General features: G+C 37.7%; 1 long non-coding RNA gene across 1 annotated transcript; it reads right to left on the bottom strand.

Moving 5' to 3' along the window:
* Window positions 1-46693: 46693 nt before the first annotated feature.
* LOC120301897 lies at window positions 46694-59136 on the bottom strand. The gene is made up of 3 exons (XR_005555061.1): window positions 59011-59136; window positions 55632-55687; window positions 46694-53781 (listed from the first exon to the last, which is right to left on the bottom strand). It is a non-coding gene; the product is annotated as an uncharacterized LOC120301897 (long non-coding RNA).
* Window positions 59137-72089: the final 12953 nt, after the last annotated feature.

Here is a 72089-nt window from a genome sequence, read left to right as displayed (position 1 = left end):
ATGGAGACACACATTCGAACAGAGGGATCAGAAGGCAGGAGAATCTGCAAAAGACTTTATTGCGGCCTTGAGAAGAGCAGCCAGACCGTGTGAGTTTAAAGACTTAGAAGAAAGGCTGCACGACCGTTTTGTATGCGGACTGAGGAATAGAGACTTGCAGCAAAAGATTTTTGCTAAGGAAGATGTCTCATTCCAAGATGCTCTGTGAGAAGTTACAGCAGAGGAAGCAGCAGGAGGGGCAGTAAAGAACATGTGGCCCACAAGAAACTCTCCGGAGACCATCGCTGTCCACCAGGAGAATGTGCGAGAAGATTTGGAAGTAGTTCCTGAAGATGAGGTGGACAAACTTTACCAGGCAGCCAGAAGAAGACAGAAGAAGCAAGCAGAAAAAGCTTCAATAGCTCTTCAATGCTTCAGTTGCGGAGGACACCACAAGTGAGCTGATTGCCGGTTCCGTTCCGCCATTTGCAGAGCGTGCGGTAGGCAAGGTCACATCGCATCTGTCTGTTTAGGTCATCAGAAGGTACAACCTAGGGAAGAATTGCATCTGAAAGGTACCAGGGTCCCCAGCCAAAACAGGGTGGGTTCCTGCACAACACACAGAAGTGTTCTAAGGACAGGCACACATAAACCCCTAAAGAAGAAACTGTCCCTTAAAGTAAGGTTGCAGGGGGTTCCTTTATCCATGGAATTGGACACTGGGCCTGCTTTTTCCATAATTTCCCTCAACACATTCAGGAAGATTTGCAGCAGTTGTGGCCTTTGAGTTAAACTCAGGCCATCCAACGTGATTCTCACAGACTTTCAGAATTCTAAGGTGTGTGTTAAGGGGGAGGCCACCCTTAAGGTACAGTACAGGAATTTTGAGGGTCCTTTAGATGTGTTGGCTGTTGGGGGTGAATGCACGAGTCTCATTGGACTCGATTGGTTTGAACTCTGGGAATCCAAGTCATGGGGCTGCACCATTTGCAAATGCTAAGCCTTGCAGAAGTCTGCAAGGAATTTGCAGATGTGTTTAGTTCTGAGCTTGGATCCTATAAGGGACCTCCAGTTTCATTACACTTAGATCCTTCCATAACACCCATTAGGGTCAAGCCCAGGAGGGTACCTTTTGCCCTCAAAGGCAAGATTGATGCTGAACTGGACAAATTGCTCCAGCAGGGTATTTTGGAACCTGTAGATTCCAGCCCTTGGGAAACTCCCATAGTAACGCCTCTTGAGGCAAATGGGGACATACGTATATGTGCAGATTACAAGTGCACACTAAACAAGGCACTACAGCAACACGCCTATCCAGTACCTGTAGTAAGTCACATTCTGGCTTCCCTAAAAGGGGGGCACATTTTTGCGAAACTTGACCTGGCACAGGCTTATCAACAGTTGCCTGTTGATGAGGCAGCTGCTGAAGCTCAAATGATTGTGACCCATAGAGGAACTTTTAAAGTAAAGAGATTGCAATTTGGGATGAACGTAGCCCCTGGTATATTCCAAAGTGTCATGGAAAACACATTGAGGGGTATTCCCAGAGTCTGTCCATATTTTGATGATGTTCTCATTGCAGGGGACTCATCTCAAACATTGGCAGAAAGATTAAGGACTGTCTTGCTTCGTTTTAGGAGAGCAGGCCTTAAGTTAAAAAAGGACAAGTGTAAGATAGGAGTCAATTCTACTGATTTTTTGGGATTCAGGATAGATGCTCAAGGCATTCACCCTTCTGATGCTAAATTAAAGGCCATTCAGCAGGCCCCAAGCCCTAAGTCTAAGGGTGAACTTCAAGCCTTTTTGGGCCTTTTGAACTTCTACCATGCATTTCTGCCAAATAAAGCTGCAATAGCTGAACCCCTGCATAGGCTCTTAGACAAACAAGCCTGTTGGCAGTGGACCAAGGTCCATGAAAAAAGTTTCAATGAGGTTAAGGCCTTGCTTACTTCTAATGCTGTGTTAACTCACTTCAATGAGCAACTACCTGTTTGCATTGCCCGTGATGCTTCTCCATATGGAGTAGTGGCAGTTCTTAGCCATCTGATGGCTGATGGGACACAGGTGTCTGTGGCTTATTATTCTAGAACTCTGTCTTCTGCTTAGCGTAATTACACTCAGATTGATAGGGAAGCGCTGGCCATTGTGGCTGGCATTAAGAAGTTCCATGATTTCCTTTATGGCCGTCACTTCATGGTCTACACTGACCATAAGCCACTGTTTACTACTACCAAACAGACTCCACACATCCTGTCTCCTCGTATGCTGCGTTGGTCCATTTTTCTGTCAGCATATGACTACTTTTTGATTCCCAAACCTGGAAAGGAAATGGGCCATGCTGATGGCCTAAGTAGATTACCCCTGCCAGTTTTGGAGCCTGACACTGCTCCAGCAGTTAATATTCTGTCCATTCAAGAATTGCCTGAGTCTCCCCTCAATGTTAGGGATGTGGCTGCTGAAACTGCCACTGATCGCACACTTACACGTGTGTTGTCATGGGTGTTGTCAGGTTGGCCTGATAAGTGCCCTGATACTGAGTTCCAAAGTTGCTGGCATAAGAGGCATGAGTTGTCCACTTTCAAGGGTTGCCTGTTATGGGGAAGTAGGATAGTAATCCCTGCCTCATTGAGGTCTAGAATCTTAATCTCTTTGCATGAGGGACACCCTGGGATATTCAGGATGAAAGCGCTTGCGCACAGCCATTTGTGGTGGCCTGGCCTTGATAAAGCCATCGAGGCTTAGGTACATGGTTGCCATGTGTGCCAACAGTCCTGACCTGAAATGCTTCAGGCCCCAGTTCATAGGTGGGAGAAAACCCTAACACCATGGTGTAGGGTACATATTGATTACACTGGGCCCTTTCAGGGGCAATTCTTCCTAGTTGTTGTTGATAGCCATTCCAAGTGGCTAGAGGTTGTTCCTGTGACCTCCATTACTACTACCAAGACTATCCAGGTGCTGAGAGGTATTTTTGCAGCTCATGGCCTTCCAGATATTCTGGTTTCAGATAACGGTCCTCAATTCACTTCTTCTGAGTTCCAGGCTTTTCTTCAAGTCAACCTGATCCGCCATGCAACTTCGGCATCCACCAACGGGATGGCTGAGCGTATGGTGCGCACCACCAAGGATGCCCTCAAGAGACTGACTTACGGTGACTGGCATCACAGGTTAGCAGACTTTCTTCTTGCACATCGCACCACACCTTGCACATCTACCGGGAAGAGCCCTGCTGAACTCCGCTGGGGTCGCCGGCTCATTACTAAACTGGACAGGCTGCATCCTAACCGGGTGACATCTCAGGTGCCACATCCATGGGCTCCAAGGTGCCTTCACATGGGCGATCCGGTTTGGACTCGGAACTATGGGCCTGGTCATACCTGGGTGCCAGCTGTGGTCTGCAAGGTCTTTGGACTTCTTTCCTATGAAGTGTCTTTGGAAGATGGCCGCGTTCTTAGGCAGCACATAGATCAGCTGCGTGTGCGGCTGGATTTACATCCTTCCACTCCTGGCTCTGCACTGGGGGGGGGAAGGTAATAGAGTGCATTTTGGGGATCAATTTTCATCAGCCATTACTGGCTCCTGAGGGGGTCATCGATTCCACATCTCAAGTTTCCGAACAGGAAATCATGGGGCAGAGAATTACTCCATACACCCATACATACTCCAGCCAGGGAGTCACTCCAGGAGGATCCACATATTCCACACAGAACCATTAACACTCCAGACAGGGAGACTGACTGGAGGTATCCATATAACTCATATAATGCGCAAGAACGGGCAACACAGCAAGGGAGGAGGTTCAATTCTGAAATTGTTCCCAGAAGGAGGTTCTCTGTAAGGGGGGCAAGCAGAGAGGCTGCTCCTGATTCTGGAACCTCAGGCACCACATTGGGGTCCACGGAATACAGGGGGCCTGTAGCCACTCTGGATTACCTCCCCCAAGAACCATGGAGGCGAGGGACAGTACTCCCATTGTGGATCTGGGGACTACCACCTCTCCAAGAGGTGTGGGTTGAGTGTAGAGGACTCAGCCAATCAACAGAGGGGGCCAGCAAAGCCTTGACCTATTGAGCCTGGCAGGCGAGCAGGTAGGTCAGGCAACAACACCAGGGTCTCCTGAAGTAAATGGCTATCCATGTCGTGGCTCACCAAACATAGTGGGTCATGGACTAGGCCCAGGGAACTCTCCTGGTCCAAGGAGGTCGCAAAGGACCAAGGGCGCCCCTAAATATATTTCAGACTTTGTAAAACTGCTGTCCAGTTATAAGGGGTACTACCCTTAAGAATACTGTAATAATGTAATTATTTTGATTATGATTAAGTGTTTGGTAATAAGGAATCCCTTCCATGCTTGGTTGTCAGGGTGTTCCAAACTAGGGGGAGGGGTGTTGCAAGGGTCCCAGGCTTGCAAAAGCTGCCTGGGACCAGACTGAGTGGTGCCGGCTTTGTGCGCGTGCGCAAGGCGCGAAAAGGGCCTTATTATGTAACCATGTTGTCCAGGGATCTGGGCATATAAAAGGAGGCCTGCGTGCCTCTGTTCATTGTTGGAGTTTTGGCTGAAGTACAATAAAGAGTGTTGTTCTACAGAGATGTGTCCTATTCCTTCACCTTCGTTTCAAGGACTTAACAGGAGGGATCCAGTCAGATTTCCAGTGGAAGGTTATTCCATGGTATCAGCATTGCTTTAAGAAGCAATGTCTTCAAGCCTCAGCTTTCTTTATCTTCTGGAAATAGAAACTATTATGTTTCTCAATAGATGTCCTTGTTGGTCAGGCCAATTGCAGTTCATGATCCAGGATATAATTAGGTACCAAACCATAAAGGACTTTGCAGATCAAAATTGCACCAAATTGTACCAAAAAAGAGGAATGTCCAAACCTCAGGTCTAATATGCTTCCCATTTATGAGTGCCTGTTGACATACCACCCATTGCCCTGTAGACCAGTTTTAGCTTCTGAGTGGTCTTTAAGACAGCCCCAAGTACAGTGTGTTGCAGTAGTCCAATTAAGTAATAATGAGAGTAAGAGTTCCTGTTTTGGACCCTTCTTGGACCAAGCAAAGTTGTAATTGAAAAACCATCTGAAGCTGGGCAAAAGTTCTTTGGCCATGGCCTCAATCTGATATTCAAGAAGGATTCTCAAATCACATTGGCCAGGCTGATTTCTGGAATGCAACTTCTTATGTTCCTAAAACAAGTGCAAAGGAGCAGCTATGCAGCATTTGAGAATCCTCTAAAAGATGCTTCAATCTGCTATTGCAATTTAGCTGTGCTCCCATCTTATTCATGCTAGCCTGATATCCATATATTCAGTAAACATACAATATGAAGATGCAGCAAACTGTATACATCAAGGGAAGTAATTCAGTGGCTTGCACTACCTTCAAACTGTATCTGAAGACCCAGAGGTCAGAAAGGCATAGGCATGCTAAAAAGAATTTAAAAAGCTACTTTTCCTTTTCACAACCTTCCATAACCAGTGAACAGCTTTCTAAATGTTCAGATAAATATGCTGGCATCATTTTGACAGATTTCTGTGCCAGCATTATGTTGATCTAAGTAAGAAACCCTAGTGGTTCTCAAAGGACAATCTTTGCAAACAGAATGATCCTTGCTATTATCAGTTAAAAGGGTCTCTGCAAGAAAGGTTCAGAAAAAGAGTTCTGTTTCAAACTTTCAAGAATTACAGCTATCAGAGCACACAAGGTTAGTTAAACAGTGATAAAATAGCATCATATGTTCTATTGTCAGTAGGAAGTTGCTAACACCAATACACTAAAAATTCTTCATCACAGCTCTGCAATCATGGTAAGCAACAATATAAATTACTTGTCGGGTGGGAAGAGGGGAAAACACCAGCAACAATGAATGATTCCTAGAGGCATATAGTCTCAGCCTAGGAGCAACTGCTATATTTTAACACGTTATCAACAATGTTGTTAATTTTTCTCTAGATAAGCAAGAAACTCTAAAATGCAAGATAATGGTTTAATATTCCCTTTGTTATAACAAAGATGACCGAGCAAAACACTAAGGGCTAATTTCTCCTTATGCCTTAACATCATTAGCTGAAGTTACTTAATAGGCAGACCTAATTAAATGCTTTATGTACGTTGCCCAAAAAACAAGCTGAGCCAGGCAAGTCAGGCTTTTTAATTTGGAGTATTTTACTGTGTGTTTATATATAGGGTATGTGTATGTGTGTATATGGCTCTCAAGTCTGTCCTGATCTGTTATGAAAATGTGCTTGAAAAGTCTCCAATTGCTATAGATTTCATCAGATTATTTTAGTCCTAGACCAAGAACAATTTCCCCAATACACTGGCTTGAGTCTGTTCATTGAAATTCATTTCCATCATTTGCCCATCACATATAAGCTTATGTGCCAAAAAAATTATTACTTCATGGTCTTAAAATATAAAGTTTAGCAACCTGTAGAGTACACAGAACAATGTGTAAGATATTAGAGTTCCACAATCTTTTTGGAGAATATTATCATTTTAGAACTCCTATTTAGGATGATTAATTTATTTTGCCTGTCACTTTATTATAATTAATCTCATCTAATGTTTCTTATTATCAGCTGGTATCATTTTTTCCAGAGAGCTTAAAAGTGCCCACTATAAACTATGGTAATAGCAGCCAAATCCCAAAGAAGCTATATTTAGCTAACTAACTGCATGCATATTCCACTTACAAAAGGTAGAGTATGCCAATTTTGTGTTCAGTGATTAATAAAGAGGTTCTGTATTCCAATAATGCTTTACTGGATTACTAAACAGTACCGTCAATTTTTTTCTCACAGAACTAATGTGTTCTGTAACATTTGTTTGTTGTTTGTTTTAATTAACATTTGTTTTGACCCTTCAGGTTAGTATTTATCTTGCTCAATAAAACTATACTTTTTCTCAAGAGGGAATTCAATTTGCCTGTTAAGAGTATCTGTAGATTCAAATATATATGCTACAGAAAATAACAGTAACTGCAAATGTGGATATTTATTCAAATAACAAAGATTTTATTTTATCACCAGCATGGGTAAAAAAAAATACCATTGTTTCTTTCTCAATTCCAACAATTCAGGTTTTATTATATAATTCAAGTCACTGGAAAAATTAAAGCAAACCCCCTCCAGATGTTTGCTGAACTTGAGAAGGTTTGAAATTAATCATAGAATTAATGGGTACTGTATGGTTTTCATGCCCTAATATATCACCTCTCTCTATTTCCCTTCATGTATTTCTTTTTTTTTCAGTACTTGCCTCTTTGAAAAGCAGGATTTGAAATGAGTTTCTGCTTTCATTCCGTTGAATACAAAGTAATCTTTGTGACTGGACATCTTGCATTATCTGGGTCTCTGATAATTTTGAGTTCTCTGTAGAGGTTCAGCCAACAAAGCTTAAAAATGAAGGCAAAGGGCTGGAGGAGAGTTCACTGCTGATAAGCTGGGCAAACTTAATTTAATTTAAATTTTAATTTAAAATTTAAATGGCCTATTTTAACTAAGTTTTCAATTGCAGCTTTTAAAAAATTGGTTGCTTGTATATTATTTTATTGCTACCTCTAGAGTTATTATTTATTTGGTATTTGGCAATTCAATAGATAAACACATCATAAAATTATTTGTATTAATATATCTGTTTTGTATATAAGGATGAACAGTTTATTTCTGCCACCCGCAGTTTATGAGTTCGCTGTTGAAAAATCCACTGATCTGATTCCAAATTTGATTCCTGGAACCAGGGCACACAGTGTGCTTTATGGGAAAAGATCCAGGTCAGTCAAAACCAAACTTCCTTTATCTGAAAATTTATACTTCATTAGCAAGCAGAATGAATGTCTACATACAGTGAATGAAAAGTTCATTGTGATTTGAACAATGATGCTAAAATTTAAGTGAAAAATTATTAACAAAAATATATCATATATTATAGAGTATCTTTAAGTGACAGATTCAAAGTAATTTGCGAGGAGGAATGACAAAACTAATTTCCAAGTAAGATTTTATATAACATAACTTTAGGAAATGTGCAAATTGAACTATGACAACTTTGCAAAATGCCTGTAGCAAATAACTAAAAGAGAAAAAATCATGGTGGTATGGTAACAAATTACTTATAGTGCATTCTTGTAATCAGAGTAAAACTTTCCTTCTATATGATTTGTTTGAAAATTTGCCATTTCCCTACATGTATATTAACATACTGTATATCATAAAAAAAATCAAACATTGTATGTCTACAATTTTGATCAACTGGATTTCACTGAAATTTATTTTAACCATTGCCCCACCTGGTCTTCTATGTGATCTCTAAATTACTTTCCAGCTATCATATAGGACAATTTATACTAAAATTCTATTTTTAAGTAGACAGATCACTGGAGCTACCCCACCACCTTTTAACAATCACCCTACTCAACTTAATTGACAGTCAGTTATTCCTTAGTAAACTCCCCATCATTGTTTCTTCAGTTAGAACTCCCTTTTAAAGGGAATTCTATGGTTGCCCTAGCAACCTGTCCAGTTGAATTCTACTTCTCAGTGTGGGTATTGTAGAGTTAATTGCTCAAGATTAAGCATCAATTGCCTTTGAGCAGCTTTGTTCACACTTCAGTGAAAGCTGCTGCGGAGCAAAGACAGCTTTTCTAGAGGTCAGGCATGATAATTTTTCTTTAACAGACAGAAGAAGCCTGAAAGGCATGCAAGGCTTAGAGTAGCCTTATCCTGTTTCTTACTAACAGATGGACCAATAGAAGCAGAAAATGCTTCAGTAGGAAGAGATACTTAAAACTCCCACCCAGTTGTAAGCTCTTGCTGCAGTACAGCTTTCTATGCAAGATGCAGTTGTAAGGATGAGGCAGATGGCCCCCTGGATTTGCATAGGCACTGCAAAAGGTTTAGAAATGTTTGCTTGCATTATAAATATATAGGAATTTAAAAGAAGAAAACGGTCCTGCTTCCACTTTGGCACTAAGATGTGGCCTTCACATATTCGACAGCAAGAAAAAACAGTAATGCTTTACAGTGCAATCTACATTATATTGGATGAAAGCCAAAGATGTCCATGGAAGTACAAAAAATGCCTAACATAGTACATATAGTATAATATAATGCAACGCAGTATTACTTTGGTTTACACACTGCTCATTTCTGAAGACTCCAAATGACTAAAAAATAACAACATAGAATTAAAATATAAGGAACTGATACTATAAAAGCAAGATCTTGATATATTCCCATTCTAGTAGAAAAGTCTTCAAATGTCTCAAATGCCTTTTTGAAGAGCCATATTGACTTGCCTCTTTAAAATATAATTCAGAGAGGGTGGCTTGGCTATCTGCGGATTTATTGATTGTGAAACAGCTGCAAATTGCTAGCATTGACTTGTGATATACGTGACAATGAGATATCTTGAGAATTAAGATATGAGAAGATTCATAATTTGTCTCTGGATTCCTATCCACAAATATTGCACTTAAAACCACATAGTATTTATTGTTATGGAATTATAACATCGTGTAAATATATTTGCATGTGAATAGCTTATTTATTTATCAAATTTATGTAGCCACTCATCTCACAGATGTAACTGGGAGGTGAACAATAAAAACAGAATAATTAAAAATAAAACTTTAAAATGCCATTAAACAATTTAAAACATAGATGTAACTAAAACCACCCTAGAGTACTTTCAATAGCTTTCATACAATATTTCACAGGTCCTCACTGCTGAGGGAAGTCAGCTCCCCAGAGAAGGAAATATTAAAAGGGCAAAAAAATATATTTCCTCAAAAGGATTTTTAAAAGCAGAAGCCAACCCTGCCCCCAAGTCTCTCTGTTCCAAGCAGGAGCCAGCCCTATACAAATGCAGATGTAACCATCAGAAAGTTGGAGCCAGAAGCTCAAGAAGACAAAGACCTAAAATCTGCATATACCACCCAAACTCTAGGAGCCATTAGCCTGCTAGAGTTAGAGTGATGGGTTAGTCCTGATAATGATAATAGGACTAACCCATCACCATCAAGAATACTAGAGAGGCATACCTAAACTCAGGTCAGAATACGTGACATAGGAAATAACCTCAAAGTTCATGCCACAGGAACAGGAAACTATTCCAAACAAAAGGCTTTCAGAGACTATAAAAACCTACTACCCATGTGCTCAGCCCTTCTTTTCTCTGGTCTTTCCTGCAAGAACCATCTTTCTGCTCTTCAATAAACTGCAATCTTCTTCCCAAAGCAGTCGCCATGTTGTTTATTTATCCCCAGCTTGTATGAACCAGTCTGAAGACTTTTCTTTCAGCACTGCCAAGGGTTCCCCAAGCCGTCTGATAAAGCCACGTTTTAAGGAATATCTGAAAAATCAGAAGGTTTGGGGTCAATCTCAGTGTGGGGGGGTTATGTTCCACAGAGTGGGTGCCACAATAGAGAAGGCTCACCTCCTCCTTGGCTGAGTGGACTCATACCATGCCTCTCCTGCTGGACCTGATGTCAATTTATAAATGTAAGTGAGGAGAGATAATCCCTCAAATGATCCTCAGATTGTTTATAATAACATATCTTTGCTTAACAGGAATCTCTTCTAAATAGAACACACCAGTTTTGGTCTACCGGTTGAAGTGCTAGACTAGAAACTAGGAGACTGTGAGTTTTACTCCCATCTTTGGCAGAAAAGCCAGCTGGGTGACTTTGGCTAGTCATTCTTTCTTTCAGCCCAAGCCATCTCATAGATTGTTGTTTTGAGAAATTAGGAGGAGGGAGGGAGGAATATTATGTATGTTCATCACCCTGACATAACGTAACTAAAGCAGGATTTAAAAAAATCTAAAAGATATAAATAAATATATATAAATAAATGTCATTGCAAGGTTAAAAGCCCTGGTGTTATCATAATTTCATCATTTTACCATCTCTCATTTTCACCAATGCATCTGAATATTTTTGTCAAGGCTGGAAGATGGATGAAAGGATTGATACATATGATGAATAATTTTAGTGAACTTTTGAACCTATGTCTATGTCTTGATTTGTCAACTCAATCAAGATTCAAAATTTGATATGTATTAACTGTTGGGAGGAACTCCCCTGTTCGGTTCTTCCAGCTGGGATTCTCCTTGACGGCGCAGTGCGGAAGAAATAGATTGTGAAGCCAGCTACCGGAAAGAGAGGTTTAATCATGAGGATCAAAGCTGAGTGACAATTCAGCTCAAGTCCCCGGCTAGCTAGACAGAATGATCTTTAAAAAGAGGTTTTATACCTTTTTGTGTTTTCCATATTTGTCATTTTTGACTGGTGAGTTTGAATCTGCCTTTTCTGATTTGTTGGTCAGTGACTATTGTTGGTTAAATTTCTTTGCTAATCCTGCCTGAAAGGTGTTAATTACTTTATTGTTGTGTCCTGGTTGTTGCTAGCTGGTTCCTCATTGTGTGTGTCAAGTGTTTGCCATTTAGCCTCAGGCTGCTGTTGACCCAGTTTAGTTGGGGTGTTCCTAGATTATTTCTTTGTTGGGGTGGGGAGCGGGTGTCCAGCTTTCATCAATTCCCCCATTTTGGGCTATCACTGGAGTATCAGTGATTAGCCCAACTGGTTCATATATACAGTAGTGGTGATCAATTTGGCACATCATGAGAGATGTTTTCTTGCTTTGTTCCTTGCTCCTGATGGGAGTTGTGCAGATCTTTAGGCATTTTAACCCTAAAGGAATTAATTGGCATAGGCAACAAAGGAGGGCTCCACCTATTATGACTGTGATTATACTACCAATAAGAATTTTCAACCAATGGAAGTCTGGTAACCATGAAAAGAGTCAGGAAAGGTCCCAGGATGACTGGTTGTGCCCAATGTTTTGTGCTAGTTCTTTTAAATGTTTGATATCTTGTTCAATTAGCCCAGATTGGTTGGATAAATTGAAGCAGCAGAGCCCTCTGAATTCTTCACAGCCATGATTGTGCCTCAATAATAGGTAGTCAATGGCTGCTCTATTTTCAAGGGTGGCTTCTCTGATTTGCCTTAGTTCTCTGTTTAAGGCGTCCAGTGCATGGGAAGTGATGTTTAAACTTTTAGCTAGGGTACATGCCAGGCTGTTTATATTCCTTGAATTTCATGCTGCGAGCCCTGGCACTCCCACTAGAGAGACAGCCAATGCAATATATTCAGTTTTTGTGAGAAGGGGTTTTTTGAAATCGCAGTCAGGAGGTAATGTGTGGAAGCTCCTTCTTTGCTGCCTTTGTAGGGAGGGCATCAGCATGGTTAGTTGTCCTAACGTGCAAGGGCCCCCAGTGGAATTTGCAGGCAGGTAGGAATAAATTCTCAGGCCAAATAATAGAAACCATCCTGTAGGAAGTTTCACATAGCCATATGAGAAGGTGATGGCCTTTGTGTTGTTGCAGGCCAGTTCAGTGTTAGTGAGCAGTTGGAAACTTTAGGCTGGTGGCATCCAGCCACTGTGAAACAAGTAGCTGCTTGGGTTACTGCTGCCACCTGTAATGTGTACATGCTGTTGTCTTTTATGTTTTTATTGGTTCCCCAGTCAAAAATGTTGTAGTATGAGGCTATCAATGAGTGTCCCCTTAATTTAGTGTCATTGGTGATAGCTTTTGGTGCTATTGCTACCCCCATCAAGCATGTGGTTAAGATGTCTTTCACTGACCTACCTCCAGCAAGGCAAAAGTCTGTAGTGTTCAGTACTTCCTTTGCTAAATACTCCCACACATTCCCCTTTTCCTTTAGGTTTGGTTCTATGAACCCAGAGGTACATTTCAAATATAAAGACATAATATGCATAACACATAAGATTCTAACAATGGTAAACTTAATCCCCTCCCCCATTTGTCTCAATTTCAAAAAACGTTTTTAGTGTCCACTCTTCAGTTTCTGGGTTTTTCTTGAGCCTCAGAGGTGGAACCTTGGGTGTTGTCTCAGGTACAATGCTGTGGTGTACAACTGCCGGTTTAACATGTGTCCAATGGATCCAAGCGTTCCTTTCAGCTATCTTGATTGCTGTCTGGGTGGTTAGTAGAACTTGAAAGGGTCCACTTCACTTTGGTTGCAGCGGTGACTTGCGGCTGTATGATTTTATACAAATCCAGTCCCCTGGTTCAAAATGGTGTAGGTTTTCTTCTAATGGTATGGTCTGAGTTAGGGCACTTTGCTTCCACAATTCTCTGAGTCTCTGGTGCAAAGCTGTAAGATAGGATGACAAGACACTTTCCCCTTCCTCCAAGCAGAGGGACTGGGGGTCCAGGCCTTTGAGTGTGTCAGGTGGTTGACCAAACAGCAGTTTGAAGGGGGAGATGCCTATGTCTCGTCTTGGTCGGGTTCTTAGATGGAACAGCACTATGGGTAATGCTTGGGGCCAGGGCAGGCGGGTCTCCTAACAGAGTTTGCCTAGGAGGGTTTTTAATTCTCTATTTTGCCTTTCCACACCCCCTGAGGAACTGGGGTGTCCTGGTGCATGCAGGTCCTGCCTGATACCCAATGCTTGGAGAACATGTGTGATTACCTGTGATACAAAATGTGTGCCCCTGTCCATGTCTAAAACACTTGGGACTCCAAATCTGGGCACCAGTTCCTTTAGCAGGTGTCTAGCAGTTTCCAGAGCTGTGGCATGGGGGCATGGATGAGCCTCCACCCAGTGGGTCAGCTGGTCTCTGCAGACTAGCACATATTGGTAACCGTTGCTCCTAGGGAGCTGGATGTAATCCAGCTGGAGTTTCTTAAAAAGGCGTTGGTCCCATGGTCTTCCCCCTGTATGTGTGGCCTTCCATGAGGAAGCATTATTTGCTTGGCATATTTGACAGGTCTTAGCTATACGAGTGGCCTCACTATAAACCCCTGGGGCATACCATACCCTCCTTATGGCGTCTACCATTGCTTGTGTCCCACAGTGCCCCTTAGAGTGTATCTGTTGACAGATCAGCCATAGCAGACGTCTAGGGGATATGGGTCTTCCGTCCGGGACCCACCAACATCCTTCTCTGTATATTGCCTTGCATTTTTCCTCCCATGCTTTTCCCTCCCCAGGCTCCAGTAAGTCTTGGTACTGTACTGTTGGTCTTAATTGTAACATGGGGAGCATGGTAAATGTTTTCAGGGGTTGAGTGGCAGCCCACTTAGCCATAACATCAGCAAAGTGGTTCCCTTTTGTGACCCTTGAATCATCCCTCTGGTGTGTTTTGCAATGGGTGCCTGATAGGGATGAGGGTAGAAGGATAGCTCTCAACAGATCAGATATGAGGTCCGCATGAGCAATTGGCTGGCCGCTGGTCGTAAAAAAACCTCTCTGTTTCCAAAAGGCACCGGTCGCATGGCAGACCCCAAAAGTGTACCTGGAGTCTGTATATATATTGGCAGACTGGTTCTCGGCTATTTCGCATGCCTTTTTTAATGCAATGAGTTCAGCTGCTTGAGCGCCGTAATGTGTGACTCATGCAGAGAAACGACTGCTGCTCCCGTTATTTGGGTCCCATCCAGAAGGTAGAAAGAGCCATCGGTAAATAACTCTAGGTCTGGGTTAGGGAGAGGATTATCTGTTAAATCAGGACGTGGCAGTTTGGCATCCTGGACTAGGTGCAGGCAGTCATGTAATGCTTTATCTGTTAGGTTAGTCGGTAACAATGTTGCCGGGTTAAGCGTGTTGCAGCGTTCAAAGGAAATATTTTCTGAAGTGAGTAGTTCTGCTTCGTATTGGGCCAGGTGTTGTTGGGTAAATGCCTGGGTTTGCGACTTTAAGAGTATGGTAAACACATCATGGGGAACCCTCAGAGTGAGGGGGCATCCCAAAACCAGGTCCTCTGATCGCTTAACTAGCTCTACTGTGGCAGCCACGGCTCTCAGGCATGAAACAGCTCCTCTAGTTACTGGATCTAGCTGGACTGAATAATAGGCTACCGGTCTAAGGATTGGACCAAACATCTGCGCCAACACCCCTGAACCTACACCTTTGCATTCATGGATAAACAGGAAAAAAGGTTTTGTGTAGTTAGGGAGACCCAGAGCTGGGGCTGAGGCTAGGGTTTGCTTTATTTTCTCTAGGGTATTTGCCAATTTCTTTGTCCATTCAATAGGATCAGGTTGGTCCTTTTTCGTTAGTTGGACCAAAGGCTTTACTAATTCCCCAAAGGCTGGTATCCATGGTTGGCAAAATCCTAAGACCCCTAATAGGGCGTGCACCTGGCATTTTGTTTATGGGTGCTTCATTCTTAGGATGGTCTCGACTCTCTCGGGTGCTAATTTTCGGACCCCAGGGACAATAATATACCCTAAATAGGACACCTCCCTTTTTAAGTACTATAACTTAAAAGGAGACGCTTTATGCCCTTTTTCCCCCAAACATTTCAGTAGGTGGTAGGTATCTGCCCTACAGCTTTCCTCAGTTTCTGAAGCTAACAGTAGATCATCCACGTATTGGATAAGTGTGGATTTGTATGGTAGGAGGATGGAAGCTAGGTCTTCCCTTAAAATCTGTGAAAACAAAGTGGGGGATTCCATATAGCCCTGCGGCAATCGAGTCCAGGCGTATTGTTACTTATCTCATGTGAAAGCAAAGAGGTATTGTGAGGCAGGGTCCACAGGGGTGCTGAAAAAAGCTATGCAGAGATCAATTACTGTGAAATGGGTGGCTGACGCCGGTACTTCGGTAATTATAGTAGCCGGATTTGGCACTATTGTTCACGGCCCTCATATCGTGCACAAAGTGGTAAATGGTTTTGAACCAGGAAGATTGGGGTGTTGCAAGGGGAAGTGCATTTATGCAGCACCCCCTGCTTTAAGTATGCTATTATCAGTTTTTGAATTGGTTCGATTGCTTCCGGTTATATCTTGTACTGGGAAATACATGGTGGTGGTCCTGGCTTAACTTGGATTGTAACCGGGGTAGCCGCTTTTAGCAGCCCTACTTCGGCCGGGTCCCACCCCCACAGAGAGGCCGGCAAGCTTCGGAGATCCATAGGCAGCTGGATCTCCTTGCCGGTTGAACATACCATGGAAAAATGTACCCATTTGACTGGGATGTCTAAGTGGAGCCCTTCTGCAGTACATTTAATGGTCGCTCCAAGTTTGCAAAGCAAATCCCTACCCAGGAGCGATAAGGGGGATTGAGGACAAACAGTAAAAGGGTGTTCCAAGGAGAAGGGGCCAACTTCTACCTTCAAGTTGTCTGTAAATTCGACTGGGATAAGTTTTCCTTCAACCCCTATTACATTATCTTTGGCCCCAGGCACTATCAAATCCTTAAAGGGTGCCGTTGTGAGAAGGGAGGAGGTGGCTCCGGTATCAATGAGGCATTCATATGTCTTTCCCCCTACAATGATTGTTAACAGGGGTTCTCCATCAGGGCCGCCCTTTAAGGGAATAGCTAGCCCCTGAAACGTAGCCTTATAATCAATTTCTAGTCAGGCTAGATCGCGTTCTGGCTGTCCCCATCGGGGCATATTTTGGCCCTTTTCCTCATTCTGACGATGAGGGGCCATCCTTGGGAAGGGGGGCCTTGGCTTGTGACGTTAGTTCCACATGTTCCTCTCTGGTTCCTCCCTGCAGTATCTCATAAGATGCCCTTCCCTACCACAACGGAAACAATGCAGGCTGGCACGTTGCTTCCCTTGAGGTAGGTTTACGATATCTGCTCCCACTTTCCCTATTTATCATGGCAAAAGCTTGCAAATCCTCTCTCCTTTCCGTTCTGCATCTTTTCTCTTTCTCCCTTTCTCGTTCCGCTTCCTTCCTTCCTTTCTCTCTCTTCTTCTGCTAGCCTTTCCCTCTGGTCAAATATGAAGTTTGTGATCCTGCGCAACTCTGAAATATCTAAAGTGGACCAGTTGGAGACTACCTTGTGAAAGTGCCCCCGGATATCGCTCGCAGATTGGCTAACAAAAGTGGCTGCAAGAATGTTCTTATCCTTCAGGCAGCCTATGTCTAAATGTGCGAACGTGGTCCCGGCCTCTAAGAGGCAGACCCAGAAGGTGTCCGGGGTCTCCTTGTCCCTTTGCATTGTCTCTTGGAATTCAGCCCAATTGAGGGGCTTTTTCCCTATTTCCTGGAGAGCTTCCATTAGATTGATTTTCGCCCTGGTATAGTCGTCCCAGTGGTTCTGATTATTATAACCCCAATCTGGGCGGTTGAGAGGCCAGGCAACCTTGGCGGGGGCTACTTGCCCAGGCGCGGGTATTACGAGACGCCTGGCTATTTCTTCCGTTTTTTCAAAAAGTTTCATTAATTCGTCTTTGGTCAGAAACACGTGCAGCAGTTGAGTCATGTTTGCCCAAGATGGATTGTGAGTGTCTACAATAGACTTTATGGTTTCTATAATGGTCTGGGGGTCAGCTCGGAAGGTGGGAGTATCCTTCTTCCAAATGACCAAATCAGACGGGGAGAAAGGGGTGTGGGTTAAAATGTGTTCAGTCTGGCCCCTCTGTTGCCCGGGTACGGGCCTGTTTAATGGGGGGCCATGAAGGTTGGTTCAGGTTTATCTAAGGGAGGCTGGGGGTCCAAGTTGAAATGGATCGGGTTCCTCTGTCTGGACAGTTCAGCCCAGCAATACCAGTAGGGTAGTTGGGTTGGTTCTATCCTTGACCTAAGTGCTTTTAGTGTTCTGATTTCTAGGGTGCCACCTTCGGGCCAAATTTGTCTTCCGCGGTCATCTTTAAGCAAAGCCCTTTTCCTACATAATTCCTTTAATTGCTTCTTCTTCATTCCACCCTGGACAGGAAGCTGATTCCTTCCCAGGCTTCGAGCAAGCTCTCAACTGGGAAACCTACTTCAGCCCTTGAATTGGAACTCCCCATTCTTTTATAACGGGGTTTTCCTTTCAACGTTAAAGGGCACTAACACAGTCGAAGTCTCCTTGCGAGACTTTTTTCCTAACACAGTCGAAGTCTCCTTGCGAGACTTCTTTCCTAACACAGTCGAAGTCTCCTTGCGAGACTTCTTTCCTAACACAGTCGAAGTCTCCTTGTGAGGCTTCTTTCCTAACACCACGATCCACGATACTATTATTAGTATTATTAGTATTATTAGTATTATTATTATTATTAACCACACAGTGTTTTCAATAAACCATAAGATTTTCAGAAACGGATTTAATCTTGAGTTTTATTTGGGTTCTCGAGCTGGATGTTGACATTCATATACTACAAGTTGTGACTATTGTAACCCTGACAGCTGGCTTTCCAGACTCTGACTCTAGCTTCTGCTTCAGTTATCTAGTATCGCTGCCTAGTATCACTGCCACTGTCTCATAAGACAGCCTGTACTATAATTGAACAGTCTTTACCTCTAGAGTTTTTTTTTTTAAAGCAAACAGAAAACTATTAGGCAGAATTTATTCCATGCTATTTTGATCTTTGGTTGTTATACTATCCTATTTTTTTTTCATTTTTGAAAAGAGATAATCCAGTCCATCAACCATCCATTATAGAACTTGATTTCCAGACCTGGTAATACTTAGCTGAATGCAATACATTGCTCTATGGCAAGGGTCTTCAAACCTGACCCTTTTATGACTTGTGGACTTCAACTCTCAGAATTCCTCAGCCAGGCATGCTGGCTGAGGAATTCTGGGAGTTGGTCCACAACTCATAAAAGGGCCAAGTTTGAAGACCCCTGCTCTATGGCCTTAGGTAGCTCAAACCAGATGCAGACTAGCCAATGTGTTCAAGTAAGACAGCTATAACTTATCTACCACCACCAGGTGAGGTGGTTCCCTCCTAAACAGGTACTTGATAACCAAATCCACTGTTGAGTTTTATACAAGTAATATCTTTGATTGTAAACCACAGAAAGGGACTAAAACAAATTCATCAGTGAAAGTTTCTGAAAACTACCATACTTCTACAATTTTTGGGGATGATGATATCGAGATATTAAATACATAGTCCTGATATGATTCTGTGGTACATTCCTATCTTCAGAATACCTTTCCATCAGAATCAAAAGCCTAACTACAAAACAATAATGACATAAAGACTAGAACATAGTGGCTTAAAGCCTATAACACTATATAAGAAACAGTTTTTAATTTCCCTTGTGGCTTTCTCTAATCTCTGACATTGTACTTATATTCTATGGAGCCTTTCACTGTGTGATAGAATCCCTGTATAACAATATAAACTTGAAATGATTCCAGAGGGTGATATTAGGATAGATGAGTTTTGTAATGCAATATATTAGCTATTGATAATCTTTATGAATAATTGTATAGCATTTTATTACTGTACCCTACAAGATAAATTTTATTATGCTCTACTTTAATTTTCAAATCAATTATTTTGACAGGATTTTTTTTCACTGTAGTTCTAAAATTGCACTTCATGTTTAGATGCAAAATAAAATTATCTTTTACTTCTAATGTAAAATTTAAAATAAAACATAAGAGTTTTACTATTTGATTCAGCTGACTTTTAAGTTTCTTGGAAAGATTATAGCATGTTACTTCTCATTTTTGAGCTCAGTTTGCTATATGCAAGGAAATATTAATTATTCAGTACTTTTCTCAGAAAATACTTTTAATTCAAGGGGGTCTGATATCAATATCAAAAACTGATATTGGACCCCCTGAACCAAGACCAAATGGGGAGGGCAAATGTCAGCATGAGTATCTGAATACATATCAAAATACACCTTCCAACAGACCTCAAGGAGCATTGTGGAGGTAACAGTGGTCTGTGTGAATATTTGTGTGTGTGTTGCAATTATAGCTACATTTGGAAAGCTGTTCTGATGCTGTAAGAGTGAAGAAAAGGCCATTACTACAAATGTGATTTACTGCTTCCTTAGTATGAGAACTCTTTTATAACTAATACAGTACTTTTTTAAAAAAGATCTCCCTATTCTTTTTTCTGACACATACATACACATACGGTCCACAATTGATAATCTGGATAATTTTTCAGAACACAGATTGTGAAAGTCTTGGGTCCAACCACTTTAAACCATAAATGTTCACTGGATAATTCTGGATCAATCGCTCTGTCAGCTTCTTAGGGTTGGTGATGGTGAGAAAATTGAAGGAAGAAATGCAGTGTATGTCACTTTGAGCTCATGAAGGAAAAGTGAGTCATAAATATAAAATAATAAAAACTGGAGATGCTTCTTGCCAGAAAAATAGAAATGAACATGTTATAGTTGGTGAGGAAAGCTCCAGGAATTTGCATAACCTAGGAATATACCACTACCATAGCTATAATTTTTATAGACAAGAAAGGAGGATGTATCTTCCCCCCCCCCTCATTTTTCCCCTAAATGAATGCAAAGAATTAAAATCTTGCTGACAAGCATATATAATGCTGGACAACTGATTAAATTCAGATTAGTTTAGCAACCAAATGTATTTTGAGGAACTGAACTAGGAACTATGTCATGGAGGCCTTGTATTTCAAATTTTCTGAACTAATTTCTTGGCACAAAGATATTTAAAACAAACAAATCTCTTGGAGATCTGACCAGTCTGTAAGATTTTCAGGAGAATCCAGCCCTACCATCAGAGGTTCATTAGGTGGGTATGAATGCAAGAAAAAGTTCCTTGGCAGCTTGTAAATTTTGGAACTCCCTGCCAATTGACAATAAAATTAATGCTCTGGATGCTATTCTTCCCTCAGCAAGCATAACTATTTATTCAAACACCATTATGTGCTTGGTGTACAAGCTGTTTTTTTATTTATTTAATTAATATGGCAGCTCTAAACAAAACTATTTTGAGAAGTTTACAATTTTTTAAAAAAAGTGTAAAAACATCAAAATCAAAATCAAGAACTCACATTTATCTCCATAAAACATTTCTTAAAACATCTCTCGAGATTGGACAATTTTGATTTATATCCTTTTAAAATTTTCCTTTCTCTTTAACTTGTTTCCTTATACAGTATTATCCACTGTTTCCCTGAGCACTATTTGCCAATGGAAAAGTAGATATAAATTAAATAAGTATATTCATACATGTATATGCTCATCTTCCATCATCAACCCCAGAAGAATATTCACATGCAAGTATTTTCAGCAAAGGTGACATGGTACTTCTCAGAAATTCCATTTCCCACTTGTGTTATCACACTCTGGGCCAGGGTAATTTTCAGATTATTTTCTTGACCCATCAAGAATATATTGTAGCCATCTAACTTTAAACTGGTATCTATATCATCAAACCATGTCCTACAATATTCCGGGGCACATAGTTTTATTAGCTAAAGCTTTCCCTCCCATTTGCCACAGATATAATATGATTTTTCCAGTGCCAGCTCTATGATATTCCTAGTAACTAAGTACCTTAAAAAGCGTGTGACACTATTTAGTTCAGGGATATCATTCATATTCTGAAATCTAGTCACTAGAACCAACAACATCTGTATCTTGTTCAAATTTAAGTTTAGCTTTTTTTCCACATCTAATCTGGAGTCATTCAAAGCTCTTAGGGGATCAACTCATAGCTAATGGAAAAGATTAAGTTCACGCACTGGTGACACCTAATTTTAAATAAAGTATGATTTTTCACATTTATATTAAATAACATTGGAGATAAGAGAGAACTTTGTAGGAACACCCAAACCCACCCCGACTCCGAACAGTCCCTAAGCAGTTAGACAACATCAATACTGATAACATGTGGTGACATAAGAGTGGAACTATTGCCAAATGGTACTGCCAAGCTCCCACTCTCGCAAGGAAAACTGAGATGTAACTCACTCACCTATCTTTTCCTAGTATAGATCATCTATCAGGGCAACCAAGGCCATTTCAATGCCAAATCCAGATCTAAACTCAGATTGGTAGGTTCTGGATAATTTCTTCTAAGAGCTCTTAGAATTGCAGTATCATTGCCTTCTCCACAAAGCTAACTAAAATAAAATATTAGCCAATAACTAATTGTTTTTCATATCAGTTGAGTCCAAATATGACTTTTTAAGATGGGAAAGAATGGACAAATACAATGGCAAGGTGTTAATAATCCTTGGTAGCTCATACAAGCCAATTCAAGGAGACCTCAAACAGACAAGCAGCGTTATGAACTGATCCAAGGAGCAGATCCACTGCTATGAGAGACAGGTAATAAGACCACCTGAGGTGGATGTTTTCAGATGGTGTGCTGGATATCCTACACAAAATCCTACACATTGGCCCATGTAGTATAAAACCCAATATGAAATCAAGTGATTTTATCCACAAAGGCTATTCAGATTGTTTATGATAGAGCTTGGGTGAAAATAGAGTGCCTTTTGAAATCATCAAAAGCTATGCTACCCACTTCCATCCAACAGCCTAAAGAGCTCCACTGATCACAGACACAACACAGGAAGCACAGGCTGCTTAACAAAATTGCAGCCATAAGTGTTGCCTTCTTTCTCTTCCAACTGAGCCTTTCCCACAGCATCAGCATGGTAGAGTTGCCAATAAATCTGCAACCTTGACACAGGTGTGGGAGGAAAGATATTTTGGAGGTATGAGCCACCAGCAAACTCAGCAGTCAAATGAAAAGGGTTTTTTTTTTTTCCTTCAGAAAAGTGTAGATGGTCCAAAAGTAACGGGGGGGGGGATATAACAGCCCAGCAAAACAAGCACAATGTAAAAAAGGGTCCAAAAGTTCTACATGCCAGTCATTAACAAAAAAAAAAGAAGGAGAAATCTCAGAGAGAGGGGACTTAAGACAGAACAGACTTAAGAAAGAAATGCTGATGCATACGAGCAGTAGTATAGAGTATAGTATATTGAATAGTAATAGTATATAGTGCAAACATTGTAACTGTTATAGTAATTGAAGAGTAATATATTTTAATAGTAATTATCATAGTAATAGCTATAGATAGCTATAGAATAGAAGAAGCACTTGCATATTACTTTTGTATGTTTGCTCTTACCAGTGCTTTTTTTCTATTAAAAAAAAAAAGGTGCCGGAATTCACACACGTCATACAACCCGCCTTGCCTACCCTACAAGGCTCCATCCAAAAAAGGTGCCGGAACTACCTTCTGGGTGTTCTGTGAGAAAAAAAGCCCTGGCTCTTACAAATAAAACATCTCTCCAACCCTTATAGGGAGATATAAAGAATCCACCTGTCCAGGATCCAATGCTTTGTGACTCCTTTGGGTCAATCTAATTGGGTACAGTTTAAAAAAGAAACCATGATGTACAGAGAAAATATGCCTCTCTCATTTTCCTCTACAATCACCTAAGAATAGGTATTGTAATTGAACCTGTAGTGTGCCGAGTTGGATTAATCTTTTGCTGGCTACGATAATCAAATCATGTATTCTCACAATTCACTGCCCACAACTCCATGGACATTTTGATTTATGATTGTCTTGAAGAGTTACTGCTGAAAATGGAAAACAGAAATATGAATTTTTTAAACCTTCTTATTGCGTACTTTGAATATTATAAATGCTGGATGCTACAAGAAATGGTCTGACACATGCCACAATGCTGTATTTACGTGGACCAAAAGAAGAAGTGAATAATAGAACATGACAAAAATCTGACTTTAAAACAGGTTGAAGTGTTTGAATCACTCCTTTTTTTTGCAGCAGGGCTTGTGATACTTGTCATGTGGATAATACCTTTCACATTTATTTTGGGAGTTCAGTGAAATAAAATGTTCCATATGAACTTAACACAGTTGACAGGCATGACATTTAATGATTAGGATTAAAATAACTTAAAACCCTTATCAGTATTATTTGCCAAATAATTCCTAAGACATGGAGGTATTGTCTCACATGCATTGAAGTTTGACCTTCAGATATACTTTCTCTTTTCACCATCTTTAATAAATACTTTAGAAATAAATTTCCACTCTGACAACCCATTTTGGAAATGCCCTCTTCTGTTTTCTCTCTCAAAGCCAATAAATGTTAAAATATGATACTAAGGGTGCAATCTTTGGTTAGCTACAGGATAAAAAAAATGGAACTGGTTCAGCTCTACTGATGAAAAGAAAGATTGAACTTTTCCTGAAAAAGCTCCTTTGACCCATATGCCAGTGGAAAGTTCTTTGGTCAATGATATGATCTCGGTATGATATGTGATGGATAACTGTTGATCTGGATCACACAAAACTCATTTATATCCCACACCCATCTACAAAATTTATCCCATGTAACTTTGGGCCAAATATAGCATGTTATTTCAGTTGGAACTAATGGGATAGAAAATGAAAAATTCAGCACATTAAAATTCAATCTCTGGGGTTAAATAACCTCACAAAACTAGATAGTGGATACTGAACTATGCTTAATCACTGAGAGCCGTGAGCCCCATCTACCACACAAAGTTGTAGTACCGGATAAAATTGAAGGAGGGACTGCTATATATGCTACCATCAGGCCCTAAGGAATATACAGCAAAGCTCCTCAACTCCCAGTCTATGGCCGGGTGCTGGGCCACAGCCCATTTGGAACCGGGTTGCCAAAGTGGTAGGTGAGTGTGTTTGTGCGTGCATGCATGTACAAAGCAGCATTTGTGAAATCAGCCCATGTACAGGCACAAAACCATCCCATCTCTCCCACACCAGCGCTGCTGCTACCTGTGACAGGTTATGCATGTCACATCATGTAAAACAGATAAAGCTTTGGATGAATTCAACCAAAATAATTTTTCCAATCGTACACAAATAATGGGGGTGGCCTTCAAATGTTTTGTGATGTTATTTTGACATCTTGGTAATGAGGAATTCTGTGGTTACAGATGATCTCTAAGGAAAACTGCAGAGAGTGTAATTTGTGTGCAAGTAAAATGAAGAAAGAATTTGCAAGTTAAAAGACTATGATTCACACATACTGTATGCTTTCTTTGTTGCATATGCAAGCTCAGTTTACAAAGGATTGGACCAATTCAACAGTGCAGGAGAAAAGAGAAAAACAGAGACCTTTTTAATCCTGAACTTATTTTTAATATATCAAATATACAAAAATATTTGCTTGCCCATACTGATGTTTTCTGAAGGCTTTATTTTTTTCTCTAAGTGGCTTAGATAGTTCCATTATCTATGAATAAAAATAATTATTTATTGATTGGCTGAATGATATCATATACAACATTTGCAACTGTAGTTGTGTATGCTATCTGTTATGTATTTAGCTAATTCATAAGGTCTGTTATAAAAATGGTTAACTGATTGTTGTATTTGAACTATAGACTGCCTATCTGTATAACTTTAACCCTTTGTTTTAGGTGGGAATGAGTACTTTAAATTGATTGACCGCCGCCTAGTGGCAGTCCGTATAAATATGAGTCAAGCAGCTGCTAGAGTTGCTTCTGTGAAAATAAAGAGCTGTTAATTCAACTCCGTGTCTTCAATGCCTCGGGGTTCCCACTACACAAGACTATCTATATTTCAGTTAAAAGGAAAGAAAGTGTGAAAATTAGAATAAAATAAAACCATAGAGAATTTTAATACATAAATGTAGTTCCTCTGTAGAATGTGATACCCAAGGAATAAAAATAAAACTTGATATCTTTATATTTGATACATCTGTGTATGTACTCTATTAATGTGGATAATGTTCTACATACATACACACACAATAATAATAATAAAATTATAACTAGCCTTTGCTAATTATATTTATTGTAATTATTTCTATAGTTTTACATTCATCAAAATCATTTAATTCAGTTTCCAAAATGTTAACAGTAGGATCCTTCTAGACCAGAATTAATCTGTATCTGTAATCCAGAAATACATCTCAGTGCACTCTGAACTGGGACAATTCTGTCCCCAATGATGTCTGGTTGATTGACTACTACCTGCCTATACATCTGGATCTGGAAGTCCCACAGGAACTTAGCCCTCCTTATTGTCCATAACCTTCTGTGGGATCTTTCATCTCGACTTGAGAGAGTCTAGCCCATAAACTGTGTAGATGTTCCTGTACATAATGCTAGCTACTTGATTCAGCATTTTCTGTGCATCACTTTTATATATGCTGCACTTGATGGTCACACAATATAAAAAAATAAAAATTCTCTTCTCACTCTTATGGGTGGCTTGTATCTTCCTCAATCTTGGGTCCTACCAGAGGCCTGAGAATTTGAGGATTCTGCGCAGGATTGCACAGCATTGCACTCTTTTAGACATACAAAGAGAGCACTTACGTTGTTCCTGGAATCTATTGGAGTTACTCTCCCAGCTTAGGACTCACAATCCTGAGTGCGTCTACCACTACTAAGACCAGTTTGGCCTTTATTTTCTACATCCTCTCCAGTTCCTCGTTTAGGCCCTGTTAGTTCTCTACATGCACATGCAAATAGACAAAACCTTGGATTTAACATTGATACTGGTAAACTATGAAAAGGTAGCATGATTCTGTCAAGATATGCCTTGCCCTCAACAATTTATCTGCCATAGAAACAGAAGCAGCAATTTAGATGGCTGCTCCTGTCCTCCATTGATTTTGTTAAATCTGTTTCATTGTATGAAACAAATGTTGCTAGCACTAGACATGTAATTGTGTTTTCTTTCAGTATTTTTTTCCTTAACATAACAAAACTAGTGATTGTTCAAATGTAAGATACAAATATTAAGAAAAGTGCAGTTATTGATTAAAATATGTTCCACAATCTTGCAAAAATTATGATGCATTCCAGAGTAAGTATTGAATTCTTTCTTTGCTGCCGGAGAACAGTTATTCTGTTTGCTGAAAATTATCTAGAAATTACAGATAATGTTGACCAACAGGAATAACATATTCAGAAGACATATACAGTACTTATTCAGAATCTGGATCTGACATGATGCTTAATGGGATAAAGAAAAATAATAAGTTAAAAGTAGAATGTAAAACTTATGAAAAACAACTTTTTCAAATATGAAAGATATATTTTTTGTAAACACAAATACATTAACAGAGATCTATATTTAAAACAATCACAGACAATTTACTCAAGATTGCTACACTAAATTGAAGTTGGTCATCAAGATGCAGATCAATTCATTTTTATAATTTAGTTCTTCTGATTCATAACAAGCTTATATTGTATCTAAATAACACACCAGTTTCCCACTTCCAAATAGAATGTATAATAAACCTGCATAAAAATGCTGTGTAGCAAATTTTTATGAAATGAAAGATCTTAATTAAGATAAATGTTTCCCTGAGATGCAATTATAGAAAAGTACATACTGCAAGGAACAATACTTTAACTTCAATAATTAATTAGTCATGGGTTGAACCCCCTAATTTCTGAAGTCAAACTCCAGTTACTATTATTTATTTAGTCTCTGACTTTTTTCAGATAGTTAACACCTGGCATTATCATAATAGCTACTAGAAACAGATATGGGAGATATACTTTACTACACTGCTCTCTTAAATGCTTAATACTTTCATTTTTTTTATTTATACTCTCCCTATTTCAAACTTTGAGTTTAAATTTAAAATTTAGTGCAAAGAAATAGCATTTTAAAAACTGCAATGAAATGTCAGTAACAGAGGTATTCAATAGTGTTTCATTGGTCTAAGACAGGGGTCTTCAAACTTGGCCCTTTTATGACTTGAGGACTTCAACTCCCAGAATTCCTCAGCCAGGCATGCTGGCTGAAGAATTCTGGGGGTTGAAGTCCACAAGTCATAAAAGGGCCAAGTTTGAGGACGCCTGGTCTAACTGAATTTAGCATGGTATTTCTTTGATTCCCAGAATAAGTTCCGTACAGTGATGACAATAGTCAGTCTGTAACATCTACTAATTTTTCACTCTCCAGATTTTAGCACCAATGGAAACCAAAAATAGAACCAAAAATATTTGATTATAAGTGGGATAAATATTAATAACTGCAAGAGACTATTTATTATGGTACTATTTACTTCTGAATGGGAACCTTAACAGGTTTAATATTAAGAACAGAATAAATATTAAAAATCAATAAAACATAAACATCTCTGCTATGAAATAGAATGTTTTACCTTGCAGAAAAGATAAAGCGGAAAAAGGTTAGTAATTTTGACTAACTACTTTAAGAAGGATATGGACTAATTTGGGCTAGAATTGAAACAGCATGTGGTTACTGATTCAAATGAGGAAATAAGTTTAAAACTGACTACCTAACTATGGACTGGAATGTACTGTATGTTTTCTTGTATGTTTCAGATTTATTTCCAGATGAATGTTTATATAGCCAGTCTGGTGTAGTGGTTAAAACTGCAGGCTGGAAACTGGGAGAATACTGAGTTCTAGTCCTGCATTGGCATAAAGCCAGCTCGGTGACCTTGGCCAGTCATTTTCTCTCACCCTTAATAAGAAGGCAATGTTAACCACTTCCAAAACCTTGCCAGGCGGTCCCCAGGAGTAAAAAAAAATAACTTGATGGCATGCACGTGCACACACAAAAAAACATTTATAAGCTCTAAGCATTAAAAATTAAAATGTCTTAGACTTTTAGCACTATAATATGGCTACCATAGCATTCACTTTATCAATGTAATTATTAACAGATTATTTGTGTAAAGACATCTATTTAAAGCCTAGTTTATATTTTTAGTAATTTATCAAATAAAGTAAGTGACCTTCTTCAACAACTTCAACGTTTTAGAGGAAAGACACAGAGAAATGTACATTTTCTATTCCAGACCTTTCCCTGAAAAATGCTCATCTTCTAGTTCTTCTATTTTCACTTCCGAACCTATCTCACAAAATTCAATTATACTTGAGTCACTTCTATAGGGTGGGATGGAATACTACAGTTTCAATCACAATGGGAACAAAAAGAAATTAAAATAGTATAAGATCGAAACAAGTTTGCTATATTTGTTTCTTTTTGTGTGTGAGTAGTTCTACTAGCCAAAATGTCTTAACTATCATTCTTAAGAATTAATGTTTGATACTTCCATTATTTATTTTCATAGTATTCTGCAAATAGTCACAATGATGAAGGAATGATGACACACATGCATTGATATCATAATGCAAATCCTATTCATCTGTATTTGCTTTCTAATGATAGACTCACATACCGTACATATGTCACGGGGTTTACATCATGGAATCTCAATATAGATTTCTTCCCCTGATTAACAACCTTTTCCTGGTGCACAGTTGCCTATAATTCTTTTTCTACTAATCAAACACAGCATTAATATCCTGGAATAACTACCATTACTGAAAATAAATATGAAATCTGCTGTGATAAGAATCAACTCTATTGATCTTGTTGTTGATCATATAGTCAAATCACTGTAATGCATTGTATAGGTAAGGTAACCAGGTTTTATCAACCCTTAGTCTGGAAACTCACTTGGTGATTTTGGGCCAATCACTTTCTCTCAGCCCAACCTACTTCGCAGAGTTATTTTTATGGGAAAAAGAGAAAGAAGGAGCAGTATGTACAGTATTCTGGGCTGTTGAATGAAAAGCATGATATAAGGGTAATAAATCAGTATCTCAGCAGACTGTTCTTCATTAGGCCTTAACTAAGTGGCCAGTTTGGTGCTTCTTGATACGTTGTGCTATAACTTCTCAATTCTCTAGAATGCTCCTTTTGGAGATTGTAAGATTATAAAAAAAAAAAAAAAACCTGAGCTACAATGCAATAAATTTTGTTTAACACTTTTTCATACTGATTGAAATTGAAATAAACATAAAAAATATGCAAGTTGGCAGAAAATCAGATGAAATACATTAAATCAAATTATTATATGAACTCAGGAGCTCTGACCATGTTTACATATGAGTACTTGTAAGAAATTATAATTTTGTATCATTAAAACAAACTATAAATTACAATAGTATTACATAATGTTTGAATATTTAAGCAGAATATTACAGTGGCAAACATTTTTCAGTTAATGTCCTATTAAGGTGAAAGGGACTTTTAAGTCTGAAAGACAAGTAAAACCATTGTGAAAGCTGTCTATATGTCTCATGGTATAGCTTCATCTTTAATCATATTGAGGATTCTTACTATTTCACCATGAAGCTGTTTTTTATCACTTTTCCCTTCTCCTCAGTCTTTTTCACTTCTATTCAGCATCAGAAAGACTTGCTTGTATACAAGAATAGGAAACAGGGATGCTGAAAGAGAAAATTGCTCTAATATTGTAATCTGAATGTGTGGATGGGTGTTACATTTATCAAAACTATACATTTAAATATTGATTGTTACAGATATCAAGAATATCAAGAATTTTTTTTAAAAAAATTAGCCCTATCCTCCCATTCCTCTTTCCAGATTTTCCATCTTCTAAGTGCTTGTCAAACTCTGCACTGTGTAGCATCATTTGCCTTTAAATACAGATACTTGAATTATTTGATAGGTACTGTTCAACAATAAAACAAATGCAGAAGTAATAAAATGGATTTCAGAAGAACTGCGTTCTTCATTCCCCACTGTTACCATCCTGGCCTTTGCCTATTCTCATTCTTTGCACTTTGTGCATTTACATGCTTCATGAAGCAGAGATATTGCACTGCAGCAATTAATGTTGCTCTTGCTGGTTTCTAATTTTTAGATTCTTGCTGCCTCTTTGTTTTCTTCTTTGAGTGCAATATATTTTAATTTTACAGTAAACGTCAGCTTACATTAGTTCAGCTGTCCTGATGCATATGAGTTGAAATTAGGCCAGTGTTTGCTTTTCAGAAAGCTCTAATTATCCCTAATTAGTACTAAAATACTCTGTGAAAACCCACATTTGGTTAGCTATCAGAAATGCTGGTTTCAAGATCAAAATGACAACATTTCCTACCAAAGGCATTTTTTTTACACTACGATGCTTTTGAGGTTCTTTGTCTTTTTGGTTTTTTTTTTTCTCATTGCCCTCATGGTATGTAGCCTCCTTATATAGTTTCACAGCTTTGGAAACAGCAAGGAGTCCTTCATGACATTAAGTAAAATGACAGAAATAAGATCGAAGCTCAGGAGTCAGAAATTAGATTCAAACTGAGCTAGTACAAGTACTTATTAAAGAAAGATGTGAACTTACAAGTAGCAATATAAAAGAAATCTACAATAAATTTCAATGGGAGCGAATTGGCACGATCCACAATATTGGAATCAGCAGTAGCTCAGATGGTAGCAACTCAGGGCGTCTGCTGGGGTTCATCACTTGCCAATCAAAATTTTGCATTAGAAATAGTTTATTCCCCAAGCATGCCCATACTGGAAAAAGGTGGTATACAAATAAATATTGCCTGAGAAGATGCACCTGAATCCATTTTAAAATAAATCCTTTCATAAGATATACTGCATTTATGTATATCTGTGTGTGTGTGTGTGTGTGTGTACACATACATACACATATACATATCTTATGTATATGTTATTTATTTATTATTTATTTATTAAAAGTGTTTAAAAGGAAAATAAAATCTAATACTAATGAATATAAAGCAAAGAAAAAAGGAAAAGAAATCAAAAAGAAGAATAAAAATGCAAGAAAAGGAAAAAACACAAAAGAAGACTAGAAAAAAGGGGGGAAAGAAATGCCTTCCAATCTTGTTTACAGTAGTTGTAAATACAATTGTATACTACTACTACTACTACTACTACTACTAATAATAATAATAATAATAATAATAATAATAATAATAAAGTTGGAAGGGACCTTGGAGGTCATCAAGTCCAACTCCTGCTCAGGCAGGAACCCTACACCATTTCAGACAAATGGCTGTCCAGTCTCTTCTTAAAAACTTCCAGTGTTGGAGCATTCACCGCTTCTGGAGGCAGGTTGTTCCATTGGTTAATTGTTCTAACTGTCAGGAAGTTTCTCCTTAGTTCTAAGTTGCTTCTCTCCTTGATCAGTTTCCATCTGTTGCTTCTCGTCCTGCCTTCAGGTGCCTTGGAGAATAGCTTGACTCCCTCTTCTTTGTGGCAGCCCTTGAGATATTGGAACACTGCTATCATGTCCCCCCTCGTCCTTCTCTTCGTTAAACTAGACATACCCAATTGCAGCAAACGTTCCTTATATATTTTAGTCTCCAGTCCCCTAATCATCTTTGTTGCTCTTCTTTGTACTCTTTCTAGAGTCTCAACATCTTTTTTACATCGTGGTGACCAAAACTGGATGCAGTATTCCAAGTGTGGCCTTACCAAGGTATTGTAAAGTGGTATTAATACTTCACGTGATCTTGATTCTATCCCTCTGTTAATGCAGCCCAGCACTGTGTTGGCTTTTTTGGCAGTTGCAGTACACTGCTCATATTTAACTGATTGTCTACTAGGACTCCGAGATCCCTCTCACAGTTACTACTATTGAACAAGGTACCCCCTATATTATATGTAGATGCAGTATGTAGATACTGTAGATGCAGTATGTAGATACTGTATGTACCTTTTTCCTTAAAGTTACATGTCTCTCTTTTTCTGTAATATATCCTGCCTAATCATCAAAACCATTAATCAGTTTTCCTTTTTTTCGCAAAAAAATCCATATTCCAGTCAGCAATTGTAATAAACATGGATGTTTTCTTTTAACTTAAAAAAATTAATGGGCAATCTCAACAAGTTCCATCATCTTCATCAACCATTCCACCATTGCTAATTTTTTACATCTTTGTGCATACAATACTCTCACAACAGCACTCATATATAATAACAAAATCCAAAGACTTTTTCCAATTGTTTGTCCATCAGTCCCAAAAGAAATATTTTTGGTCTTCTTTGTGTATTAATCTTTAAAAATCCCATGAATCAGTGTATGTATTTGAATTCAACATTTTCTAGCTTTTTAAAATGTCCATAAGCATGATAAAATGTCCTTTCTTGATTAAGTTTCCAGCACTTGCTTTAAAAGCCTTTATATTTCATATTCTACACAGTTTTTCTGATTTACCAAAGATACATCATTTTATAAAAATTCTCTTTAAGATTGTAGCATAATATAAATTTCAATCCTTTTAACCACATATTTCTCATTGTACCTTCTATATATTATAACCCAATTAGCCTATTTAGTATCAAAATTCTAGTCTTTACAATAAGTTATTTCCTCTATAGAATACTTCTGCTGAAAACCCCAAAAGTGTTTTCAGGAACAACCTGGATTTGCATCTATTCCATATCTTCATATGGAATGTCTAACACAGTGATGGCGAACCTTTTAGAGACTGAGTGCCCAAACTGCAACCCAAAACCCACTTATGCATTGTCGAGTGCCAGGTGGGTGTGGCCATTGGCTGGGTGTGGCCAATTGGGTGGATGTGGCCCATTGGGTGGCATGGCTGCGGTGGTAATGGCAGACTGGGTAGGGCTAAAAAGTTCAATCAATCAATTCCAACTTTGCAAGATCTTTTTTTTCCCATGAGAAGTTGAAATTGACTGATTGAACCTTTTTTTTTTTTTTTTTTTTGCACACAGCGGTGGAGGCCTAAAGCAAAAAGGTTTTATGAAACCCAGCTGAAGGCCTAGGACTGGGGCAATGGTGCACATGCCCACAGAGAGGGCTCTGAGTGCCTCTTCTGGCACCTGTGCCATAGGTTCGCCACCACTGGTCTAACAATGATTTTCAAAATCCACACTAACCTTAACTTTATTGTACCACCAATATCCATACTGTCCAAATCACAGGTCATTTCCTTCTAACTCAAAAAGGCTCTATCTCAACAGGCCCCATTCTTCCATCCCAACAGCAAGTTGCACAATATAAATTCCAATCAGGAAAACTCAGTCTCCCTCTTTCCTTTGTATCCCATAACACCTTATATTTAATTTGGGATTAAAACAAAGCTCCTTAAAATGAGCTGACAGCATAGATTGCAGCCTGAAAGCCTCTTATGCTATAACGGACCAAATTTGTACTTTGGCTGCAAAATGTTGCTATGGGGAGTCTGCCATATTGTCTTAAAACTCCATTCTGATCTGGGTGCTTTTGGGGACTATTGAGTACATTCAGCTTTCACTGAGTTGTTTAGGGAATTACTTGCCCCCTGTGTTTTAAGGATGTTGTTTTTGTTCTAATTTGGGCTGTATAAATTGTTATTATTATTCTGCAAAATGCCTTTGAAATCTTCTCCAGGTGAACAGGCCTTAGGGTAACACAAAGGTCCTAATCACTTCTGAAAATCAACTAGAAAAAGAAAAGTCCAGGCAATGGTTTTACTACAGGATGAAATATTAACAGCTGAAGTTATAGTTTAGTTTTGCTGTGTTAATGTTTTGCTTTTCTTTTGCATTATACCCCCATCAAAAGGACTAAAATATCTAAATGTAGGAAAAACCAATTCAGATATAATTTTATCTCAAAGCACTTAATGTACTTTTCTTGTTAAAGGAAAATAGGACGCAGACTATTAGAAATATTTGCCGCCTTGAGACAAATAGTTCAATACATTTCTCCAGGATGTGAGAGAACAATTGACATTAATACTTGTACAGAAAAGATATAGTGCAATTATGAGGTTATTATAGTTCATTACAAATACCCATTCTAATTTAAAATTGGATCAAACATATGGGAAATAAATAACATACTACCTTATAAAAGTATTTTTGTGCTTTTGCAGAGATATGTAGTTTATCATTTGTACTTTAATAAGTGGAGCTATAAAAAATTTGTTTTAATACTTTTTCCAGCTAAGATACATTCAGTCATTGGGGAAGAATGGTTCTCAAGCAGCTAGAATTTAGAAATATGAATCATGTTGCAGGCAAGCTGTACATGCTGCACTCGGGCATATAGAAAAGCACATAAAGGGCTTCAAATTGTAAAAACCTGGCTGTGAACCAGGGACGGAGGGCTTCCTTGCCAATGTGATTCAATTCTCTCTGATTTCATGCGTTCAGGCAGAAACCTCAAAGAGGGCATATAGATAGCTATTGTATTCTCAATCATGCAAACTGTGAGTGTAGCTTTTTATTCAAACCCCAGGTTGAATTTATGCCAGTCAAAGAAAGAAAGAGGAAGGGGCATTATGAGAATCCTGTTGCCTACCCAATTTGAAGTCCTCCAGGCATTCAATTCAGCAGAGAGGCAGACTAACCTCACATGTATGAATAAGAAGAGGAAAAATTCAGAAACAGTAGAAAGAGAAAATAGATCAGACCTACCTGTAAAATTATCTGTAATACCATTATGAACTCAGAATACCTTCAAATCTGTAACGTTTACCATTGCTGATTTTACAAATTATTTTTAGAAAATTAAGTATAAGCTATAGCAAAACCATTAATTTTAACAGCAAACATAAACATGCATATATTATTATTATTTTCTGGTTCACCTGCCTAAAAATTTTGAAATGGTATGTACAGATAGATCTATATGCCCTTTTCCATTCCTAAATAGTTTTATTACATTTAATTTCAGTAAATCTTTTCTTATCAAGAGCTCTGTTTTCTAATATCTCTGCACCAATTTCAGCATCCAGTGCAAGCTTCTCAGTTCTTTTTTATATGCCTTGGATATGCTGCAGCTTGGCTATTAATTCCAGCTCTGCCGTCAGTCCAATGTTCAGGCACAGCCAACTTCTCCTAGGAATCTTCTTTTTTCCTGATGGTTTACTTAATCTAGATCCTTAAGCTCTGATAATTCAGTATACTGACTGAAAACAGCTCATTCAGAAGCTTCTTGGATAAGAAGTGAAACATCTTCAAAGAAAAACAAGAAAATCAAGTTGCCTCTTGAAAAAGCACCTTTGGGACAATCAAAGGACAACTTGCAAGTATGCAAATGAAGGGGAAAATCTAGCCATCAGCGTTCAGCTCTTTACAGTATGGTTTGTCACACAGTCAACTAAATGTATTTGGCATTTTTGTCTACTTATCAAATCCTTCCTAAGGATCTGGGATAGGCAGATATTATTTGATGATGTTAGAGGTTTTGCTGCAGGATGTATCCTGTTTTGAGTAAAACTGCCTTTTACAATTGACAAATGGTGAATTTATCAATGCCGATGGAATCCAAGTGGTGCTCCAGTTCTTTTGAGTTTGCAGCAGTTTTCTTTTGCCACAATCGTTCTATTTCTATTTGCAGGTCTTTGTATTTTGTTATCTTCTTCATTCTTTATCTTCTATTCTGCTATCTCCAGTACTGCTGCATCCACTAGTCAGATTTTTTTGTCTTCCTTATTGACAGTTGTTAAGTCTGGTGTATTATGCAGCAGGGGCCCTGTTTGTTTGAATGCTGAAGTCCCAGAGCACTCTAGCTTCTTCATTTTCTATGACTTTCTCTATTTTATGGTCCCACCAGTTATTGCTTACAGGTAAATGATATTTCTTGCATCTTTGTATGCATTTCTTCTTAAGGCTTGGTCTTGTGCAGCCAGAATTAGCCCCTCTGTTTCTTTCCTCTAACTTTCCTGCTCTTAGCCATTGCCAGGTCTTGTTATTATCTGCTTACCTGTTATTTTTTTATGTACTGGGCATGTAATACTTTATCTTTTCATGCCTCTTTTTGGTTCTTCATTTGATCCTTCTTGTAGGACAGTTTGGCCTCTCAGGAATTTAATAAGCCTTCCTGGTATGTTAGCTTCAGTGCATCTTCTTCACTGTCCTTCAGATATTCTCCCAAAACCATTTTTTCTTCTTCAATCATCTGATGTACTTGTAACATTCCATGTCTACCCATTTTCCTTGATAAGTAGAGGTTGTCAGTGTCATGAAGGACATGTTATTGATTTTAATGGAAATAGTAAGTACCAACATATCTCCACTGAAATTAATGTGATTCAAATTAACATTTTAAAATTATTTTCATTAGTTTTGCATGAAAATAAGCTGAAGATGTATATTAAATTTAAAAAGTTCTATCTGTGTAGAGTTTAGCACTTTTATACTAAGTTATAGTTCATTATAGTAATAGTAATAGTAGTAAAGTTGAAAGGGACCTTAGAGGTCATCTAGTTCAACCCCCTGCTCAGGCAGGAAACCCTACACCATTTCGGACAAATGGCTGTCCAGTCTCTTCTTAAAAACTTCCAGTGTTGGAGCATTCACTGCTTCTGGAGGCAGGCTGTTCCACTGATTAATTGTTTTCACTGTCAGGAAGTTTCTCCTTAGTTCTAGGTTGCTTCTCTCCTTGATTAGTTTCCACCCATTGCTTCTTGTCCTGCCTTCAGGTTCAGAATTATTACAGCTGCCTTTTAGTCAACAATGTTGTGAAGTATGAACTGGAAGAAAGTATAGGAAACATGCATGGATTTTGCATTATAAATAATATTTGGTTCCATGTATGTACAAATTTTTATAGGGAGGCAGCCTGACCAGGAAAGGTAAGAAAGAATAGGAATCAAATGGCTCTTTTGATCAGTGCCTCAATTTCTGCTATGAATTTTGGGTATGTTTATGCTCTTGTTCTTTTTTTAACAGTTAGCTGAGCTCCAAATTTCAAGGACTTCTGAATTCTTTTACTTCTTCTTTATTAAGTAATAGTCTACTCTGATGCGATTTATAATAGGTTTCTCTCTGAAAAATAGAGCAATGTGGTACTTTATTATTCAGACATTTTATCATTTTTTCAGAATACAAAAGAATCTATGTGAGTGGTCCACAATTTGATCTTGTAGCATTTTCATTTAGACTCTGCAAGGGCTACTGGAATCTCCAACTTAAATCAGAAATAGGAGTAAGAGAAAAATAATTCCTTAGGTCCTCTACTAGGGCTCAGTTAGCTATGCTAAATTCCAGATTTTATTTAGGCAAATAGTTTGCAGCTAGCATACAGTTATAAAGTTTAATTGGGCTACACATAAACAAAGATGCACAGACAAGGATTTAGTCCCAAGAAGCTTACAATTTAATATAAACAGTGGGGCAAAGGAGGAGGGAGGAAATGATGTAGAGCAAGTATGGGGATTCCCAATCTCTGCAGCAAGATGATTAGCTAGTAATTCAAACATGCCAACTGAGTTAGGGAATTGAATGATTCTTGCATTCCCTCTCAGAATATGTTCAAAATATGCTGATTTTCTGGCCATTTCACTGATCATAGAGATGCTGGGGTGTGCAGCTGCAGTTATCAGTGCTACTGCCCAGAAAACATTAGGGAGTGCAAGCAATTTAAGTTTTTTAATATCATCCTAGATAAAATGGCAAAAGAATGGCTCTCTATAGATTGTTAATGAAAAATGTATGAGCAAAATAATAGAAAAGTGTCTACCAGTTCTATCTATTAGTATTCTACTTTTTAGTCAGGAAATATTGATCTCTCTGAGCGATTGAAACTTGAGCTTGCTTATATTTTCCCAAATTCATTCTTTCTTTCTTTCTTTCTTTCTTTCTTTCTTTCTTTCTTTCTTTCTTTCTTTCTTTTTTTCTTTCACTTTCTTTCTTTCTCTTTCTCTTTCTTTCACTTTCTTTCTTCCTTCCTTCTTTCTTTCCTTCTTTCTTTCTTCTTTTTTCTTTCTTTCTTTTCTTTTTTTTTGAGATAATCAATTCTTGAACCTATTAAGAGAAATGTTTAAATATATCTCTGAGAAGTTTATGTCATAGAATCCATTACTGAGAACCAGAGATGTACACAAAACCCTAAACCTAACAGACAGACTAGTACTGCAGTGAGAGCTTATTCATTCGACAAGAACTGCTTCCTCAAAAAGAACTAATGTTGCAGTTGTATAGATGAAATGACAATGGTGAAGATTTTCCTGTCATCAGTTTCAAAATTCAGCCAGTTTTTGTTTTGTTTTTAATTCAGAATTGATGGCAGAAAATATTTGCAAATTTATCTAAGTACAGTATATCAATATTCTGAATGTAGCACATGATAAATATAGTAAAACATTGCAACTATCTCTCTTTAGTTATAAAAGATTTATTAAGCTTCCTTATTTTTCTGAAGTTATATCTGCCCATTCTCATTTTAAATCTAAGAATTGAAATGGTGAATCTGTGTTGGTATACCAAAAGCTAATGGATGAATGCCTTCTAGCTATACCATTCTTTATATATAATTCTTCCATGTAAAACAATTTCAGGGGCGTCTTACAAAAGTGAAAGGTGCATACAGTTACATAGGGATCCATTTTTAAAACAAGCCTCACGGCATTCTCTTTTTTTAGTCTATTTTTATTTTATTCAAAAAGATAAAATACTAAACTCCCCCAAAAATTTTAAGAGAAGCAAACCAAAAAAACCCCCACAAAACAAACAAGACATGTAAAAAGTAGATTGAAAAACGCTAACACATATACGCATATTATACTTCTATTTGAATACTGATAAATATATTGCAATTATATTAGTTTCCCACACCCTGCAAAACAGCCACAAACATTTTTAAACTATTAATTCTAATTGCAGATCATTAACCTGTCATCTAACTACTATATTAATGACAAAATAGTCAAGGATAGAAGAAGAATAAAAAACAAGATCAAAATTTCTGTTTACAAAACTGTTATTGTAATCAACTCATTAAAAAATTACCATGGCTTCTTATCTATCCCAAATTGTCCCAACAGTTAACACTGATTCGTCTCAGATCAAATATCCACATTTTTTTCTTAATACCATCTCTGATCAATTGTTGTCTAGATAAATAGGATTAGTCCATTCTCCAAAGTCGATCTATTTCCCAAAAAAGTCCAGATGAAATTGTTTTCAAGTGATACATACATTAACAAATGCATGTAGGAAACATACCACCATGATAATGGAAGACTTTAACTACCCTGATATCAACTGAGAAACAAACTCTGCAGCAAGTGGGAGATCGAATAGATTCCTAGCCAATTTAGCTGAAAACTTTGTCACACAAAAGGTAGAGAAGGGAACTAGAGTAAAAGCTATAATGGACCTAATTGTTACTAATAGAGAAGAAGTGAAAGAGGGAGTTGAAGTTGCGAGAACCTTGGGCAAGAGTAACCACATCATACTGGAATTTAATGTAATACAAAGACAAGCAACAGAACATAATCCAGCCAGTGTCATAAACTTCAAAGGAGCTGATTTTAACAAACTCAGAGAGAGCCTAAGAAAAATTCCATGTATGAAAATCCTAAAGGGGAAAACAATTCAAGAAGTGTGGGAAACTCTGAAAAACATTATCATAAAAGTCCAGTCCAACACAATACCACTGAAAAAGAAAAAGAAACCGAAGAAGAAACCAGCATGGTTGCACAAGGATCTCTCTGATAAACTGAAAGACAAAATGGATAAATGAAAAGAGGGACAGATAACTAAAACAGAATATCAGCAGATAGCCCGAATCTGCAAAATTAAGTTAGGAAAGCAAAAGCTCAGAATGAATGAAAACTTGCAAAAAAGTCAAAGGTAATACAAAAAAAGTTTTTTTCAACATATAAATAACAAGGAAACAGTCAAGGAAACAGTTGGCCCACTAAAGAGAGAAGATGGCACAGAAGTAACAGGCAGTAGAGAGAAACCAGAGCTGTTTTAACTCATTCTTTGTATAAGTCTTCACACAAAAAGAAACTATAGCCCAACCTACCAAAAACATAACTGTAAAAGACAGACTAGAAATAAAAATTAAAATAAGCAAGAAAATGGTAAGAGAACATCTATCTGCTCCTTGATGAATATAAATACCAGGACCTAATGTATTATATCCCAGAGTTCTGAAAGAGCTGGCAGATGTCATCTCAGAACCATTGTACCATATCTTTTTTAAAAATTGAGCTTCTGGTGGGGATGCTGCGCTGATGGCAGCTTTTTTTGGGCTGCCAGCCCTGTGAATGTGTAAAAGCACGCGGAGACAGTGAAAATCAACTGTCCTGCGGCTTGGAAATCTTCTCCTCGGGAGAAGGGGGGGAAAGAGTTTACCTCAGGTAAAGGTAGAGCTCCCCTAGACCTCCTTAATTATTTGGAGGTCGAAGGATGTAAGTTCCCTCGAAGCCAGAGGCTTTCTCTGCACTCCAGGACGCCTTTGCTCCAAGCTTCAGGAGCAAAGCAAGATGCCGCACCCACATCTGCATTTCAAAGGGACTTGTGAATAATTTAAAAGCAGACAGAGCTGACCAGGAGAAGTTAAAATTGTGAATGCTTGAAACTTTAACTCGGGAGAAATAATCTTCTCCATATTTTAATTTGACTTAAAGGGAAAAAATGGTGCCAGAATGTTGTTTCTTTGTTTGAAAGGACAGTGTTAAGAAAGAGCTACATTTGGAAAAAAAGTTTAAACAATGTATTAGACTTTGGTTATTTATTTAAAAAGCAAGAATTTTTACAGAATATTTTTTTTTCTTTTTCTTTCTTTTTTCTGGGATCTCGCTTTTTACTTTCTTACTTTGTAATTGTTGATTTTACAAGAAGTGGACTTATACAGACAGGAAAATGGCTTCAAAGAGTTTGGGAATTTCTGCTGTCCCTAAAAATTCAATTTCTTCTCCTGTAACACAGCCTGCACTGCAAACTAAACCTAAATCTCCCCACCTTCTCCCCCACCACCGGTATTTACACTTAAAGATATTCAAGATGCTTTGAAAAAAGAGACACAAGAAATAAAGGAAGAGGTGGCCGATCTCCTCGACAGTAAAATGAAGGAAGAGATGGCAGAGCTTCTTGAGAACAAAAATAGAGAAATGAGGGAAGACATATTGTTTGCACTTCAAGGGTTAGTTACTCATATTGAATGCTTGGATAACCGGGTGGATTCTGGTTTTAAGTTAAATAATAATAAAATATTATCTAAAATATGATTATGAAGGAAAAGGAAATGTTAGTTAAATTGACAGGTTTTGAAATAGTGAAAAGGTTTAAATATCTGGGAGTATATATTACAGCCTCTAATGTAAAATTGTATAAAAATAATTATGAGATATTATGGTTAAAAGTACAAAAGAACTTAAACAATTGAAAAAAATTACAATTATCCTTGTTGGGGAAAAATTCAGCTGTTAAAATGAATGTTCTACCAAAGTTTCTTTTTTTGTTTCAAATGATACCTATTTTAAAAAAAGATGCCAATTTGGATGAATGGCAGAAGGGTATTAATAAATTTATTTGGGCAGGGAAAAAACCAAGAATTAAATTTAAGATCTTACAAAATGCACGGGAAAGAGGAGGACTTAAGGCACCTAATTTGAAATTATACTATGATGCGGTAGTTTCAACACTGATTAGTGATTGGCTTAATTTAACAAATAAAAGTATACTTCACCTTGAGTGATGGGATTTATTATATGGGTGGCATGCATACTTAATTTATAACAAAAAAGTTGATCAGGCTTTTAAATCTCATATTTTAAGAAGTGCTTTATTGCGTGTCTGGAAGAAGTATTATTATAGGTTAAATTATAAAATACCAATCTGGGGCATTCCTGGACGTGTGATAGAGGGGGTATCTATGGGTGTGAATTTGGATAGGATTTCTTATAAGGAATTATTTAGATTGGTAGGGAATGATTGGCAATTAAAACCGTTAGTTGAGTTAAAGCAAGAAAATATTGTACAATCTTGGTTTCAGTATAATCAACTGTTGGTTAGGTGGAAGTTAGATCAAAAGGTTGGTATTACCTTAATGGATAAGAATTTGGTAAAACAGATTAAAGATCAAAATCGAGCGCATATAAAGAGAATTTATAATGTTTTAATAGAATTGGATTCGGAAATGGATTTAGTTAAAGATTGTATGGTAAAATGGGCCCAAAATATTCAAGAACCAATTCCATTGGATATATAGAAGATAATTTGGGTTAGAAATGTAAAATTTACCCAGGCCCAAAATTTAAGAGAAAATTTTTACAAAATGTTTTATAGATGGCATCTGGATCCTAAATAGTTGTCTTGTATGTATCCCAATTTACAGCCCAAACGTTGGAGATGTGATAGTTTGGATGCTACTTATTTTCATATTTGGTGGACTTGTAGAAATATAAAAGCTTTTTGGATTAAGATTTGGTGGAGCATTCAAAAGATTTTTAGAAGAAAGATAAAATTTACCCCACAATTATTTTTATTGGGTGTTATTGTAGATTGTGATGCTAAAGAAATTAATTTGATGTTGAACTTGATAATAGCTGCAAGGTTATTGGTAGGGCAATATTGGAAGAAGGATTGCTTGCCTACTATAGAAGAATGGGTACTTAAAGTGTCAAATTTAACAGAAATGGCAAAAATTTCTGCTTACTTGAAGGATCATTCACAAGAAAGATACATTTCAGTCTGGAGAAGATGGAAATATTATATTCAGAATAAATATGGGACTAAAAAGTTCCATTTAGTTTATGAGTAAATTTTAGAGTATTATTATTATTAATAGTTTATTATAGTTGAATTTTTATTAGTTTTATTATTATTTTTAGTATTAGTATTGTTTAACAATTTGGATATTGTATTGTTTAATAATATTGACTTGTTTATATTATTATGTTTATTTTTAATTTGTTTATACTTATGTTAAAGGGGGGTTAAAGCGCATTATGGACTTGGGTATTTATACAGTTGGTTAATGTTAGTTAGAGTTTGATTATTATATTTGTAACCCTGTACTCAGCTCTGGGAAATGGGGGAGGGAGGGGGATTAGGGTGGGTGGGTTTTGGGATGTATACTGTAATTTTTATAAAACTTTTCAATAAAAAAAAAAAACCTGGAGCACCAGGGAACTACCAGAGGATTGGAAAAGAGCTGATGTGGTTCCCATTTTCAAAAAAGGAAAAACAACAGACCTAGGAAACTACAGTCAAATCAGTCTAACATCAATACCTGGGAAGATACTGGAAAAAATAATTTAAAAACAGATCTGTAAACATCTAGAAACAAATAGTTATACTGTATATTCCGGCGTATAAGACGATTGGGCGTATAAGACGACCCCCAACTTTTCCAGTTAAAATATAGAGTTTGGGTTATACTCTCCGTATAAGACTACCCCTCTTCCATGAGGGAGGGGGAAAGGGAGCACAGTTTCTGAGTTCTCATTGGCCACCTGTAAGTCCAAATGAGTAGCTCAGGGTGTGTGCGTGCACGTGTAGGCATGCGTGTGACTCCCCGGGTCCCTTCCATTGCCCCCCCCCAGTAGCAAGCTTTGGCTTGGAGCAAGCAGGCTGCACACAGGGATCTCCTCCTCTCAGTCTTCCACCCTGCGAATCCTCCACAGCCTCTCCAAGCTGAGTGAGCAGAAAGCCTGCCTGTTTGTCAAAGGCTCTGCCTTGTCAATCGCACACACACCTTGATGAAAATTGCCCTGCCTGCAAAAGGACTTCTCAGCAGTTTTTTAAAGCAACACTACCAAGAATAAAATTGGAGACAGCCAGAATGTTTAGGGAAGAAGGAAAGGAAGCAGTTAATAAACCAAGTAAGAAAGGCATTCGCCCTTCGAAAACTTGCATTTCCACAAATGTGATAAGTTGCCCCCTTTTCAGGTAATTGGGGGGAGTAAATGCTTTCCTTTTAATTTGTTATTAAAACTCAGTGCATTACAGTACTTATAGATGGGAGCCAGATTGACCAGCCAGGATCTGTCATAAATAACACCACAAATGCACCATGCAAGTTTATTTAGGCGGGGAGGGGGGAAACTGCTTGCATAAGCTCGGTAGAAGTCGACAGGCGAAAGGATTGTGTAGCTGTTTTCTGTCCCCACTCCATTCCTGCTTCGTAAATCCGAGAGGAATTTAGCTGACACCCCTCCCCTTCCAGACCCATGAGCTCCGCCTCCCCCAAGCTACTCTCACCGGCAGTGAGAGGTAAACACTGAAAAGCCTGCATGAAGAAGCACTGAGAAGTGCCTCGAATGGACGCAGATGCTTAGGTTTGTTTTCATTATATAAAAAAACCACCCTACAACTCTTTTCTCCCCTTCCCCATTACATGGGCCATCCCTTTCTACTTCCTTTGAATGAATTAATCAGGGGATGGCCACTACCAATCCGCAGTTCTGGAGGGGTGGGCAAGGAATTGGGATGCAAAAGGGAGGGAAGAAGAGAGGAGATAGTTTGCAATGTAGCATTATAGAATGGGGATTAAACCTCCAGGAAATCTTACTGTCACGACAGCCAGATAATGCCTATCGTACTCCCAGTATAGAGGCTGGAAAGAGATATCTTTAGTTGATTGGCTGGTTTTAATAATAACCCTAGGACTCTTTTTGAGTGAGAGAGAGAGGGGGGGAGAGAAAACTTGCTGAGTAAATATTTTTCCGGCGTATAAGACGACCCCCGACTTTTGCGAAGATTTTAAGTGTTTAGAAAGTCATCGTATACGCCGGAATATACGGTAATTAGTAGCCAGCATGGGTTTGTTAAAAACAGATCATGCCAAACCAATCTTATTTCGTTCTTTGAAAGAGTGACTAAATTAGTAGACAAGCAAAATGCTGTAGACATAGCATAGTTAGACCTTAGCAAGGCATTCAACAAAGTAGACCATCACCTACTTCTTGTAAAACTAGAAAAATGTGGGATAGACAGCATCACCACCAGATGGAGTTGTAACTGGCTGACAAACTGTAATGAATGAGTCATCCTTAATGATACTACATCTACATGGAGAGAAGTAAGCAGTGGGGTACCACAAGGTTTAGTCTCTTCAATATCTTTATAAATGACTTAGATGAGGGAATAAAAAGAAAACTTATCAAATTTGCAGATGACACTAAGCTGGCAGGAATAGCCAACACCTCAGAAGACAAGTCAGGGTCCAAAAATATCTTGACAGACTCAAACAATGGGCCCTATCCAACAACATGAAATTTAATATGGAGAAAAGCAAGGTTTTACACTTAGGCAGGAAAAACCAAAGATACAAGATTAGGCAAACCCTGGCTCAAAACTAGTAACTGTGAAGATGATACCACTCTAATGGCAGAAAGTGAAAAGGAACTAAAGAGCCTCTTGATGCTAGTGAAGAAAGAGAGTACAAAAGTTGGCTTCAAACTCAACATTAAGAAAACCAAGATCATGGCATCCAGCCCTGGAGGTAGTGACAGATTTTATCTTCCTGGGCTCCAAGATCACCACAGATGGGGACTGTAGCCAAGAAATTAAAAGACGCTTGCTCCTGGGCAAGAAAGCTATGGCAAATCTAGACAGCATACTAAACAGCAGAGACATCACCCTGCGAACAAAAGTGCATATAGTCAAGGCCATGGTTTTCCTAGTTGCAATGTATGGCTGTGAAAGTTGGACCATAAGAAAGGCTGAGCGCCAAAGAATTGAGGCCTTTGAACTATGGTGCTGGAGAAGACTCCTGCGAGTCCCCTGGACTACAAGGCAATCAAACCAGTCAGTCCTAGAGGAGATCAACCCTGACTGCTCTTAAGAAGGCCAGATCCTGAAGCTGAAACTCAAGTACTTTGGCCACCTAATGAGAAGGAAGAACTCACTGGAGAAGAGCCTAATGCTGGAAAAGATTGAGGGTAATAGAAGAAGGAGACAACAGAGAATGAGGTGGCTGGATGGAGTCACTGAAGCAATAGGCGTGAGCTTAAATGGACTCCAGAAGATGATAGAAGACAGGAAGGCCTGGAGGAACGTTGTCCATGGGGTCATGATGGGTCGGACACGACTTTGCAACTAACAACAACAACAATGATCTTAATCAGAAAACATCCCAAGCAGAAAGTCAGTATCTCATCAGGAATTTCTCAATTCTGTATTATTTATATTGTCTCTGAATATGCCTAGCTATTAAAATCTCAATATCATGATTTTATTCTCACATATTGACATAAAAGAGATTTTATAATATAACTAAAAATAAATTATCAAGATTACTTCCTCCAACACACAAAAAAAATATTTCTACTCTTCTGGTCAGTTTGTTTCAAGGTGGTAAGTACAAAATATCTCAAAAGCAAACAATTCTCTTAATTTGATGCAATAACATGATCTCAAGTGCCTAGAAAAAGCATATTTCCACAAGCTCTATATGAAAGTTTTAAGATTTTATTTTGAGGCATTAATTTACAGTTCATCTTCATTTTTCTACACTTTATATCGTCATAACACATAATTATAAGAACAAAGTTTAAAATCATTTATCCAAGACAGTTTTGTTCTATTTCTATAGCACTGGAAACTAGTTATGATTAATTAATTTGACGATCTACAAAGGGAAATTTCTCTCTATTTAAATTTGCATTTCTTTGTACAATGAAGGTCAATAGTTGAAAATGTACCACATTTTACTTTCCTCATTTATATCCTAAGAATCCCATTTGCAAACAGTAAGTAGAATACTAAGTAAGCAGAAAGAAATGGCTTTTAATCACCAAGCAATTGCTGAGCACTGTTAGTTTTTGATAGTGATACTCATCTATTAATCAGAAAGAAAATATTCTGATTGGGTTATTCTGATATTACTATTAGCAAGATGCTGTGTATACTTTCATACTGTGGTTTCTAAGTGTAATAAATGCCAGGATAATGATCCCCCCCCATCTTAATATATTTATAGCCAAGATAATCCAGTCAATGTTTCCTTTTCTGAATATCTCATATACCTCTTAGTTGATGAGATATGGAGATCATATGTTGGCTTGCAAAGTATATATAGATCAGATATCTTAATGTGCTGCATGTGACCTGTTCTGTTCTGTGCGTTGGTAAGGCATTGAGACGAGGCAGACAAACAACAGATACTTCTTTATTGAATCTCCAACAGAACCAAAACAAAATGGCGTGGATTCCTTTATATACTCCTTTGCAGGGACAGTGTCAGCCAATCAATGCAATGGATTCTCCCGCCTTGCGTGTGCGCAATAGGCTGGAGACAGCCTGTCTGGTCCCGGGCAACCATGTGGTCTGCCCAGGGCTCTCTGCAGCTTCCTGCACCTGCTGAGTCACTCAGCAGGCCCAGGACATAACATGACCAAAGTTCACTAAGCTTAGTAACTATTATTCTGTGTCTTATTTATTTGCACAAAAGCAAAATTCATTTATTTGTTTGTTTATTAATGTGTATGTCACTCTTCTTCCTATCTAAAGTTGGGGCATGAGCATGAAGGCAACATTCTTTCTGGCGCATTATATCTTGGAAAGTAGATGGACCAAATGGGGAGGTTCAGCCAATAAACTCAGGTAATGAATAAACCGATGCAATGGAAGAAGGCTTAAGAAATTCATGGTCTCAGGTAAGAAACAGTGATGCAATAGCTTCAGCACACACAAAGAAGAAGAATTTATTATGTGGTCCTGGTGGACATTGGAGAATTTGTGGTGTAAGCACTTGAAACATTTTTTTCTCTTGTGCAAATTGCAATACCACATGATATAATGACAATCACAACCTTTGAGAACTTTAAAAAAAAAGAGACACATTCACAGAGATAAAGTTATCAATAGCTATGAGCTATAACAGTTATTATTATCTCTAGAATTAAAGAGAGTACATGTTTACGTGCTAGTTGCTAGAAAATGTGAAAAAGAGGTGTTTTTTTTCCCTTACTTTCTTAAAATGTTAAGATCAGGAGATCTGAAAGATTTAGAACAGACAAAAGAAAATACTTTTCCATGCAATGCAGAATTAATGTAATTAATGGATGTTTATTAATTATTAATGAAGTGCTTATTGTCCTTTTAGCCCCAACACTGCTGACCTTCCAGAAAGTATTAAAAACTTGGCTTTTGCAGCAGTTCTGGGTTGAGGCAATTTATGAACCATTTGAATAGTCATTAAATGTATATTCCACAGCATATTGTTATTATTGTACTGTATCTTGGTTGTTGTTTTTTTTTTAATTTAATATTTTAACCATTAAAATCTGGTTAAAATTGTTTCTGTTAGTCAACCCTATAATTTGAAAGAAAAAAAAACAAATAAATAATCAGTTCATATCTGTCTATGGAGTTCATTATCACAAGATGTGGTGTGGGCCATTAATTTGGATGGCTTTAAAAGAGGGTTTGATAAATTCACAGAAGACAGGTCAATGAAGAGCTTAAAGACTAAAGGTTACCTCTGGATTGGGAGAGAATAACCCCAAACACCAGTTGTAGAACAGCAGTGAAAGAGTTAGTGACTGGTTTGCCACAATGAGGGGCACAATAACAAACTAAAATGAGCCTTAACCTGATTTAGCAGAACTGCTATTAATCCTTATACAGTATTCTGTGTTTGCTTTCCCACTGATAACAGTTTGGATACTGCTGAAAGCAAATACCAACTAAATAGACCTTTGAACTCATCTGACAAGATTTGTCCATTATTTAAATTTGTCTAAAATTTGTCATTCAACTTCATAAGATAACCACATTTTCTATGATATGATGGGTTTGGGGGGGGGAGGAAGAATTTCTATCTGTGTTCTTAATATAGACATAGCTGTATAAAACTAGTCCTTTGAAGATTTAATAGAAAGATTTGCATAAGATTAATATGATAATATAAAAGGATATCTCAAACATCAACACAAAAGTTATAATACTATGCATGTGCATATATCAAAAATAACATTTCCATGCAGACTTAGATCACAATTTAGAATGCCTGCATTTTGGGCTTATAGCTTACACAGCATATCGATTAATTGGGGGTAAGCAGAAATAGTTATGTAATACAATGCCTACTTCCTAACAAGTAAATTTGTTAGGCAGGAACTAGATTCAGCCTTAAATGATAATATTTTGTTCCAAAGTTCGAAAAATTCATAGAGTTGGAAGAAGACATTTAGATTATTGACAGAAAATTCTTGCTCAATTTGGTGCTTCCAATCAGGTCAGAGAACCAGTTTGGTGTTGTGGTTAAGGCACCAAGCTGGGAAACAGGAGATTGCGAGTTCTAGTTTCACCAGTTGGGTGACCTTGGGCCAGTCACTCTGTCTCACCCTAGGAAGTAGGCAAGGGCATATCAGCCTTAAATAATAATCTTTTGTTCCAAACAAGGGATTGTGAATTTTATCATTTAAGTCTGAATCTAGCTCCTGCATAAGAGATTTATTTATTAGGCATTATTACAGTTGCATTATACAACTATTTCCAGTTCACCCTAGCTTATTAATCAAATGACACTTTATTATTTTTTTCTTGAAATCTTGATAATTATGTTTATAGCATCCCTCCTTGGTATTTTGAAAGGAAATACGATTAGCTTAGTAGGTATTGCTCTTCACAAATCCATGCTGATTTCTGAGAGACATTTCCCTTTTCTCTCTTTATTGAGACAGAAATAATATTTGGTCTCTTCCTGTTATCTAGTACTTTCTCCAGGATTTCTCAAACATAGTATGTGAAAGTTCAATCAGACTATCAGTTATTTCCTTCAGAGCCATAGAATGCAATTCATCTGGTTTTGGAGTTTTCAGCTGAAAGTAAATAAATATTCTCTGACCACATTTCTATCAATTTCAAGTTTCCATCAGACTCTTCAGTCTCCTATGTTTCATTTTGTCTATCTAAGACTCTTGTCAGTCAACTGTGAAATTGAGGTTAACAATTTTGGTAGCTCTTTTCCATTAGACTAAGAAGAGTTGAGGGCAGTTCTTAAGATTTATAGCATATCTTTCATAATTATTTTTTACTCTAAAATCCTGATTATATCTAATTCACACCTCTTATTTTTATTTGCTAGATTTATTATAATTTTATAACAAACTATGTAGGACAATTTTAAAGAGCTTGGAACAGTGCACTTGTAGTTGTTCTAAATTCCTTATGATAACAATAATAGGCTGAGAGATAATATCTGTGTAACTAAGATGAAAAAAGAGAGCATGTCTGTATCACTGTCTGTGCACTGTCAACATTACACATTCAGAAAAAAATATGGCTTGGTACCTAGGTATCCTCACGATTGCCTTGCCCCATTAGAATCAACTGGCAATACATTCTGCAGAACCCTGTCCACTTCTTTAGCTTTCATATAATTAAACAAATCCCAGATAACGTTACAAAATATTTTCCCAGTCATCACACTAGTCACCATTGAAGCAACATCTAACCTTAAACAACAATGAGGGATTAACATCCGTGACAAAACTCACAAGCCCAACATGTCAACCTGAAAATTGCATTATATCATCCATTCCTTTTCCAAAAGGAAGGAATGGTTTACAGCAGAGGTCCCCAACCTTTTGGGCACCAGGGATCAGTTCCGTGGAGAGAGGTTTTTCTGTGGACCGGAGGGGGTTTTATGTATCGCCAGCATCCCACAGATGGGTCTTTGCTTGTTTGCGTGGCCCAGTTTCTGGCATGCTGCGGCCTGGTGCCAATCCATGGACCAAAGATTGGGGACCCCTGGTTTACAGTGTAAAGCTGAACTTGGGTACATACCTGTGATATTTGATATTCACCAACTTGCCTTTTAAGGCATTTTCAATGGGTCATAAAATTCAAACGTATGAAAAGAAAAGCTTACATATACATTGGTACCTAGGTATTCATTGTTAATTGGTTCCGGGAGGCATGATGAGTACCAAAAATGATGAATACCAAACCATTTTTTCCCATAAGGAATAATGAAGTGAGTCACAAGGCAACTGACACTGACAAGTTCTAGCTTATGCATTGAGTACCAAACAAAGAATGAGTACAAAATGTTCCTGTCAAAATGCACTAAGTACCAAATCTGATGAGTTTCAAAGCAGTGGAGTACCAAGGTACCACTGTATTAAGGAAATTTAAATCATCTCTGTTTACTCACAGAGCAAATTCAAATCAAGATGACATTAGTTTCTGCAAAGTAAACTTTGGCTTTACCGTAATTGTTTTTCTTTCTAGGGGATGCTCATAGCATATATTTTCACTTGTTCATTTCAAATTAAAGTTTTATCATTTGGTTATTCAGATCTTCTATTATTGAGCTGAAATAGGTTTAGGAAGAGTTAAAAAAAGAATTGTTTATATATTTATGTGAAATATTTTCTGTTTAAACCTTGCTGATTTAAAATGGCAAAAGATATAAACAGTAGCAATAATGCAAAGGAAAGAATAACTTAGAAATAGTTTTCCTCTTAATCAAAGTATGTATCTCACACCAATTTCCAAAGCTTTGCTGGATTTCTGGATTTAAAATGCTTCATTGCTTCATAGATTGTTGACTCTATGGGAGTCAACTTATTTTTAACACCATTCTTGTGATGTTTGGTAGTGTATGCAATTTTGTGTTTAAAACATCATTGACTGTATTTAATATCTCACTTGGTTTGCCCCTTCTGAAGAGGCATATAGAAGGCAAAATTTAATTTTTGCTAATTTTGTGTTTCATTCTTGCTTCATATGACCAAACCATGCAAAAGTATGGATAAAGACTTTCCACTTAGGAACAAGTACAAAGTGCATTCTCTGCTTGCAAATTCTTGCAAATCTTGATATCTAAGAACTAATCCAGGGATGTCAAACTGCTGGCCCGCGGGCCGGACATGTCACATGGAAGCCATGCCCACCCCATTGCTGGCAATGGCAAAACCGGCCCGATACGTTGTGTGATGTCACATGACGTCGTGAGTTTGACATGCCTGAACTAATCTCTTGTTTTTGTTAATCAGAAAGGAGTAGATAATGTGTACTACTGCATGTACAGTATTGAATTAGACATTTACATTAGTCACATGATCCTCAAAAGAGAAAAGGGTTCAGTCCTAAATCTTGTTCTTGTCTTCAACATTAGCATAAATTAGTTTTTTCAAGAAACATAATAAATGTTCAAAACACTTCTAATATGGAAACAGAGATTAATCACAGTTGCTCACAAATGTTACACTTGTCATTGCTTAGCTAAAATCCATGACAATTGAAGCACTATGAAGGAAAATTAATTAGAAATATATATTATATCAAAACTCCTCAAAGTATCACATTTGTTTGCTGACATAACAAAATGTTCGTATTTGACAAACTGGATATATTTTATGTTGTTCGTGTTTTCCAATATTTTACTTAGGCTACTACTATAGAAAAGAATCAAAACAACACACTTGCTTTTTCAAACTTAAAGTCCATGCTTTCCATATAATTCCATATATTCACCATATTCTGATTGGGGAGGCAGGGAGTAATCTGTAGAAAATAATGCATTGGGCTATTTAATAATAATAATAAAAAAGCTTGCACAAGACTGTGAATGAATCAAATGGATGAAAAGCCCTTTAAAAAGTGAATCTGTGTACCAGAAGATTGTCTGCTTCTCTCTCTTATTAGATACAAAAATAGAATGGCTCTTGTAAATTGCTGCTAGCTTCATCTCCAACAAACCTGGTAGGAAAAAGAGCATGCTGGGTAAGCTGTTTTGATATTTTGAAAATTAATCTTTGAAGAAAAATGCAGCAAGACTTCACATTTATGCTATAAGTGAGACAAGAGAAAATGGCTTTTTCTACTGTGTCTATATATGGATAAAAAGGAACTGCATGAGCTAAATTAAATGCAGTGAGATTTCACCATGTTAATCTCAGTGCTAATGGTGTCAGCTCAACTTCACATCAACAAATTCCTACAGAGATCTCACTTTTACATAGCAAGCGTTGTTTGTGATGAAATAATGTTTTCTATTTTACAGTTATACGCTTCAAGCCTGAAAGATTTTATGTCTGATCAAAGTATTACACAATTGCAATACTAAAATATAGAGATACCCTTCCTTTAGTAGAACCTAGTCCATTGGGCCAGGATGGAGTCAAGTAAATAAATAAATGGAAAAAACCACATTCTGTCTTCAGTGGAGTTGCAACAGGAAAACTGTTAAGTGGCTAAGCATAAATCACACAATTTGAATGTTTGCTCCCTGCCTAACAATTATTTTGAATAATCAAGAAAGAGCTTTCTCCAAAGTAAATAAAGTTTTTTGTTAGCCATCAATTATGAGTGCTTTGAATGTTAGAGATTCTCTATGTTGAGAGAATCTACACAGGGAATCATTTGCAGACAAAGCTCTTCGTCCTTTCAATGTTGCCTCATTTATCTTGTGGAGAGATGTCAAGTCCAATTATGAAATTAAGGGAATCTGAGCAAGATGACAAATATAAATATGTCCCAGACACAACTCCTGTTCCTTTCTCTGAGATTTTTTTCCCCTTCTGATATCCTTGTTGAAAGAAAAATCTTCATCAGGGTCCAGTCCAAGCTAGGAATAAACAAAATGGAGACTGCTTCAGAAAGAAGATTGTAGTTTATTGAAGAGCAGAACCACAAGACATGAGGCTCTGAAGCAGCTGACCACATGTAGCTGGGAGTGGTGGGTTTTTATACCTTCTTGGGCTTTTGTGTTTGTTTCCTGTTCCTGTGCATGAACTTTGACCTGAGCTTCAGTGTCCCTTTTTGGTATTGGTGGGTTAATTCTATTATGTCCTAAAGATCATATCCTGCTTCCCTGTGGCTGTGGCTGTCCTGTGTTGGATTTTTTTGGGTGAGGGGTTGTTGATTCTAGGGATCTTTTGTCTTTCTAATCTTATCAGTTCCAGGCTTCCTGACTCCAGCCTTTCTGAAAGGATTGTCACATCTGCAGTTCTACAGACCTGGTTCCTGCTGAGTTTCTGGCTGGGGGGAGGGAGACGTTTCTGCCTTTTTAAATATCTTCTCCATTATTCCTTTGGAGAAATATATTCTATCTTTTTAATATTCCCCAAAATATTTCTTTCTCTGGGGGGGGGGCTGACTTTCCCACCCTCTTCATCATTTCTTTTCCTTTCCTTGGAATTTCCTCTGTTTGCACCTGTAGCCACATTGCTACTATCTTTATTTTTTTACACTTTAACTTGGTTAATTTTCTCATATACATGGATATTAAAGAACCGTTGTAGGAATTAAATTAAATAGAGTGTTTAGGGCTCTTTGTTAAGAGATTTCACAATTGTTAACAGAGTTAACAGTTTAAAATTCAATTCATAGTAACTTGCTATTCCGATGACTCAGAAATTCTGAGTGATAATCGTGGCCTTGGCCTGAATGCTACAGATGCAGCAACAACAGAAATCTCCTCATCTCCATTCCCAAAGATTTGGGAAGAAGAGCAATACTTTGGCATTTTGCATACAGGTTTACCCTATGCTGAAAACAAGGGCAATGTATTGACAACATTAGCCCACTCCTTTTGTCTGGGAGAGGGAAAGAAAACTGCAAAGCCTCTGACTAATGTTTTTTTTTTTCTACGAGACTTGAAGTTCAGGATCTGGGACAAGTGTGATGCACAAGTCTCCTCCAATGGCAAAGTGGAGGCCTCATCATTCTTACACAAAAATATTTTATTTTTTATTTATTAATCAAATTTATATAGCCACAATTTCTTCCAAAGGAGACTCCCCGAAATGATATTCAAGTTTGACACTGCTTTCAATTAGATCATAAGTAAACTACTGAGTACAGGAAAAGTAAGTTTTGGAGCCAGACTCTTGAGCTATTCTGTTCTAATGAGGATATACTTGATTTCTGTTTAATAGGCAACTTAACTCATAGCATTCTAGGATTTCCTACAGTCTAAAATAAGTTTATTGTTTATACCAAGCCCAAGCTAAAGCAGAGATTGCCCATGACACCTCAGAAATACAATAAAGCCATTTTGAATCTTACAGTGAGTAAAGAATGAAGACATAGTAAAGAATAATAAGGAGTAGTATTAGCCATCAAGGCAAAAATAATTGTGACTTTCAGATACCTTCATGAAATGCTAAGGTTTATCAAGCAAGTCTTCTAGTGCAGGATTTCAAGGATAACTGGTTTATCCAAGAAAATCTGGGATCTCTTGTGATCAGGTTGTATCCAGGCTTGGCTGAAGATTTTAGCATTTAAGTGATGCTTAAGTGAAGCAATGTCCTCTAATAGAAATTAACCCAAATGGGGCAATCAGTGCTAGACAGAATAACACAGAATCCAAGGGCTAGAAAAGCAGCATGATGCCCTTGCACAGAAATGCCCTAGGAATCTTCTTTCTTTCCCTCCATTATTGGAAGATAATGTTTCCTTCCTTTTTCCACTTACCTCTTGAAAGAGTTTAGGTGTTCAAAGCTCCAGTCATGCTTACATTTTCATTTTACCTTAGGAATTAGAGAAAAAAAGAAGAGGATTAAGCAAGAGAGTTTTGTCCTGCTGCTTTTTCTGTTTCTTAGTGAAAAAAGGAAGGAGACCTATCTCTCACAAAATTAAGTATGCCATGCTTAATTTATTTACCATTATCATGGCTCTCTACTCTCTCCCATTCCAAGTTCAAGAGGCTCAACTGCTATAGTCTTTCCCTGCAGAGAGCTGGTTGAGCCTTCTAATAATTGTAGCTGCCTTTGCTACCTGTCTATTATACCTTAGAATAACCAAAACTATACTCCAAGTCCAAATCAGCATGAATCTGTGTGAGGACATTAACATATCAGCAGTTACATTTTCAGTTCCTTTTTAATGATTCCAAGCATGGAATTTTCTTTCTTTACAGCAGTTTTACATAGGGTTGTCATCAACTTGTCCAAAAGTCTTTCTTTTACTGGTCACCCACTGCCAGATCATAACCCTTCTGTATATAGGTGAAGTTTGGATTTTGCATATTAACATGTATCACTTTATACTTGTTTGTCATTTTGAATTTATTTCTCTTACTCTGAAGAGATGATTTTTGAACTCTGCTGTCACTTTTTTAATAATATTTTATTAGTTTTCTAATTTTACAATTAAGTATTTAAAAAGCAACGTGGTGACTGGGTTAATCAATAGTTCAATAACATACATAAATCTTTAGTATAAATCTCATGTTACAACATCAGATATTTCCTCTCTTTTTCCCCTTAATATCTACTATCTCATATTAGGCTAATACAATTCTTATTGTTATCAACTGTAAAAACATCTTTGTTACATTTATCAATAATTTTTAGCTTATACATATCTTAATTGTGTTTATATTGAATCCTTATATACAATCAATGTCCTGTTATTGCTTTCTTCCCATGTTTTAATTTTCCATCAATATTCAAATTAACATTTGGTATTTATAATTTTCAAGCTTTAGGTAACCTCTTTTTCTGGTAATATCTATTATCTCATATTGGGCAAACAGAATTCTTATTTTCAACTAATTTTCAAATATTTTATATTAGGTAACCAAAATGTCCCTTATCTCAACTTCTTCCTTTTTCCCTTTTCATACCAAAGTCTATTAGTCTGGTTACACATCTTACCTATTCAAATAATGTTAATTTCTTTTCTAAAAATTATCTATTTTCCATCATATTCAACCCTCTACTTAGTAATATAATATCCCCTCTAATAAATCAAAATTGTTATTTTCTTCAGCCTTACTCTGACTTTCTTCCTTTGCCAACTAACCTTTCATTTCAATGCTTTTGAATCATCAAATACAGTAGTTCTCCCTCTATTATTATATATATTATTTGGAATAAGAAAGACCAGTTGGTTGCAGTTTTTTGGGAAGAACGAGCTCATTTGTATTTATTAGATTGCCTTCCTATTACTCCAATTTCCCATAATTGTCCTGATAGGTTTATCTTCCATTCAATCTGTTCTTCCTCCTTTTCCTCAAATTTCTTCTGATTTTTGTAAAAAGTCTTTTCCATTTCCAGTGTTATCACTCCCTGTTCTGATTTTTCCATTGGCTAGATCTGTTGGTCAATTGAGTCCTCTGTCTTAATATTTAGTTGTTCCATTTCTCCTGTTATTTTCTGCATTGTTAGTTCTTTAGTTATAGTAAAGATCTGGGTTTGTATATTTAAGTTGGCATGTTGTTCCTTTATGTTTCATCTTATTTTGTCACAAGCTGAAAGGATGGTTTCGTGTATTGATTTCAAGATGGAAAGGATTTTTTCCTGATCTTCATCCATATTCTCTTGATAGTATGCTAAGTTGAAGATTTTAGAATCAAACATTAAGAATAGTTTTTTTTTTTATAGCTAGGTATGGGACATCTATTTCACATGTTATAGGTGGTCTTACTTGTCAAGTAAGAGTTTATAGTCCAAGGTATTCCATCATCTCGTGTGATAACACATTCCTATTTCTCATGTAAAGAAATAGAAAAGCAATTCCCCACGTATAACTCTGAAAGTCAATAAAAGTTTACATTCATAGTTCAAACAGACCAGATATGCCACCCAAAGTTCCTTCTTTGCACCTAAATTGTTCCACAGGTGGTAGCTGTCAAGGTCAGAGAAGTTTTTTTTCTGGAATCTGGGCTTCGAGCTAAGTCTCTTTTAAGCAATAACAAGTTGTAATACCATACTTCGCCATAAGATGTTACTGATGCCATTTAAAGTTTTTTAAGCCCAAAGTTTTTATGATAGTTTTTCAAGTCTTATTTCTTTTTTTTAGATAAAAACAAATGTCTCCAGTAAGAATAGGAACACTTTTGGTCCCCAAGTTTCAAACGCATATACATCCAACTAGATTAAAATTGTTCTTATAGTTGTTCTGTTTCCCCTGGGTAGTTAGTCACCGCTGTTCTTAGAGGGTGGGGTAGAAATTCCCTTCCCTCTCTCCTCACAGGGGGAAAGATTCTTTGGGCAGCTTTTACAGGAAAAGATACTTAAAGTCTTAAAGAGAAGATCAGATCTCACCCAGTTTCATCTGCGTTGCTTTAAAGGTGCTTGGTGGTGATTTTGACTTCGGTTGTCAGCAGCTTAGTGACAAGCCATATTGCTTTCCCCTGCCAGTTTGGAGGGCTTCCCCAGATCTGACAGAAGGGCTACCACCCTTCCAGAATCAAGCAGGGGTCCCCTCCTTGCTCGTCACCCCTACAGGGTGACTTTTGACCCTTTCTAGGACAAAACCAGACGCAAAAGACAGAGCTCGTCATCCAGCATCTGCAGTGCCGCCATGGCAAACTGGAAGTCCCTGCTGTCACTTTTTGACTTTATCATCCAGAACAGCCTGGACTCATTACCAAATATAACCATCTCACTGCTGGACTTAACTCCAGACCAGTTATATACCAATTAAAATATAACATCAACTGCTGGAAGTACCTGGATGTGCTATATACATTTCACTATTGTGAATTGTCCATTTATTTCTACTATCTGTTTCCTGCTTTTTAATTTGCAGTCTATCTCTGTCTCTCTTCTCATATCCTACTTTTCCTTACCAGTATTTATAATACAACAGTTCTTGGACCTATATCTTATTAGTATATAACTTAATTTGGTCATCAGGTATTGTAGAAATTTGTAATTTGCAGGAGCAGCAAGTAGTTATGAAGAATATGGGAAAGACACATACTGACTGCTATGATCAAACATTCATTGCTACAGAAACAGCAACTTAGTGACTCAGAGCTAATGGGACATGACAGGAGATAATTTAGAAAAATTGTAGAAGTTTCAGAAAAGAGAACCTTTCTTTACAGGCACTTATCACTTACTGTAATTGTTGACTTGTTGGTAGAAAGGTTCATCCTTTATTGCAATTCAGGCCTTGAGCAAGTGGAGGGGCCAGTTCTATCAACAGATTGCCTATTCTAGAGAACTGTCCTCTGACATATTCTGGCAATAGCCTTTACTCTCAATGTAAAACTCAAGTATAAACATTTCTTTTTTGAACAATCAGTAGAACTTTGGTACCAAATATTTGCTTGAGCATGGTTGGCTTCAGTTTGTTTTGACAGCAGAACTTACACCTATGAGCTCTTTGAATTTCCACAAAATTGTCTTTTTAGAGCATGGAACTAAATGACATATGACTTAAATTTGAAATTAACATTTACATCATTTTAGTCATTCAGCTAGTGGTCACAGGAAGAAACTCATTACTTTTAAGGGGGAAAATTATCAGCACAACATTCAAAGCCTGAGAAAAATGCATCTCTGCTTCCCATTCTTTTAAACATCAAAGTGAAGTTGTGTTTAGTGTGATTCTTACAAGGATTTGCTCCTCATAATTAGAATAGCAATAGTAATAATAAACATTGATATGTATTCCACTTGAGAAGGAAAAACTTTCCCAGTATGAAAAGCAACAGGCATCCTTCACAGATAAAGAAAAGAAAAAGAGATCTGCAACAGACTCTATGGATAATCTTGTTACATAAAAGAGGGATAAAGAGACTTTTGTTTATGTCTTCATTCATGGGATTGGCTATATTGAGAACAGTTCTTTCAACCAGCTTTGGGGAAGAGGAGCCAAAACACAGAGAGCAGATAATCAATGCAGGAGGTAAGAAGTGTGGGGTGTCACAGGCAGGTGGGTGAGGCCTGAGGAGGCCAAGCACAGGCTGACACAAGTATCTGTTCACTCAGGGGCTGAAAATCTGCTTGGATTTCAGCAGGGAAGATCTTCAGCTCCTATACGGATGGGCAGCACAATAAAGAAAAAAAATGCAGGAGGATGTTGATGGGGTGGAGGAGGCGGTGGGGGTGGGAGAGGCCCTGGGCAGCCTGGCACATGCTACATGCAAATGTCTCTCAATTCGGAGGCTGAAAATCTTGCTTGGAGTTCAGCAGGGAAAATTTTCAGCTCCTGAGCAGAGTCTCTTAGGATCTTCCCTTACCCTCCTAAAGCAACCTGCATTCCTTACTCTTTGCTTAACAACTTGTGAGATCACTTAATGATCACAACCAAGAGTGCTGGGACAGCAATTGTTAAGTGAAGCAGTCACATGGACAGTTGTGTATCATCTTGCTTAATGACTATTTATTTAAGAACCAAGATTCCTGTCCCAGCTGTAGTCATAAGTTGATGACTACATGCCACGTTTCATATAAGATATCTCTCAGTTTTATAAGTAGTTGAGGCTGAGTATATAACTAGATTGGGCTATGAATAGTTATAGTGTGCTTATTCCCACACTGACTTCTGTGGTTATTAAAGCATTTCTGAAGATCTCACTATGGATAAAATTAGCAGATTTTTTTTTTAGATTTTTTTTATCCTCCCTTTCTTATTTTTATAAATAACTCAAGGCAGTGAATACACCCACTACTCTTTTCACCTCCTATTTTCCCCACAGCAACAATCCAGTGGTGTAAATTGAACTGAAAGAGAGTGACTGACCCAAAGCCACCCAGCAGGCTTTCATGCCTAAGGCAGGACTAGAACTCACAGCCTCCTGGTTTCTAGTCTAGTTTCTTAATCACTAGATGGCGAACTTTTGAGAGACCAAGAGCCCAAACTGCAACCCCAAACCCACTTATGTATCTTCGGGTGCCGGGTGGGCATGGCCCATTGGGTGAGTGTGGCCTATTGGGTGGGCGTGGCCCATTGGGTGGACATGGCTGCAGTGGTAACAGCAAATTGGGTGGCACTAAAAAGTTCAATCAATCAATTCCAACTTTGCAAGATCTTTTTTTTCCTGCAAGAAGTTGAAATTGATTGAACCTCTTTTCTTTGCATACAGTGGTGGAGGCCTAAAGCAAAAAGGTTTTTAAAAACCCAGCTGAAGGCCTAGGACTTGGGCAATGGCACACATGCCCACAGAGAGGGGTCTGCGTGCCACCTGTGGCACGCATGCCATAGGTTCGCCACCACAGCACTAGACCAAACTGAATCTCTTTTTTTCTTTTAGCATGTTATGTGGTGGGTTTTAGGTTATAGAACAATTTGCCATTAGCAGTTATTATTACTATTGATGATAATAGCTCATTATTGTTAGGAAAGAGAATTTCAACCATTTGAAGAGTTTTTAATGCTTCTATTTTTTAATGGTTTATATTATTATCCATAATATGATCCATGATTAGTCAACACAGCACAGAAAAGTTGGTATTCACATTTTCAATAAATCACCAAACCTTGAAATAAGAATCCTCTTCTGCTAGTATTTGATTTCACCTGCAATCTATCTTTCAATATCACTTTCATTTACTGCGTTTTAATATTGAAAGTCATCTGGATTGAGATAAAAGTGCTTTTGGAAAAGGCTGCCGAAAAATCAGCTATGAATGAATGTTTCCAATATATCCTCCAATATATTTCAGTAAATAAAGAAATGCCTTAGCAAATATCTAGCAGCTGCTTTAATGAAATCATTACATTACTTTGCACCCTTCAATATCTGACCATTGCAAATAACAGAAAACCGAAAGTGTGATTTCTAGCCACCAAAAAGTTTGTTTATGGTTTACATATCAAATTCATTGGTAGCCACATTAACTCATATATCTGAGATGGGTAGCCATATAATTCAAATAAATAAATTAATACATATAATATAAAAACATAATAAAAGTAGAAATTGTACAGCTCTGCTTAAGTATGCTGATGCTGACTGCAGGGGTTTGGGTTATTTGAGGGAGAGCCTCTCCTGGATTTTATTTGTTTCGGCTACCTGTTCTAGCAGAGAGACCATGTATTACAGACTGTTTTGGTGGGCGCTGGGTGATGGTCCTTTTCTCCTTGGGCGCTTGAGCAGGAGATTGGACTAGAGGATCTCCAAGGTCCCTTCCAACTCTGTTTTTCTGTTATTCTGGTGCTTGTGCCATGGAATCTCCTCTCCTCTGAGGTAAGGTTGGCTTCATCACTACTAAGCCTCTGGAGGTCCCTCATGATCTGGTTATGCCAGCAGACCTGAGAATTCAGATGACAGGTGAACTAGTGTAGTGGCTATGCTGCTTATAATCCCTTTGTCTATTATTCTGTGTTTTATTTTGGTTTTTATACTTTTTAAAGTATTTATTAAATGTTAGCTCTCTTTTATGCTGCCTAAACTTGCTTGTTTGTGAAATGGGTGGCTGTATAAATTGGTTTAATAAACTAATAAATTGTTGAAAGGAAGGATGGGAAAAGCTATAGAGAAAAATTTAGGGTGTGCCTGTTATTTCAGACAAGTTAGAAATTGGTTGGGAAAAGTCTACAATTTTCTGATTATTTTCTAAAAGATCTTTGAAACAAAAACCTACTCCTTGAACAGGAGATTATACTGGGTTTGATCCAGTATAATCCCACCAATTGAACATAGATATGTTGATTAAAGAATAAAGATTACTCATATTTCAGATTAATTTAGGATAATTTAGTAGAAATATAATGCAAATTATAATTAAAAAAATGAAAACTGTATTGCAACATCTGAAATATAAAATTAAAATCAGATCTCCTAGAGCTATAATTAATTCTCCTAACATCTAATGTAATTTATAAATAGAAACCTTTTAACTTATAAGGAGGTAGTTGTCATTTATATGCATTCTTATTTTTTTTAATTCAGCACCAATTATACTTCATAAACTTCGAGTTAAAGGCTTCTCTTTTTTCTTATAGAATTCTCTGAGTTATTAGTTACAAAAAAGAATTGTACTACTCACAGTTTTGCCTCCAGAAGACAAAAATGTTTTTTTTAAAAAAAAGTACTTAAGTGTTACGAAAGTTCTTCTTATAACAGTGCACAGATGGAAAATAATTTGGGATTCTGTACAAGGTCTTCTGCAGAAACACAATATCATGCCCTCTTGCATTTATTCATAAAAATCCAGGAACATGGCATCACATAAAAATACGGATGCGAATCTCTGGTGGTGGGAGAGCAGGCAGAGGCACAGAGTTCACAGAATCTTGACTTTTTGCAGGAGGAAAATGTGTTATGATATTTGTTAGAACTGCTTGTCAAAGAGCAGATGCACTTGTAAATATCACCATTGCAACTTGTATTTCTGGACTCCTGCAGAGCAAGCAAGGATCAGAAGATGAACCCAGTCATGCACTACTAACAAAGGAGAGTGAAGGAATGGGTGTCTTTGATGTTATTTTCAGTTTTCACTGGATCATTGTCAGAGGACGATTCAGAGCAAACCTTTTTCTTTCTCAGGCTTTGGTATGAAAATAAGATCCAGGAAATTAATCAGTTCATTTGTGAAAAGGAGTGCCTGATACTTCTATCTTTTCTTTTCATATTTATTACTGAGGGCTCCTGTAGCTTTTTAAAGAAAACAACAACTGTACAGAAATTGAGATATTTATAAAACATAGAATAAATTAAGAAATTATAATCTGGAGATATAATCTCTTCAACTATTAACTAGAAATTACTGTCTTGAATGAAGTAATTATGCTTCCATCACATAATATAAGACTTGAGCTATGGTGGCGCAATGGTTAGAATGCAGTGTTTCATTCCAGGAATTCAATTCTGACTGGCTCAAGGTTGATTTAGCCTTCCATCCTTCCAAGATTAGTAAAATGAGGACCCAGATTGTTGGGGGCAATATGCTGACTCTGGAAACTGCTCAGAGAGGGCTGTAAAACACTATGAAGCAGTATAGAAGTCTAAGTGCTATTTCTACTTATAACAAGTGCACATTTTTTGTGATAGGCCTACAATTCACACTGACAAAAATTATGAGGTAAATGAGCAAATCCTCTCCCCTCAAATCTAGGAAAATCCAGCAAAATAGGCATAACCTCTACTTGCCTATATGTAATGCCATGAAATCTGTTGGAATATTCATGAACAGGAAGAGTCATGTGGTAACTCAGTCAGCCAATGTGAGGAAAGTGCTACTGAATCTGTGCAAAAAAAGAGTATTGAGTTAGGAGCTGGATTTCCAGTCTCATGTCTGTCTCTGGTCTGTCTCTGTAAGAAGTCTTCATTAAGCTATGTTGCTGTAAAGAAGAATGGTATTGTAAATATTTTTATATAAATATAAAGTTATTTGAATCAACTAAATGCAGTCAACTGTGAGAGCTTCTGATATATTTTTTTACCAATAGAGAAATTAAAATTCTCTAACAGGTTATGGGCCCAGAGCTTACTAAGGACTGCATTGTAATTTAAAGCTGGAAGAAATTGCCTGTGTTTAGAAAGTATAAAAACAAGGCAGAATTAGCAGAAGGGCTGCAATGGAATTTAAGGAAAGCTGTGTGCCTCGTTTGGGCCAGAAGAATTACATTGTGTGGGCTGCAAAAATGGAATGTTTGCTGAAAACAAAAGAGCTGTGGTATATTGTTGAAAATCCACCACAAGTGTTTGCAGCAGCAGATCAGAAAAGCCATGATCAAGCTATGGCTTATCTTATCTTGAATTTAGATGATGACCAATTTCTAAATGTTGCAAATTTAAAGACTGCAAAGGAGATTTGGTTGAAATTGAGAGCTGTGCACGTGAATGTTTCTGCTTGCAACATAGTGCAATTGTCAAGAAAACTTTACAGGGCCTGTTTGCAACCAGGTGAATTTGTGGAACAGCATTTAAATAAAATGCAAAGTTTATTTTTGGACTTAGAACAACATGGGATTAAATTCCCTGAGTCCCAGAAGGTTTTATTGGTGTTGAATAGTTTAGATAAAACCTGGGACACAGTTTCTGCAATATTTGAGTGCAAAGAAGAGAAAGTTTGAGGCTTTAAATTCATGTTTGCTTAATGAAGAAGAAAAATGCCATTTTAGAAGCAGCCACGAGGAGAAGAAATTCCTGAGGAGGGGGTCCAGACTGCAAGTCTCCAGAGGAGAAGAAACAAGCAGATAGTACCGGGACCAAATTGCAACAAAGGAGAGATTTTGCAAGCAGAGAGCAAGCAGAAAGCGGGAAAAGACTTGCTACATTTGTGGAAAAAAGACACATTTACAAAGGAACTGTTTGCAAAGGAACAATTTGCAGAACAAGACATTTGTGCAAAGAAAAAGGACTGTTTTGCAAAAGGAACATTTTAGTGTTGCAAAAGTTTGCAATAGCAACAACAGAGACAAGTGGCTAATAGATAGTGGAGCAAGTCAAACAATTATTAATGACTGAATTATTTTGCAGGTTTGTTCCAGTAGCACAAGAAGCTGTGGCTTTGGCAAATGGCCAGAAAGCAAAAGTCATTGGAAGAGGCGATGTAAAAATTCCATATTTGGAATCAAAGTTTACCAATGTGCTTTGTGTACCTGAGATGGAACATAATTTGTTAAGTGTGTCTAATTTAGACAAACAAGGTTTTGAGTCATTTTTGTAAATGGGAAGTGTCTCATCAAAAGGAATGGGAATATTTGTGCAGAAGGCATAAAGGAAGATAATCTATATGTATTGCAGGGACAAAAGGTTCAATGTTCCCATATATTTAAGACTGTTGCAGAGCATGATTCATGTGTTCATCTTCTACATAGAAGACTTGGCCATGCAAGCTTTAAAGTTTTGCAGCAAATGCAAGATTTTGCAGAAGGGCTAAATTTGAAGGGATGCAAAACATATTTGGACTGTGCAGTATGCAAAGCATCGAAGTCAAAGGCATTCCCAGTTAGTAAATATAGCACAAGACAAACAAAAAGAGTTTCTAGAGCTGGTCCATGCAGATCTGGTGGGACCTATGCAAGCCAGTTTGGGAGGAGCAAAATATGCACTGGTAATTGTTGATGATTATAGCAGGTATTCATTTTGCTATTTGCTTAGAGCAAAGACAGAGGTGCTACAACAATTCAAACAGTGGGTAAGTTTTGTAGAGAGAAGGTACAGACAACAAGTATGTCAGTTGCAAACTGACAGAGGTACTGAATTTATGTCAACTAAATTCCAACAATGGTTGGGGCAGTTGGGGATAAGACACAGACGTACAAATCCTTACACAGCAGCAGAGAATGGTGTAGCTGAAAGAAGGAATGGTGTTTTGCAAACAATGAAAGATTCATTATTGGAGGATTCTGGTATGAGCAGGTCATATTGGGAGAAGCCATATTGACTGCCAATTATATAGTTAACAGGCTGTGGAGTTCCTCCATTAATAATACTCCATATGCCATTCTATATGGGAGAAAGCCATCACTGGCACATTTGAGAATTTTTGGAAGTACTGCATGGGTACATATTCCAAAAGCAATCAGAAGAAAGGGACAGCAAAAGGCAAGAAAGCTCAGGTTTGTGGGCTATGAGCCAGAGTCAAAAGGATATCGCTTTAGTGATGGAAGTAAAAGAATTATAATTTCAAGATCTGCTAATTTTGCAGAACAAAATTGGGACAGAATTAATGAAAATTCTGGGTATGTCTCACTTAATGACAGCGATCTGTTTCGTGACAATAACTCATCTAATGATGGAAAAATGATTGAAGATGTCAATGTTCAGGGAGGAGAAGCTGAACAAGACATGAAGCTAGAAAGACTTGAGACACAGGAGCAGTTAATACCACGTAGGTCAGAGCGATGTAATAAAGGAATTCCGCCTGACAGGTATTCTGCCAGCAAGGTAAAGGTTTGCAATGTGTGGTATGAGCCAAGAAGTTATAAAGAGGTGTTGGCATTACCAAAAGCTGAACAAGAAAGATGGAAGGAGGCCATGGATAAAGAGATGAAATCCATGGGAGACCATGAAGTATTTAAATCAGTGACTTTGCCACAGGGAACCAAAGCTGTGGGTTGTAAGTGGGTATATAAGAAAAAGGTATTGCCAAATAATGATGTACAGTATAAGGCCAGGTTAGTGGCACAAGGTTTTTTGCAATTAAAGAATGTATTAATAGGTCTGATGTCTCTTCCTGTCATGAAGGGAGGAGTGTTGGAATATTCATGAACAGGAAGAGTCATGTGGTAACTCAGTCAGCCAATGTGAAGAAAGTGCTATTGAGTCTGTGCAAAAAGAATATTGAGTTAGGAGCTGGATTTCCAGTCTCATGTCTGTCTCTGGTCTGTCTCTGTAAGAAGTCTTCAATTAAGCTATGTTGCTGTAAAGAAGAATGGTATTGTAAATATTTTTATATAAATATAAAGTTATTTGAATCAGCTAAATGCAGTCAACTGTGAGAGCTTCTGATTTATTTTTTTACCAATAGAGAAATTAAAATTCTCTAACACAATCTTAACTAAATTGGATCCGTGAATCATTTGATATAAATAGAACATCAAATTTCTATTTGAAAATGTAACCACTTATTCACTTATTTATGACTACAGTTGGACCAAAGTTATTGATGGCCTTAGGATCAGGATGTATTCAAGGTCAAAACACAGAATAACAGAGTTAAATTCCAGAAAAACAATTTCCAATTGAATTCCTAATAGTAAGAATATTTAACCAACTAACCAAAGAAATGGTGGGCTTCCCTTGTCTGGGGAAATGTTCAAGCTGTTTAAAAAGATAATATGAGACCAGAACTACTATTTGGTAATAAAAACCAGTCTGAAACATGAAGTCAAGAACCAGTCAGAGTTCTAAAGAATTGTAATTTTCTGAAGCTTTCTGAAATGTTTTGTGGGAATGTGGAAAGTATCAATGACAGTACTAAATGTGCTAAAAAATGCTTTTAAACGTTATCTTTCACGATTTGCATGAGAAAAAGTTTAGTTGGTAGAACAGTGAGTCTATTAAAATGATACAATGATCAGACACTCCTCTACTGATTCATGATAACCGACTTTTCAATTACTGATGTACCCGCTAGTCAAACTCCTTACTTATCAAAGTTTAGCCTGGGCCATTTCACTGCTTATTTCTTCTTTTGCCAGAGTTGGGAGTTTGTCAAAAATAGATCATGCCAGACAAATCTTATTGCATTCTTTGACCAAGTGACAAAATTAGTGGATCAGAGGAATGCTGTGGACATAATTTACTTGGACTTCAGTAAGGTATTTGATAAAGTAGATCACAACCTACTACTTGACAAGATAGAAAAATGTGGGGTAGACAGAACCATCACCAGATGGATCCGTAGCTGGCTGACCGGCCGTACTCAGCGAGTGGTCCTCAATGGAACTGCATCTATATGGAAGGAAGTGTGTAGTGGGGTGCCCCAGGGCTCTGTTCTGGGCCCAGTACTCTTCAACATCTTCATCAACGATTTGGATGAAGGGATAGATGGGGAACTCATCAAATTTGCAGATGACACCAAGCTGGCAGGAATAGCCAACACTCCAGAAGACAGGATTCAGATACAGAAGGATCTGGACAGACTTGAACACTGGGCACTAACTAACAAAATGAAATTCAATGGTGAAAAAAAGCAAGGTTCTACATTTAGGCAAGAAAAACCAAATGCACAAGTACAGCATAGGTGGCACCATGCTCAATAGTAGTAACTGTGAGAGGGACCTCGGAGTCCTAGTAGACAATCACCTAAATATGAGCCAGCAGTGTGCTGCAACTGCCAAAAAGGCAACACAGTGCTAGGCTGCAGTAACAGAGGGATAGAATCAAGATCACGTGAAGTATTAATGCCACTCTACAATGCCTTGGTAAGGCCACACTTGGAATACTGCATCCAGTTTTGGTCACCACGATGTAAAAAAGATGTTGAGACTCTAGAAAGAGTACAGAGAAGAGCAACAAAGATGCTTAGGGGACTGGAGGCTAAAACATATAAGGAACGGTTGCGAGAATTGGGTATGTCTAGTTTAACGAAGAGAAGGACAAGGGGGGACATGATAGCAGTATTCCAATATCTCAGGGGCTGCCATAAAGAAGAGGGAATTAAGCTATTTTCCAAAGCACCTGAAGGCAGGACAAGAAGCAACGGGTGGAAACTAATCAAGGAGAGAAGCAACTAGAACTAAGGAGAAACTTCCTGACAGTGAGAACAATTAATCAGTGGAACAGCTTGCTTCCAGAAGCAGTAAATGCTCCAACACTGGAAGTTTTTAAGAAGAGACTGGACAGCCATTTGTCCGAAATGGTGTAGGGTTTCCTGCCCGAGCAGGGGGTTGGACTAGATGACCTCCAAGGTCCCTTCCAACTTTACTACTATTACTATTACTAAACAGCATTGTTTAGCTATTTTCAGACTATGTTATCTGTTTTCATAGAAACTTCACCGTATCTTATTCAACCCTACATCCTCCCTACTTGATTCTTTATTTTGCATTTAATGAAGTCTACAAAGACAATATTTAGCTATGCAAAAGTAAAATGCTATGTTTTACTTTTGATGGAGAAGGTATGCCTCTAGAACCTTTCCAATTTGGCACAAAGGGAAGATCCAGCCCTGAAACATGTGATTACCAAGAGAAAGAAGAACTTGGTTTTTCTTTATCATGGCAGTCCTTGTTACTAACATCACTATTTTACTTACTAAAATGCTGAATAAAATAATAGGTAAATATTATTTCCCTATCAGTTAGTACACTTTCATCTATCAACAGCTCTCTCTTTTTTAAAATTATAAGGTTTTAATTTATAAGCAGTTGCAATCTAAGAAATACATCATCTCCTCTCCTTTCAAATAAAGTGTTGGCTTTCCAGAAATTTGTACCATTCGTTGAGATTTTTCTTCTAGTTAATTTATAGCTTTTGAAGAATATAAATAACCCACAAATTATTAAGGGCTAAGGTATAGTGTATATTCCTGTAGTACAGCGGTTCTCAACCTATGGGTCGTGACCCCATTTGGGATCGATCGATCATTTCACGGGGGTCGCCAAGCAAGGCTGTCCGCCATTTTTTCCCCTTTTCCGGCGGGTGCCTTATCTCCCTTGGGCTGGGCCAGCTGGTGCCCCAGCTGGTGGTCGACCTGCTCTGTCTCTGCTGCTTGCCAGCTACGCCTCGGCCGGCGCAGGGGGGCAGCACCACGTATGCACGGCGCTCCTGGGCAGGGAAAGTCCTCGACTTACGACCGGTTGGGTAGTCCTCGACTTACAACCGGTTTAGTCCTCAACTTATGACCGGTTTAGTCCTCGACTTACAACTGGTTGGGGTCACGGCATTAAAAAGGTTGAGAACCACTGCTGTAGTAAAAAGAAATAAAGGTACTGCAGTCAAGACCTTAAGATTTGAAATGAGTTTTTGTTTTGTTACTGATAAAAAAGAAAAGGAAGTGCCTTTCCTAGAGATCTATTAAATTATTACAGAAAGGTCACTATTTAGAAGCTGCAGGTCTTAAACAGTCTGTGTTTTATTTTGCAGAAATTTAGTTGATCCAAATAACTGGCAGAATTTTTTTATAACATTATAGAATTGTTTGTATTTTAAAAGCCATCCCATTAATATTTCCAAGTATTTATCTGATATTAAAGATATACTTTTAGAGCAGAAATTGGCCTAGTAGTGAAGATGCTCACCTCCCACTCAGAAGATGGAAAGTTCAATCCTAGGTAGCGGCAGATGTTTGTCTCCTAGGGCACAAAGAAAAAATATCTATACTTATATAGGCATCAGGAAGGGCATCTGGTCAATAAATGCTCAGCTCCATTCATTCAACCTGACTCTACCCCCAAATTAAGCGATTAGTTGCAAAAAGGGATTACAGGGTTGTAAAAAGGGATTATAGGGTCATAAAAAGCTCGAACAGCATTCTTCAAAATGAAAAAGGTCTTCTGCAGTCACGACATAAGCCTAAGACTGAAAATCAGGCTTGTCAGATGCTATATTTTTTCTATCCTGCTCTATGGAATAGAGAGTTGGTCTCTGACAGAAGGCCACCTGAAGAGACTAGAAGTATTTGAAATGTGGATTTACAGGCGGCTGTTATGTATAAGATGGGTTGACAAGATCAGAAATGAGGAAGTGATAAGCCGCCTGGGAAAGCCAAGGAAAATCATCAAAACAATTAAAAAACGAAAATTAGACTATTTCGGACATGTGATGTGACACCCAGAAAAATACGGCATACTCCATTTAGTCCTCCAGGAAAAGATTGAAGGCAACCGAGGTCCAGGCAGAAGAAGAACATTATGGCTTCAAAATCTAAGGGACTGGTTTGGACAAAACTCAGCAGCACTTTTTTGTGCGGCTGCTGATAAAAACATGCTCACCAACATGCTCGCCAATGTCCGATAACGGATATGGCAGAAGAAGAAGAAGAAGAAGAAGAAGAAGAAGAAGAAGAAGAAGAAGAAGAAGAAGAAGAAGAAGAAGAAGCAGCAGCAGCAGCAGCAGCAGCAGCAGAGCAGAGCAGAAGAAGAAGAAGAAGAAGAAGAAGAAGAAGAAGAAGAAGAAGAAGAAGAAGAAGAAGAAGAAGAAGAAGAAGAAGAAGAAGAAATGAGGGATTTTTTTTATTAAAGATATATTTTCTTCTTAAAAAATACTGTTCTATTTAGTTCAATTATACTTGGATAAAAATAAACTGTAAATAGAATATAAGACTCCCCCTTCTTTCTTGGTGAAGCAGCACTGTATTTTTACAAACAATTGGTTATTTCACTGAATGAAAATTATGTATCTTTTCTGTTATTTTGCATAAGCAATCCATTTTTAAAACTTCTGTTCTATATAAAAGACAGATGACATACACCTATGTAAAATCATTTCTTGACAATATGTACCAAATAAAATAGAAATCATATTTGTTTTTAAGTACTATAAAACATGCCATCCAAACTTTAGAGATGTGGATACCTTGGACTTTTATTTTTATTGGCATCATGTAGAAAGAATGTGTAAGAAAATTTTCTATGGTTTAAAACCAACTTGGATTAGAGATAAAATATCTGATGCAATGTGGAAGAGCACATACTTTGCATTTAAAAGTTTTATGTTTTAATCCCTGGCATTGAAAAAAAAAAAGGAAAGAAGAAATCTGCTGAAGCAAGGTCAGGAAATACATCTTGGTAAAGTTTTGAGAGAAGTCATCCATCAAAAAAGACAGGCATCATGTATTTTGGTGGCAGAATCCA

Source organism: Crotalus tigris, unplaced genomic scaffold (genome assembly GCF_016545835.1).
Source record: "Crotalus tigris isolate CLP2741 ecotype Arizona unplaced genomic scaffold, ASM1654583v1 scf7180000024401.5802323, whole genome shotgun sequence".
Taxonomy (NCBI): Eukaryota; Metazoa; Chordata; class Lepidosauria; order Squamata; family Viperidae; genus Crotalus; species Crotalus tigris.
This window is presented reverse-complemented; position numbering and strand designations above follow the sequence as displayed.